The sequence below is a fragment of the Leptosomus discolor genome, chromosome 1 (assembly GCF_034619465.1).
Source record: "Leptosomus discolor isolate bLepDis1 chromosome 1, bLepDis1.hap2, whole genome shotgun sequence".
In the NCBI taxonomy this organism is placed as follows: Eukaryota; Metazoa; Chordata; class Aves; order Leptosomiformes; family Leptosomidae; genus Leptosomus; species Leptosomus discolor.
This window is the reverse complement of record NC_141391.1, coordinates 198,188,212-198,249,159: the sequence shown is the minus strand read 5'-3', so window position 1 is coordinate 198,249,159 and position 60,948 is coordinate 198,188,212. Positions and strand designations below refer to the sequence as shown.

General features: G+C 39.8%; 3 protein-coding genes across 3 annotated transcripts; 2 read left to right on the top strand and 1 right to left on the bottom strand.

Annotated features, from left to right (window-relative positions):
- The first annotated feature begins 1,152 nt into the window (after positions 1–1,152).
- Positions 1,153–4,747, top strand: ZBED4 (zinc finger BED-type containing 4). Its single transcript, XM_009959395.2, has one exon. It carries the CDS (start codon positions 1,153–1,155, stop codon positions 4,669–4,671), a length of 3,519 nt encoding a protein of 1,172 aa, XP_009957697.1. The 3' UTR covers positions 4,672–4,747.
- Positions 4,748–12,270: 7,523 nt separating this feature from the next.
- Positions 12,271–30,323, bottom strand: ALG12 (ALG12 alpha-1,6-mannosyltransferase). Its single transcript, XM_086473740.1, has 10 exons — positions 30,291–30,323; positions 26,313–26,505; positions 26,029–26,161; positions 25,307–25,480; positions 20,965–21,159; positions 19,587–19,690; positions 18,887–19,110; positions 17,976–18,145; positions 17,703–17,778; positions 12,271–13,644 (listed from the first exon to the last, which is right to left on the bottom strand). Exons 2-10 carry the CDS (start codon positions 26,475–26,477, stop codon positions 13,413–13,415), a joined length of 1,473 nt encoding a protein of 490 aa, XP_086329866.1. The 5' UTR covers positions 26,478–26,505; positions 30,291–30,323; the 3' UTR covers positions 12,271–13,412.
- Positions 30,324–30,876: 553 nt separating this feature from the next.
- On the top strand, positions 30,877–43,811 carry CRELD2 (CRELD disulfide isomerase 2). The gene is made up of 10 exons (XM_086473743.1): positions 30,877–31,029; positions 32,107–32,189; positions 33,096–33,206; positions 35,511–35,602; positions 36,623–36,799; positions 38,086–38,184; positions 39,818–39,895; positions 40,706–40,801; positions 41,658–41,798; positions 43,319–43,811. The coding sequence occupies exons 1-10, from the start codon at positions 30,877–30,879 to the stop codon at positions 43,375–43,377; spliced, it is 1,089 nt and encodes a 362-aa protein (XP_086329869.1). The 3' UTR covers positions 43,378–43,811.
- The last annotated feature ends 17,137 nt before the right edge of the window (positions 43,812–60,948 follow it).

The following is a 60,948-nucleotide window of genomic DNA, read 5'->3' as shown; positions in this document are numbered from 1 at the left end:
AGCGTATGCAGCTGTGCGTCATTGTTTCTGAGTGAGATTGTCATGCTTTTGGGAGACCTCAGTGTATATATGGCATTTGTATAGCCCAGTTATCCTAAGTTAAGCATTTCAGTTTTTAATTGTGAAACTCTGAAAGTAGCTTGTGTCTATAGTATGGTGTTGTCTGGGAGTGTTGTGGCATGAATGTAACTGAGACTATGGTCAAGAGGAAGAGCGGTTAGCGTGACAGAGCTGGACACCCTTACAGAGGTTTCTTGTGAAATGTATTTTTAAACACTGCTGTCAGTAATGAAGGAGTGTAACTTAACATTTGGTTTTAAGTACACATGTGCTAACATGATTAAATGCCTGCTTGTCTTCATATATATCTGTAGATGTAGACACCTATGTAGTATATGTTTGTGTCTATATGATAATGCAGTGGTTGAATTAGGATGTAGGATGAGGCATAGGTATGTCCAAGCAAATACAAAAGTGATGCTTGGATTTAGATTTTTTTTTCAAAGCTGTACTAGAGCTAAATGTGTAGGACATGTATTTGTCCAAAATAAATGTATTGAGCAAATGTTTTTTCCTTTTTTCAAAAGCACACTGAATTGTTTTAATTTCAAAAAAAAATAATAAAAACGACACCTTACAGAATATTTAGTGCATGTTGTCAGTTCACCTTTACTGTAGTAATTTAAAGTGTGTTAGTCAACTTTGTCTTCTGATTTTATTTTATTTTTTTTTTTTTATTTCTAGATGATGCAAAAGAATCGCAGTTGCCCAATCAAGATAAACAGAATGGCTTCCTTCAACAAGAAAATAGAACATTCATTTTTTAGGATTATGTCTACAACATGAAGCATTTAACAGTAGCTGTCTTTGAGAACATTCATCTATGACCTGAAATGTCCTGATCCTGGGGAAAAAATAAGATTCCATTAATTAAATCTATGATTTTTAAATGCATTTTTATGACTAATCATATTTGCTTATGCACAACACGGATACAGAATTCATAAACCAGAGATTACTTTAACGCATACGCACATTTGTGTTTGTGCATTCAGTATACAAGATACATAATTTTAATCAAATTTTAAATAATCTTTTAATTTATCTATATTAATTAATAAATGACAACCTGGCAAGAAGAATTTGTTATCCATGGACAAGAGTAAAGCAGGTTCCCCCAGAATGGATGGTAATTTTGTATTGGGTAAAATCAGTAACTTAAAAGTGGAGCAAGAGGAAGATAGCATTAACTGTACTCTAGAAAGAATGGATATAAAGACCGAACAAGATGATTTCAAACATGCGGACAGCAGTGATGAACAGGAAGACAAAGAAAAGAACTTCATTTCCAACAACCCTGGCAAATATTTATCTACAGAAAATGAAGATGATTATGGATCTCTTTTTTCTCAGTATAGTAGTACACTGTATGATGTAGCAATGGAAGCTGTGACGCAAAGCCTTCTTTCTAGCAGAAACATAAGCTCCAGAAAAAAGTCACCTGCTTGGAACCATTTTTTTATATCTCCCAGAGATAGCACTAAAGCAATATGTATGTACTGTATGAAAGAATTTAGCAGGGGTAAAAATGAAAAGGACCTGAGTACAAGTTGCCTCATGAGACATGTGAGGAGAGCCCATCCTACTGTACTAATTCAAGAAAATGGAAGTATGCCAGGTATATCCTCCTTTTCTTCACCTACATTGTTACTGCCACCTCAGTCTGCAGATGTTGGAGACCTGAGTTCTATGTTATCCCCCATAAAACTGGTCAAGAAAATGGCTTCTAAAATACCATCTCCAGATCGGATAATTGAGGAATCTGTTTCTATTGTTTCTTCTGAAGAAATATCAGATCTCTCAGTTTCTGAAAAGTGCAGCAAAGAAGAAGTCATGGTTGGGTCATCTCCACAGCTACCCAACAACCAGTATGATGACACAGTGGAGAATGTAGCAGAAAAAACTGTTGTAATTCCAAAGAGCACTTCAGGTTCCAGAAGGAGATCTGCTGTCTGGAAACACTTTTATTTGTCACCTCTAGATAATTCTAAAGCTGTTTGCATCCACTGCATGAATGAATTCAGTAGAGGAAAAAATGGAAAAGACTTGGGAACAAGTTGTTTAATAAGACACATGTGGAGAGCCCATCGTTCCATTGTCCTGCAAGAGAATGGGGGTGGTACCAGCATACCACCTCTCTACACTGCACCTCCAACTCTGTTGCCTTCTTTACTACCTTCAGACAGTGATCTGAATTCTGTGTCATCCTCTCCTGGAAAACTAATGAAAGAATCAACTTCTGTTTCTTCTTCTCCAGACAGAATCTCTGAGGAGATCCATACTAATCTCTCTTCTGGAGATGCTCTGGTGGAAGACTCAATGCTGTCATCTTCTGATGATATAGGTGAAGTCTCCTTTGTTTCATCTCCTGAGAAACAGTGTGAGGGATTAGGTCCACTAATATTTGAACCTACTGCTGTATTTCAGCAAAACAAAAGGATTATGAAAAGGCTTAAATCGGAAGTTTGGCACCACTTTTCATTGTCACCTGCAGACAGTCTAAAAGCAGTATGTAGATACTGCAGCTGTATGATAAGTCGTGGTAAGAAAGGAGATGTGGGCACAAGCTGCTTGATGAGACATCTATATAGACGCCATCCCGACGTAATTGGAAACCAAAAGAGTTTTCTTGATGTGAGTTTGGCAAATTCTCCTTACGCCACTTTGGCTTCTGCAGAATGTTCATCCTCAAAGTTGACTGACTTGCCTACAATGGTTACACATGATAATCAAATTATATTTCCTGTTAATAGTAAGAAGACCTCAAAACTGTGGAATCACTTTTCAATTTGTTCCGCAGATTCAACAAAAGTAATATGTATGCACTGTGGACGTACAATAAGTAGGGGGAAAAAGCCAACAAATCTAGGCACAAGTTGCCTTCTAAGACATTTGCAGCGGTTTCATAACAATGTACTGAAAACTGATGTCTCGGAGACAGTATTATCCTCATCTACGGATAATCACATGCCACTGAGCACAGAATTACTAGGATCTTCAAATTTTGATGAAACCAATGACAAGTTTTGTGACTCTCACCCAGTTGCCAAAAAAATCACAAGTCTTGTAGCCGAAATGATTGCACTTGACCTTCAGCCATATTCTTTTGTAGACAACATTGGCTTTAACAGGCTGCTCGAATATTTGCAACCTCAATATTCTTTACCTTCTCCATCTTACTTTTCTAGGACAGCAATTCCAGACATGTATGATAATGTAAAACAAATAATTATTTCACATCTTAAAGAAGCTGAAAGTGGAGTGATCCATTTTACATCTGGAATATGGATGAGCAACCAAACACGAGAATACCTAACCCTGACAGCTCATTGGGTAACATTTGAGTCTTCATTTCGACCACAGTGTGAGGATTACCATTGTTCAGCACTATTAAATGTATCGCAAATTGACTGCGACTACAATGGAATCAGTATTCAGAAGCAGTTAGAGTACTGGTGGGAAACATGGATTACTTCCATTGGCCTTCAGATTGGGATTACTGTTACTGATAATCAGAGTATCGAGAAAACTTTAAATGAAGGTGATCACTCAAGTGTACAATGCTTTAGTCACACTGTTAATGTCATTGTAAATGAGGCTATTAAAAGCCAGAGGATGGTTCAGAATTTGCTTAGTATTGCAAGAAAGATCTGTGAACGCGTCCATCGGTCAGCAAAAGCAAAAGAGAAGTTAGCCGAGTTGCAAAAAGAGTATGAGTTGCCTCAGCATCAGCTAATACAAGATGTTCCATCGAAGTGGAATACATCATTTCATATGCTTGAACGTCTTATTGAACAGAAAAGAGCAATTGATGAAATGTCAATAGAGTGCAGCTTTCGGGAGCTAATAAGTTGTGATCAGTGGGAAGTCATGCAGTCGGTGTGTCACGCTCTTAAACCTTTTGAAGCTGCAAGTAGGGAGATGAGTACACACATGTCTACTCTAAGCCAAGTGATTCCAATGATTCACATACTTAACAGGAAAATAGAAATGCTATTTGAGGAAACAATGGGCATAGATACTATGCTGAAATCTTTGAAAGAAGCTATGGTGAGTAGATTGTCCTCCACGCTTCATGATCCAAGGTACATTTTTGCTACACTTCTGGATCCCCGGTATAAAACATCCTTATTTACAGAAGAGGAGGCTGAACAATATAAACAAGACTTAATCAGGGAGCTGGAAATAATGAGTTCTACCTCAGATGATGATAAACCTGTTTCCAATGGATGTGATATAGGTTCACCATCTACAAATTCATATGGGGAAGATAATCTTTGGTCGCTCATGGGCGACATGAAGAAAACAAAAGACCTGAAAGAGAGAGCAAAGTTACCAGAGGAAATGGTGCTTTCTTACTTGGAGGAAGAAGTACTTGAGCACAACTGTGATCCTCTAACTTACTGGAACTTTAAGAAGTCATCTTGGCCAGTACTGTCAAAATTGGCTGTCAGGTTCTTGGGTTGTCCACCAAGCATTGTTCCTTCAGAGAGATTGTTCAATACATCCAATGAAAGCAACAACTTTAGTCAGTCAAGGTTAATGATTGAACACTTTGAAAAGCTTATCTTTTTGAAAGTGAATCTTCCTTTAATATACTTCCAGTATTGAAACTAATGAACAAACTGCTAGACTAAATCTATTGTTGCTCACTGGATATTAACTATCTATAACTCGGATTTTTAAATTGCTCCAGTAGGGGCCATGTATGACATCTAATCAGTGACTATAATTCCAAATTTTAGTTTCATTTTTTTCAGCTTTCAATATGTCTACATGTGCCTTATTCATAGTACTTCAGGCCAGATACTGTATATATGTTTTTTAAAAGTTCACACTAGAGATAGCCTGTCTTGTCAAATTATATAAAATTATGTAGGTTTTAATCCATAATTGTAAATGGACTTTAAAGAAGCTCAGTCACTTGTTTTAATAGAATGGCAAAAAAAAAAAAAGATGTAAACAGTTCTATTCTGTAGTTTTTTTATTCAATTATTATGTAAAAACCTTAAACCAGGTACTGTATTTTAGTTGAACATTGCTTTAATTGCAACAGAACAGCTTTTGTAGTTGTCGAGAGAAAGCTGTACATGAAAGATGGGTTTCAAGCCGTCTTTTTATCATGTGGTGTTTTTAAGTGCAAGCCCTAAAGGATTCTTAAAGGATTAAGAAGCGTTATTGAGGAAGATGTGTTTACAGGAGACTATTTACTTAGTATCTGAAAATAAATCTTAAATTTGAGATCATATGGAATGTCACTTATACAGCAATCGATAGTAGAACTTCCCATTCTGGGTTCTCCTGTTCAGGTTTTACATTTTAACGGAACTACAGAAATACTCTGGATATTTATAAAAGCTCTTTGGAAGTCTTATCAAAGTATGTGAATTAATGCTTGTTATTTAATGCTGTGTACAACAAAAAGGCAAGAAACTTACCATGAAGACTCTAATGTCACTCTAAAGCCTTTTCTAATTTTTAGTGCATTGAAACTATAAGGTTTCCTGTTGTAAAAATTGAGCCCTTACTCCTAATGTAATTTCAATTGTGTAGAACAGCCTGTCTTAAAGCTCCTAGTACAGAAATAACTGATCTTCTGGTTTTCAGTAATAGCCTTATGGATATGGTGCACTGCTTAGAATTTTATGTAGTAGGGTTGATTTTTAACTGTTGGTGTCCATCAGGCAAATGCGATATAGAGCCCTCAACACTTGAAATAAGATGGAAAAAAATAGCCAGCATTTTAATTTGAAAGGAACATTCTCCATGGTTTTTTAACTCCAGAAAGATTAATCTTCTCATTTCAGTTTTCATTGAATACTTTTTGGGAAACAAGTCATCATTTGCCTATGACCTTTTAGAAAAGTTGTAGCTTTGTTAAAATACTGTACCTATGCCTAATCTAATTTTGCATTTACTATGTTTTAGTGTATTTATAAATGTTGAACTCAGTTTCTGAAATTAAACATTTTATTTGCAATTTTCTAGCGGTAGTCAACACTGCCTTTTATTTTCAGATGGATTTAAGACAACCACTGAAAAAAAATTGATACAATTGCAATCATAAATACACCACAGAACATGCCATGTGAAAAGACTGATTTTCTGTTTAGCTCTCTGGACTTAAGCCTGGGTTCTGGTTCTTTTAACTCCACTTGAGCTATTCAACCTCAGGAAAATTCTTTCCCTGGTGACTTTGGTTTCCACATGACAATTCGCTACATGTTTTATGGTTTCAGGTATTTCAATTGTAATTCCATCAGTTATGTTTACACCTGTACTATTTAAGTAAATTATTATATAGCGTACTTGGGAAAAACTAATACTGCATTTTGTCTACAGTATTTCAAAAGGTAACTTTTAATTTGATCAACAGTCAGCATTTCTCTGTTTTAGGGTTAAATGAGAACAGCATGTGTTTTTTTCTGCAGTAATAAAACAATTTGTTCTAGTTTATGTATAGTTGGAACTAGGTGAGTTTGAAGCAGCTTATTGGGAAACATGTTTAAATGGTTACTGGTTAATTATTATCTCATTTTTTCCCCCTACATTTTAACTGTGAATATAACCTTGACCTTTGTAAAGGAGATGTTTAATATCTCCAGACCGGTAGAGAGGGAGGTAGAGAATGAAGAAACTTTTTTTTTTTTCTCTCTTTTTGAACAACTGATACAATTTTCACTCAAGGCTTGAATGTAAATAAAGCCTTTGGCTTCAAGCATTGCAGAGCCACATCACACCAGCAGGAGTGCTGGGAGTGAACAAGCTCACCTGAAAATCCCAGTTCTCTGGAAATAAGCATCTTGTCCCCTCTGAAGGGAGTCTTTACTGTAGCTCCTTTGTAACTTATGTGGAAAGTTGAAATGATAGCATTTTGTAACCCCTGATTTGCATTTTATTTATATAGATAGTTAATTGTAGAGTCATGCTTTTTGTCAAAACTTTTCCTGAGAGCACGAGAACCAGTCAGTTTCTAAAAGTAAAATTTTACCACTTATTGTTAGTCTACTTTGTACCTGCAACTTCCTTTTTTTTTTTTTTTTTTTTTTTTGGTAGGGCTTAGTTCTTAAGACTGCACTATTTCAGTGTCAGCTTGGTTAAGAATTAATAATTGGCTTATGTTAGAATTTTTTTAAAAGATAATATGCAGGCCCAAAAGGCCTTAAAATCAAAACACACAGTTCTTAAAAACTTAAATAAAAATAGGAGAGACTGAAAGCACAAAGTTGCTATTTTTTGGTTGTAAGCCGTGACTTCCGTAGGAGTTACGGGAGCATCTCCATCTGCAGTTCAGGCACTGCCACTTTTGAGAAGAGAACAGCTCCAAAAGAAGGGCTGAAAGCTTTCATTGAAGTATTGAGGTAAGTTATTGAATGGGTGGGTTTGTGTTGGGTTTACTTTATTATTTTTTAATGTAATTCCTTAGTGATTGCTAAAACTTTTTTTCCCCAACCCTTCTCATATTTGTAATGTATAGGAAACTCCCCTATTTTTACATTACCCTCTCTCAGACTGTAAGAAAGCACAAGCTGTTAACAGTGGGAGTTTTCATCAGGCTGAGTTTGTGCTGCACCAGCCCCTGCAGCAGCAGTTCCCTGATGCATACTGATACGGTGAACCTGCAACGGGTTAATTTTATTTAAACAGTTAATTTCAGTACATTAGCAACTTTAGAAATAAATGTAGTAAGCAGGCTTTTTTTTTTTTTTCTCTCGGCATAAAAAGTGGAGATGGTACTAAAGATGATACTTTGTGTCATGGTAAGAATCTTACAGCTTTTGCCTCTTTTAAGAGTAGGCAAGTGTAATAACTAATTACACACTGAAGCAAGAAATACTTTGTAGTACTAAAGGTAGGAAGGGGAAGTAGTAGCGATCTGCAGCGGCTAGAGATCTGCAACAGCCTTTTCAAGGAAGTCAAGTCTTGTGAAGGGTTTATAATGGAAAATATCTACTGAGATCTACATTATGCTCTGGAAACCTGTGATAACGCTCCTGAAACTTTGCCCCTTTGCATTTGGGCTCTTTGCCTACTAGCCAAGTAAAAGTGAATGAAACTTGTGTGACAGCAGAATTTGGCCAGTGAGCATTTACTTTGAATACTGATAACTTCTCCTTGCTCCCCAAGAGTAGCTTCTGAATTTACAAAGAACCGCAATCTCAATCTAGAGCAGTTTAAATTCCAGCATAAGGATGTGATTGATTAAATGTAGATACAGATGACAAGCTTAACGTAGATGTTTACAGTTGTTGAGAGATCTGTCCCTTACAGTAGGATTTTTTTTTTTTCCTGCCGCTATACAGAGCTGACCATAACAAACTTCCATTTAAGTGTCTCCAAACACAGGGAAAATAAACATATAATTAGCAAATAACACTTTCTGATTACAGATTAATTAGATTTTATAAACTAAGCATTTTAGTCTTCCACAAATATATTCATCCTTTGCTTTACTCTTAGCAACAAGAAAGAGTGATTCTTTACCTTCTTGGTTTCCTTGCAAAACTGGCCCAAAATTGCTTTGTTTCATAAAACAAATATGCCAACCAGCAGTAGTAACCGTGGTGACGTCCCCAACTCGGGTATCAGTTTGGGTCCCAAGGGCTAGATTGATGCCTAAGCAGTCCCTGCCTCTTTTGTTTGTTTGTTTGTTTTTCTACTCCTCTGCATGAACAATTCCTTCTTCCAGTTTCTTGATTTAAATTGGGAGTTTTAAAGGAGAAGACAGACTCCATTTCAGACAGCAATTTTACCTTACACGGTGACACAACTGGACACAAATCAAGACTTGGTATGGAACCAAGGGCAGTTGCAGCTGACATAACGCACAATTGGTGAAAGGCTGCCTGTGACAGTATGATGTAGAATTTCAGAAGAAACACTCACTGTCCTTGCTATCATGAATAAAGGTCTGAAATGGACAACCCAAAGTAGTTTTAGTTGCTCTTGTTTATCTAAAGAGCTGATCTAAAATAAGTAATTGCCTACAAAATGGGTCAGTTATGTTTAGGAATCATACGTATTTAAATAAAAAAATTAAGAAAACCTTTGTGGAGGTATTCTTTGTCATTTAATTTCAGGAATTTTTGCCAACACCCTGTTAATCTTGTGTTAATCAGATAGCGATACATTTCATTTAAGATATAGCTAAGACTAATTATGTAACCAGCTAACTGAGAAGGCTGTGGCTCAACAGTCTTGCTTACATCAGTGATAAACTCAGCTTGTGGTTTTGTTCTTTTCCTGCAAATAGAAAGTGAAGTAATTTGTACAAGAAAGCCTCTTTGAATACTAAGTTACAAGGAAGGCTCTCGGGGGGGTTGGGGCGGAAGGGGAGTATTTAAGAATGAGCACAGGTAGTAAAGCAAGGAAAGCGACACTAGGCTTCTGTATAATTTTTGTTACCTTTGAGGAAGTGCTCAGGTGCAAGGGAAATGCACACTCTTGCATTGAAATTGAGATACGGCAAACAAGTGCTTAAATCTTGTATCACCTTTTGAGCTGCTTGGCATTATGGGAAGAACTAGCAGTATTCAGGAAGATAGGAATGGTCCTAGAGCAGTTGTAACTGCAGTAGGAGAGGCAGTGCAATCTCAATCTTGTTCCCCCAAATGTGTAATGTGTCTCACCAAGGGGATGTGTGACATGGCCAGCGAGCGAGAAAGAGGGGTGTGATCAGTGTTTCGGAATGTGTTATGCAGTTACATGGCATTGAGGCTGTGCTCTGATGGCTGAAATGAAATGGGCAGCAAAGGGAAGAACCTGGGACATATTCTGGCTTTTCTCAGTGTTAAATATATTTTATGTCAGATCCAATACAACCATTCTCCAGGTCCCCTCACCCCAAATATGCTTTTGAGAGACAAGACCCATAGCAAGTACCTAGGGGGCAGGTATAAGGTAAATATGGCTTGGTATTTTTTCCCAGCTCTGAACACTGTTACTTAGAGACTTTGTGAACTGGAAGTTGTTCTTTCATCTTTGGTTCTTTTTAGTTCTTGATGGGAGAGTGATCTGTTTAACCCTGTTTTGAATTGGCTTTTACTTTTGGCATCCGAACATGTCCTTTATCAGCAAGTTCCACAACTTTTTTCATGCAATTACTTTATTTAGTTTTACAGCACAGGGAGTCCTAAATCTCAGACTATAAAGCAGCCATTATTCACCATCTCTGGGTGAAATGACAAGGTGACATTTGTGTCCAAATCATTTGTTAGCCTTGCTCCTTAAAGGAACAAATGTTGCTTGTAAGAAATTCAGTCAAACTTCAAGAGGCAATGCATGATGCTACGCAACGTTTGACCTTTGGAGAGTTAACACCACAAGATAAGTCTTATTCTACAGCAGCATTGTACATGTTAAATGCATTTGTTTACAATTCCATTGTGTTTAAATGCCATAGATGTAATGTAATTCATAGATGGACTGTACTGTCTTTTGCTTTATTCAGGTTAATTCAACCCTCAATTATTTGTATACACTCACCCTATTTATGGTTTTATTAAGAAAAGCTGTACTCTAAGCTAGGGTTGTTTGTAATCAGTCAAGACAAAAGGACTTTTTCTTTTAAGAATGTGAATAGTCATGAGAAATGTATTGCTTTAAAGTCCCCTCAAAAACTCTGAGGAAGTTTTCAGTGTCTCTCTTACTTGCACCATTCATGCAGTAACTTGAGGCTCCCCCCTATGCCCACCAAATGCAGAATAATTTATACCCCACTTTTTGTAGAAGGGGTAAGAGACTTCCTTAATGCCTTCTTATATCTGAGGCAACTTAACCCCACACTTTCTTTCTTCCATGCAAGAACACTGTATATTAATCTATATAAAAGGAAAAAATAAGCTGTTTCTTGTGGAGCTAAAGACAGACTACACAGGACCGGGAGAGGGGAAGATTCATTTAAGAGAAGGGTGAGATGGCTTTCGTTTCTATTCCAATGACTGGTTTTTTTTTGGTTTGGTGGGTGTTTGTTTGTTTGTTTGTTTTTTAATTGAAAGCAGCCTTTGGGGAAAAACTGCAGTAATCCTCATCCCAGTTTGACAGCTGCCCCTTCTTATGCTAGTTGTAGGCTACCATAATATTTGTGGCCTGTTTTGGAGAGGGCTACCCATGCTGTCACAGAAGTCATACAGCCACTGGTGCTATGGTACTGCATGGGTTGTGATCTAGCCCTTTGTCTACAAACCCAACCAGGTTGCGGATCTTTAAGTGCTTTTCAAGAACACACACAAAGCAAGATGCAACAGGATCTAAATAAACTTCAGACACTGTTCAATATTGCAATCTGCTATCTCCTTCCTGTCTCCTTGTACATATTTTTACCTTTCTCTACTCCAAAGAAAGACACTAAACAGGCAAATTTGAGCTGATAGCTTCTATTTTCATCAACAGTGAGGCTGTGAGCAGTAGTACACACCACTACCTTACCATCACTAGTGTAAGTCCAACAGGTACCACGTAGACGCCAGAACCAAAGTCTGTGGAAGGTCCCAATCAGCTTCATGTGCCTGACGTTCCGCAAGATTAAACTCTTCAGATGCCTGATGTCTACATCTTCTGTGCCACTTCAGGCATTAGCTTGAGATGCCTATTGTTACAGGTATAATAGCCCTATCTTTTCTCTGTAGTTAATAAAGCAAGTTTCTGCAGAGGGATTGACAACCAGGGATTTGGAAAGCTGCAGTAACTATACACTTAAGTTCAGCAGTGCAGACATTTGTCTATGCTCAGGCAGGATAAATTTTAATTCAGGTTCTTGAGTTGTGGTGTACAGTGTGTGGGAGTTACATAAAGTCACTGAGTAGGCTTAACCTGAGGGCCTACATCCTCACTCAAAAGTTTTCCTTTGTATTGTTCCAAATTCTCAGCTATTTGCACATGTACTTCCTTCTATCTCATGTGAATTGTCTGATGTTCAAATTGGCTCTGGAGGAAGCTGTTTTCTTCCAAAGACAAGTGATAATACTTCAGTGATTTCAAGAGCAGCCAGAGACTGGCCCAACAAGTTCTGTAGGTTGCCTTTGCCAGATCTGCTCAGGGTGAAGAAGCCTGTGCAACAGCAACAGCCACCCACGGGGGAGCAGGCTCCACCCCACAGATCAGTTCCTGAGATACATAATCTAGAGGATAAAAAGAAAACATGGTCCTAAAACCTGAAATGTACATGGGTAAAGGTAGTTCCTGAATGAAGCACACTTTAAGAGCAAAAAATAAAAAAAACCCACTTTATTCAATAAGAATTTTTTACTCAAGCTTTCAGTCAGCAAGGGATGGTCTTCTGCCCATGATTATTTCCGCAATACTGGTTTTTTTTTACACTAATGGAGTGTTTTTCATATTAAAACTGGCCCTAACCAAAAATTCTAGCTTTTTTCCCTTAGTTTACCCGTTAATTTGTTCCATTCAGCAATCTAGGCAGACATCCTTAACAAAAACATCTAATAAAGAAGAGACTACACAGCATGCTATCTTGCTCTAGGTTATAGAATGCAACACATGGCACAGTGGATTATTCCTTTCCAAAGGGACTATGTAAAAAAAAAAAAAACAACCAAAAAACGCAGCACCTATCTTCTTAAAGTGTATTCAAGTGAGTATTTTCATAGGTACATCTTTGCACTGCAAATTAATATAGTATCATTACAGCAGAAGAGGGAAACAATTTTAAAAATTCTTTTTCCTATGAAATCCAAGTTGCTGCTTATTCATGAACTGTTGGAATAAAGATAACCATCCTTTAATACTCAAATCTGTTATGAGACAGTGCTTGTCAAGAGGCCCAACTGCTTTTTAAGTGAATCTTTCACTTTAATTAGTTTGGTAGCCCACAGGGCACAATTAGGTATTGTGATGAAGCTACAATGAATATGGCTTTCCTATGCTGATAACATGGGTAAGTTTCACACGGCAATCTGACAACTGAGAGGGTTACAATCCTGCAGATACATCAACACATCTTTGCACACATAGATTACATATCAAATTATTGCCGTAACACAAACGTGTTCCATTATGTATCTTATATAGGACAATTAGGACATACCTGTGCTACGTTATGAAAGAGACAGCTACCCAAACCAAGTAGACAGGTTTTACTTAATACCACTAAGCTTGTAGGTAGCCTCTCTCAAACACATCTAACAATACAACTCAGTATTTGAGTACATACTGACTAGGAATGCATTGTATTATTTATCTAAGAAATAGGACGGAGCTAAATACCGACTGGTACAAAGATGTTCCATGCCTGTCCACAGAAGCTGAACTGCAGTGCTGGAATGACAATTTGCTGCTGTCTTAGATTATTCAGTCATCAGCAAAATTACATCAAAAGACTTACTTAAATTTCACAGTCAAGATGATAGAGGAAGTTTTTCCAACAGTACTAATTTTGGTTTCAAGTTTAAAGTAAAAGGAGGTAGTGCAGTAAGGTTCAACCCAATTTTACTGATGCCAGGTATATTTGCTAGTGGCCTGTGGGTTGTCTTGTAATGTGATATTTGAAGAGGGTTTGTTTCCATCAGTATGTGTGTGTAAGAAAACATCAACTGGTCTCCTGGTTTAACGTCTTCTCTTTTGTCATACCTGTAAAGAATAAAGGCGGCTTATTTACATTTCTCCTCTTCACATATTAAACATCTCCATTATCACAAGGGCATCCAAGATGAAACACAAAAGGAACTGTAACGTTCTCAGCTGTATGTCTTGATTAAATTAACTAGTACTGGAGGAGGAAATAGTATTTTTGAAGAGCTTAGGGGAGCCAGTCAGTCCATGCAAGTCTTGCTGCTGCTACTGTAACACAAATCAGGACTCCTAGAAAAATTCTCGCTAGTCCTTTATTTAAGTTCTGTAGAGAAAGGACACCAAAGCCTAAGACAGTAGAAAACTGGACTCATCTTTAAGTTTTATTTTACAAGAACTGCAGTTTAGATAAGTATGGTGCGCTTTTTTTTCTTTGTTTTTTTGTTTGTTTTATTTGTTTGTTTTGGGTTTGTTGGTTGGTTTTTTTTTTTTAGTTTCAGGGGGTTTGGGGGGTTTGTTTTCATTTTATTAAAAAAAAAATGTTATGAGGCATATTAGCAGAAACTTATCTCTTCTGGTAGTCATACATTAAAGTAGAAGCCTCAGAGAATAGCAGGGAGAAGGCTTGCTTGAACACTGTAGGAAAGAATGAACAGGCTGGCAATTGTAGTATTAACTTGGTACTTGTTCATTCTAGGTTCAGTTCCTTGATCTACTACATGTTTAGGCAGGCCACTTTGGGTCAGCTTTTATAAATCTGTTTAGGTACCTAAATATATACATAAATTTGATTTTAAAAAAATAATAAAAAAAGTAACTAGTGAGTTCTAAAACTATTTAACATGTACACTTCCAGTTATTTCTTAAAGGGAGTCATATTCAATCTAGCCGTAGAGGGAATTTATAGGATGAGAAAACAAGTGACTTAAGCCTTTGGCAGTGATGTGAAAGATCTAGGTTCAGCCACTCTCCGTCTGATCTAAACCCAGAAATGAAGTTCGTTATCTCACTTCTCTAATTTTCTAGAAATTGAGGTAGATCTTCCTCACTATCTCATGAAGATACAACACAATTCTACTTCACAATAGTTATTTATTCATTCTCGGAAGAGAGTCAGGTGGAATTTATAGCCTAGGGGTTAAGATGCTCATATTAGACATGGCAGACTGATTGAGGCCTCAATCCAACAACTTAAAAGGGGAAGAATAAGGTAAGTCCACCTCAAAACACTCTGTAGACCGCTGTTAAGTGTGCTTCCAAAAGTGGGTGACCTGGATTCAAATATTTGCTCTATAGCCCAGAAAAATGTTCTACTCTAATGCTGGGTAGCAGTTCCAGAAGACAGAGGTTAAGATGGAGGTTACTTACCTTCAGTTTGTTTATGACAAGACAGTCTTACACATCTAACTGTAAAAGAGTGTCCATGCTCTGTAACCCCAGTGAAGAGCAGTGCCCAGTTCTTCACCCTTTCTGTTGCCCTTCTCTGTGAACTGTTCTCAACCAGCTTTTGGAGTTCCTACTCTTACGCACCTGATTCCTCCCACGCATTTCACAAGCAACTTACTCAAAGCTGTGGCTTTTCTTACAGGCATAGATACTGGTAGGGAAAAGGTGTAATCCCAACCCTACATACTCTTAAATGCACCTAGGAGTAAATCCAGGCAGCATCTTTCACCACATGTGTCTTTGGCAGGCCTGGCCTCTCATCTGCCTGAATTCTCTGTGAAAACCTGACAATCACAATTTATGTTTTTACTACGCTCCCTGACATAGCAGTCATTAACATTTAAGATACTTAAAGCAAGTACTCTACAGCAAACTAGAGGATTTGTGTGGATTGGTAACTAAAATTTTGGCAACCCAGAACAGACCTCAGGCTGACAGAATGCAGAGGTGTCAATAAATACACCATATAATGCTGAATTAAGACTTCGCACGCTGAACAAGCTCTTCTAAAAAAAATTTTTAAATTGCACGCTAATTCCATCTGCTATTTCCAAAAAGATCACAATACCACTTAGGATGGTACATGCGTCCAACTGGCAGAAGGAATGGCATACTTCATACCAATTTTACCAACTAATTTTGCATTTTCTTCATCAGCAAATAAAGGGCCTTTCATCTGGCTGCAAGCATTTCTGAGTTTTCTTATTCTTAAATACTTCAAGCTTACACAGCTTATTCAGTCCTAGTTCAAAGAGACTCCACTGATTGAAGGCAAGATTGTAACACCTGTCCCGTGTAAGAATCTGCATCAAGCTTCTTTCAATCACCCTTTGAAGAAAACTCATGGATCACTTGCATTTTTCTTGAGGCAAACAGATCTAATCTGAGCACACCACTGAAAGCTGTTGACTTTAAGACACTTTTACTTATGGATTGTAGTTATCCTGATGAATCATCAGCCTTCATGCCACTCTATCCATAAATCTGTTTTCACCTGATGTACATAGTCTATGAAAATGGTAAATTAATTTTCACCCATCTCAAAAGCTGTCACTTCCTTGGATAAAGAGAAAATGGACAGCTGGTGCCACTAAACTTTGCACTACTGTGCCATCAGACAAAGTGGTAGTCCTGTGTATGATGCTCAGTTGTGGATTTTGCCTGATTTTTTTTAATGTGAACCTTTATGATGAATCAGCCCTCCCTTGAGGCTTTTTTATGATGAGTAAAGATAAAAGTGAGAGACAAACTGCTCTGTAGCTGCAACACTATAAAACATCCATCAATGACAGGGATATTATTCGTTCACCTTCCAATCCCACTATACTACAGACTTGCAAGCCCAAAACAATCCAAAACCCACCCACCTCAAAAAGCTCATTGAAACTAAGCATTTTATTTAGAGAGTAGAGTTGTATTCAGAGTAGTGTGTGTACTTCAGTATATTCAAAAAACAAAGACTGGATCATTTTAGCCATCATACGCGTTCTATAACTTATTCTTCACTAGTTTAATGTCTCCTCCTGACTGTTCACACCTTAAGTCTTTCTCTAGATTGAACATGCAAAAAAACATTTGAAATAAGCATTGGATTGGTAACTGTGAAGGCAATTCAGCTTTAAACTGCCCATACCATCACAATATTATGAGAAAGCACGGAAATAGAATAGGGCATAACAAGCTCGATGATTTTTGTAATTCCCCCAGAAGTATACTTTTCCATTCTTCCTCTTTACTTCCAAAATACCTTTATCTCTAAACATACCAATAATTAAATTATGTTTGTTTGTCTGACCCTGAAGACTGTAACTGGGGAAAAAGAACTCCATGCTCAGAGTACTTCTTAAACCAAAATCTGCTTGTATGGGTTTTGTTTTGTGCAAGTCTGAAGTGAGGCTTTGTGTCACTTTCTGCTGAAACTTTTTCATTAAGATGACATTTCACATTAGAAACCTACACTTCAGCTGAAGAGGTAGGCCTGAGAATCAGAAAGGTGCCTTTTTTCTGGTTTGCATCTTGAAAAGCAAACAATGCCATCCCACAAATGTCTCCTACTATTCAATATTCTGATTCTTATAAAAATGTTTGTACATCGCTGCTGGTCATGGTAATAAAGCACTCAACTGCTTTCTCTCAGAGCCAATGAATGTGACCGACAGTTCACAACAGCAGCTTCAATGCCATCTGTGGGAAGAATGATCCACATAAAAATAGACTTTGAATATTAATAAGCAGATAAGCCTCACATCATTCAAAAACAAACAAAATAAGAAAATACCCCTACAGTTATATAGACTGTTCTGCCAAGAACAGTAAAGTGTTCATCTACAGCTATGTTTTATAAGATCTAGTGAGATATCAAACATAGCTGCATTAAAGATACTGGTGGCGTAGTTAACAATATTTTGCACTGTTTCTGATGTCTTTAAAAGATTCTATGCTATTTAGGCAAACCAGAACCAACCAAACCAACTAAAAAACATTGCAGTGCTCTATTTCTGAGATGGCAGTACTGCATACATGAAAATTCTCTGAAGATACACACTGTTCTTGACCTGGCTTAATACACATGCTGTACCAGAAACTATCTCTGATGCTTGCCCCTGTGCATATACAAAAAAGGAAAAAGCAGGCTCCTGTCTTCAGATCAAGACACCTTGTTCGTAACATACCTCCAATCTGAATTGATTTCTAGAAACCGAGAAACTCCTGTTTGTGCTGCAGCCACATCAATATGAACAGAGACGTCTACATAAATAAAGAAAACAAAACACAGTTTCAAAATTCTTCTAAGAACACTCTGATTAATAAATTAACCAAACAGTAACAGAAAAGATGCGTGTAAATAGTGTGAAGAAGTAATATCCAATACATGTAAAGATATACTAGCAAAAAACCCCTGCGACTGAAATTAGGTGAACACATCTCAAGCCACCCTTGCATACCTGCTGTTGAAGGTACCAACTCATGCAACTTCTGAATCGCCACTCCTCCAGGATAATTGAAATGTGAAACATATAATGATGTTCCTGAATAAGCAGCATTAACTAGAAGATGCGTTATAACAAAGAAAGATCCAAGTTTGTACAGCCAGGATTTCCGGTAGTTATTCAGACTGTTGAGGAAGGAAAAAATTAAGTATGAATAAACTGTTATTTTTCTTTCATACTGGTCACTTACTATTGCCACAGAACTTTTATGAAAACTCCACTGCTAGATAATAAAGATTAATGCAAATTGTAATACAATCATGTGTATGGAATGCATTTATTATCCATTTCTAAAAGACTAGCTTCTAGTGACATTTAAATTAGAATATTCACATTAATAAAGCTAATACAAGCTCATCAATAAAACTAAGTATTTCTCTGTTTACAACATTAAGCTATGAATGTATTCTCTTTCAAAAAATTCAGAGTTTACCTTCAATTTGTTACTCAATACTCCCAAGTTTAACTACTTAATACAAACTCCACGTTTATGAGCCCCACCTGCATGTTAAACTATCTTCTAAGGTAAGTTACAGTAACAACACAGTAGTACACTGAAATGTATCTTTTTCTCTGGTGGAGAAAATAAACTGAATTGTAACAGCGTAGCAGTAAAATTAGGGCTCTGTTCTCAACTCTGCCCCAGACTTGCCAAATGGCCCTGTCAAGTCATTTAACTTTTCTTTGTCTCCAGTTTCCCTCATTAGTCTAATGGGTACAATGATACAGACCTTTCTAAAGCATATGAAGATCTCAAGATGATCCAGATTCAAAGATGGAAAGAAGTGCATGAAAATAGTAATAATAGGTTTGCTTTTCTTTTGCATTTTCAGAGAAAAAAAAAAAAAATAGAATTTTGAACTTACATTCGTGAGCACATTTTAGCAGCCACTATGTTGAAGACAGGAAAAGTATATATGATAAAACGCAGCTCTTTGTGTGGAAGAAATGAATACAAGAAAATAAAGCCCAGTGCTGGCAAAAGTAATATCCGAGTTCTCTTTTCTGCTACACCCAAAGGTACAAATATAATGCTGCATCCCAAAGCACGAGGCAGGGCTGAATAGAAATACCACAGGAAAGGGAAGGTCTTCAAGGTGAAAAGGAGAGTTAAGGATGCTTTCACTGCTAGCAAGTGACATAACTGTTCTTTACAGTAAGACACACAAATTTTGCAAATATGCAGTATCCTTTTTGTACATCACATCTTCCAGGCATTTGGTTTCCTGCCTTACCCTTCGAGAAATAAAAGCAATTGCCTAACTACATTCACACCACCAAACAGAGGCATTATGATGGCACTAATGATGGGCAACATGAAAAACCAAGGGGACAAAACCCGGCTTTACAGTGGTAGAACACACAGAAGGAACAGTCAGCACAGGACAGTTAAAATTTACGGAAAGAACTAAGAAACAGACAGTCTCATAAGCTTAAAATAATGGAATACGAGATGAAAAGTAGAATTTAACACCATAACTGAGCCTCAGGAATAGGTATGATCAAGTCTTTGCTTTGGCTGGTAGTGTTCAATAGATTTTTTTCCTTGGATGTTTCAAAGGATACTCCCCAGTTGGAACTTTTGTTTAAAATTGTGTTATACCAGAGCACTTTCCCCTCAGGCCACATAAGTTGCCTCCAAAACAGAGAATCCACAGCAATTGTTAGCCCTAAAGGAATTAAAGAAATACAAATCTGCATGAATTAAAAACTAGGAAAAAGCAAACTAGCACATCCAAATTGCACATTTACTGATGAGATCAACATAAACTGGAACATGCATTCATAAGCCTCACACAAAGCCACAGAGAAGGTTGAATCTCTCTGTCTTGCAGTGGAAATGCAGGGGAAGGAGGCACTTCTTAACAAAAGTCTTAACAGAAGCATGTTGGATAGGAATCTGATTGAGATTTGCCCCACTCCAACCCCAGGTGTGAAAAGCAGTGGTTTCATCAAAGTTTGTTTTAAAAGAATATTAGAGCATTGAATGTAATGAATGGTAAGAAACCGAGGTTAACTCCAAATGGTAAAAGGATTTTTGTTGTAAAGCTTTTTGTTGTAAAGTTAAGAAAAACAATCTCTAAAAGTTTGCTACTCCTTATTAGGTGGGAGGGAAGAAGGAGGACCAGGGATGAAAGGCAAGAATACATGAAAAGCAGCAAAACCATCTGCTCCACTAACTCTATGAAAACTGCTCTGGTATTTACAAAGTTTGCCCAGAGAGGGAATGGAAGCACCAGTAACTCCCATCAGACCTCCTAACTCTTACACTGTGTGGTGCCTCCAAACGCAGCTGGCATGATCTTTTACTGTTTCTACTGTCCACGTTGTGGAAGGGACAGCACACTACCAGAGGTCATCACCAGGCATCTGACAACAGAATTTTTAATTAGGTGGGCTGGCAGAGAAGCTTAGAGTATTTACGTGCATATGCATGAGCCTTCCACGGATGGGTAGGGACAAGGGGATTTTTCAGCCTCTCTAGCATGGATAATCATTTAAGATCTTAAAATTCATGTAATAAAGAAACAGAGCTGGACTGTGACTGTCCCTACAACCCTCTTGCTCAGTATCCCTGTCTGTCACACTGTTGTATTTTATCCTGGGATTCAGCTTATTGTCACGGCAATAGATAATAAAGCTAATAATTCACGTTTAGCTACAGCCAGGTACTAATTATACTAAAGTCAACTTGCATGTCTAAGCCTTTTTAAGATCAGGACATTGTATGGTAAGCATCTAAAGGCTGGGGTCACGGTATCTTTCTACGGCTCTGTGCACACCTTTCCTTATATGGAAACTTTCAAAGAAATAAATAACCTTGTCATATTACTAGCAAATGGAATCAGACAAAAAACTGACATGTCACCAGAGAAGTCAGTCAAAGCTCCAGACTTCTGTTGAATTTAGTATGTGGCACCTGTTTTTTCCAAGCAACACTTACCCAACCAAAAAATTCCAGCAGGAACAGCATGAGAAAGCACCTTGAAAATGGAGATTCTTTTAGTTAATAACGTCACCAGGAGCATGAGGCCTAAGAATATACACAGCTCTGATCTGAAGACTATAATTGCCAAAGCTGAGAACCAAATGAACGGCCTTTGCTTTTGCTGTATCCAAAACGTCAATGCCAGGAGCACTGTAAAAATAAATAAAACACACCATCCAACATGCTGAGCTATTCATTTTCTAAAGGGCAACACTTTTCTCAATGCTAGCATCTTGTTCCTCTAATTTCTCACCAATGCTCTCTTTGTCTTCCTATCATTTTGGGTCCAGAAATCTCCCTCTGTTAGAAAAATGTAATTTGGAATAACGCACAACTTTCTGCTGTTGATGTTTAATTAGGAAAAGTATAACCACAGAAGGAACTCATGAGAACTCTTCCTAGACAGCATATTTAATACCTTTTGGGGGGGAAAACAACAAAAAAAAAAAAAACAACAAACCAAACCAAACCTTAAGGGAGAACTAAAAGCCTTTCAAACTACGATTCATAATTACTACTGCTCAGTATCAGCTGAGGAGTTAGTTTATTCTCTTAGCTGAGTATATCCTGTTTTCATGATAACAGTAACCCATTTCAAATATGAAAATGAGACTACAGACTACTGCTCAGGGAGAAAGAACTATAAAACCATTTGCATGGTTAGCTGGAGACATACTATTTCTCTACAGATGAAGTTGCCTCTACTTTTTCACATTTTAAATCACAAGATAACACTGAGTACACAGTAAAGTTATGATATCATAGGAATAAAAACTGAAAGATGGTGGGACTAGTAACATGACTGGAGGATCACAATGGAAGGCTATAGGCTGTTTTGCAGAGACAGGCAGGGAAGGAGAGCAGGAGTCATCATGCTCTATGTTAAGGAGAACCTTGAATGTACAGAAGTCAACTACAGCGATAGTGGAAGCCCCACTGAATGCCTCTAGGTCAAGATCAGAAGGGTCATCTCCAAAGGGGATTTACAGTAGGCATCTAGTTACTGACCTCCAAACCCGAAGGGTAAGGCCAATGAAGCAATATTTGGTTCACTTAAGCAAGCTTTGCATCGACAGAACCTGGTTCTTATGAGTGACTTCACCTACCCAGACATGTGTTGGAAGAACAATACAGCTCCATCAAGTTCCTGGAACATGTAGCGTACTGCTGCCTCATACAAATGTTGTATGTGCCAACCAGGAATGAGGCACTGCTGGACTTGCTACTCACAAACCAAGAAAACCTGCTTTGTAGTATCTCGGTTAGCGACAGCTTTGGCTGCAGCGATCACAATATTGTGGAGTTCGCGATCCTGCTGAGTGCGCTGAAGGTCAGTACTGAGACAAAGGTATTAGACTTTAGAAAAGGAAATTTCAGCTCACTCAGAGCTCAGTTGGGAGGGATTCTGTGTAAAGCTTCCACGGAGGACAAAGGAGCTAGTGAATGCTGGGAGTTTTTCAAGAACACTCTCCTGGAAGCACAAAAACAGTTCATTCCCTTTAAAGCACAGAAAGTAGGCAGAGCAAGAGACCTTGGCTTAACTGAGAGCTTCTGAGTCTGCGCAAAACCAAAAGAGACACTATCAGAGATGGAAAAGCGGACAAATACCTGTTAAGAACTACAAGGGCATTGCAACAATGTCACCCATCAGTCCATGCAGAGATGCAGCTAGAAAAGCAAAAGCTCAGCTCGAATTGAAATTGCCCAGAGATGTCAAAAACTACAAGAAAGGGTTCTTCAGGTACATAACAACAAGCAGAAACAGAAGGAAAATATTGGCCCACTGCTAAACAGGAGAGGTGAATTAGTCACCAATAATGCTCAAGAGGCAGAGGTTCTCAACACTTTCTTCACCTCTATCTTTACCAGCACTGTTGGGCCCAAGGCCTTCAGAACAAAAACCCAGGTCGATGCAAAGACAGTCACACCACCAGTGAAGGAAGAGCTGGTAGGCAAACTATTACAGGAGCTTGACTCCTGCAAATCAATGGGCCCAGATGTTATCCACCCAAGGGTGTTAAAAGCTCTCTGTAATCTTTGAGAAGTCACGGAGATCGGGAGACATCCCAGAAGACTGGAAGAAGGCTAATGTCACTCCCATCTACAAGAAGGGCTCAAAGGAAGACCCAGGAAATTATTGGCCCAGCACTCTTACTTCGGTTCCTGGGAAAGTTAGGGAACGAATCCTCCTGGGGGCTATCACAAGTCAAATGAAGCACATGACTGGGAAAAGCCAGCACAGATTCACTGAGGGCAAATTGTGCTTAACGAACCTGATCACCTTCTACGACACAGTAACAGTCTCAGTTAATGTAGGGCAAGCAGTGAACACTGTCTACCTGGATTTCTCCAAGGCTTTCGATATGCTTCCCCACAGCCTCCTCCTAGAGAAACCAATGTGTTATGGTCTAGACAAGTGGTGTGTGTGGTGGGTGGGGAACTGGCTGACAGGTCACACCCAGAGGGTGTTGGTAAATAGCTCCTTTTCAAACCGGCAACCTGTCACAAGTGGGGTCCCCCAGGGATCAATATTGGGCCAAACTCTGTTTAATGTCTTCATAAGTGATCTGGATGATGGGATCAAGTGTATCCTGATGAAGTTTGCTGGTGACACCAAACTGAGTGGGGAAGTGGACACTTTGGAAAGGAGAGTCACCCTGCGGGAAGACCTGGATAGGCTGGAAGAGTGGGCTAACAAGAACCTTATGAAGTTCAACAAAGACAAGTGTAAGGTCTTGCACCTGGGAAAACATAATCCAGGAGTGAGGCACAGGCTGCGATGTACCTGGCTGGGGAGCAGCTCTGTGGAAAAGGACCCGGGGGTCCTGGCGGACAATGAGCTCAACATGAGTGAACAGTGTGCTACAGTGGGAAAGAAAGCCAACAGGGTGCTGGGTTGCATCAACAAAGGCATTACCAGCAGAGGCAAAGAAGTCATTATCCCCCTCTACTCAGCACTTCTCAGGCCACATCTTGAATACTGTGTTCAGTTTTGGGCCCCACTGTACAAAAAAGATGTGGACAGGCTGGAGAGGGTCCAGAGAAGGGCCAAAAAGATGATCAAAGGACGGGGAAGCCTGCCGTATGGGGAAAGGCTGAGAGAAGAGGGTTTGTTCAGCCTTGAGAAAAGAAGGCTTTGGGGAGAGCTTATCACCATGTTCCAGTATTTAAAGGGTGGCTACAAAGAAGATGGAGACTCACTTTCTACAAGGAATCACATGGAGAAGACAAGGGGTAGTGGGTACAAGTTACTCCTGGAGAGATCCCAATTAGACAGAAGAGGAAAATTTCACAAGGAGAACAATCAGCCATTGGAATAACCTCCCCAGGGAAGTGGTGGATTCCCCAACAATGGTTTCTTTCTGAGCCTTTCAAGGTTCAGCTGGACAGGGTGCTGGGCCATCTTGTCTAGACCAGGCTTTTGCCAAGAAATGTTGGACCAGATGATCCTTTTGGTCTTTTCCAACATGGTATTCTACGGCTCTATGATAAAGCAGCCATGATCCTAAGGAAAATGTGGGAAACATTAATAGTACAAAACCATGAAACAACTTGTATTTTTTAATACCTGCAGCAATTATCTGAGAAGTCTACTACTACAGTGTTTAGCTGACGATTCAGCTGCTTTTTTGTTTTGTTTTTCAGTTCTGATCTATACAGGTTCTTACACTGACTTCATGATTTTATTAGCTGAACAGCTTGCACTGAAGCATTAACTCAGATAATATCTGTTACATGTGGTTAATCTTCCCTGACATCATCTCTGGGGAAAAACTATGTGTAAAGTAAGGTTTTGACTTTGATTTTTTTCCCCTTTATATTAAGTGTACAAACTGCTACATTCATAGATAACTCCAGAAGAGGAATGTAGATGTTGCAGTGGGAGTTCGTTCCAGTCTCAAGAGAAAGCTCTTTCCTGTGTAGACTAAGTTCACTGATTTTTTTTTTTTTTTCAACTGCAGGTCTACCTACTGCCTTTTAATAGCTCATGTTTAATGCATCATACATGTGTACTCAAGCCACTAGTTAATCAAAGTCATCTGACAAACTCCATATATACTCAGATTCAATAAAACTTGATTCAACAATCATTGTAAGCATTTACGGTAAAAAAAAAAAAAAGAAAAAAGAAATCACAACTTCTTTAAGTTTTTTAGTCTTGTTACACACAATTTAATCAATTTGGTCTGACCACACATTTTCTGTGTTTTAACTATTAATACATTTTTATTTTTTTATATTTTATATTTTTATAAAAATTTTTATATTTTAAAATCATTCCTGTGTGAATACTTACCAAAAGGAAGTGCAAACACATTAGGGAGGGTTCGTGTACAGTAAAACATCAAATGAAACTGAGTAACAGTGATGAGACAGAAGACTGTTGCTGTAGTTGCTCCAAACTGCTTTCTAACTTCTTTCTGCAATTTCCATAATGTGTAAATCACACTGAGCCCCAAGCTCCCTCGGACTATTAGAAGGATAAAAATGGGAAATAAGAGTAATATCAGACAGATCACTGATGAAAAAACACGTTACATAATGTAACGGGAAGAAGTTACGAAGAATAATACTGAAGACATCACAATATAACCCGCTGCAAAGAAAAAAAAAAAACACAATCAAAACTTCCCCCCAAAATTATCTATTTTAATTCACATTTAACTTGTCTGATACTTTCACATGTAGGTCAGTGCTTCTATGCCCAAGTTAAACAGTATTTTCTGAAGCATACGGAAGTACACATGGGATTGTTTTCTCTGAAGACACTTGCTTTTTCTACACTGTCTGACGTGTTTTTAGCACAGACTTTCTCTGTGCTGTTAGTTACCCCAAAGAGGGGGTGAAATTGCCATGCTGGCTCTAGGTACCTACAGTTTGCAAAATCCCTCCCTCATGAAGGAAAAGAACACCACATTTTAACCACTGATCCAAACACTGCATATTGCAACAATGGCACCCATCAGTCCAGCAGTAAAAACATCTCTATTCTGACTGAACGATTTAAAGTTCTCATACCTATCAACTGGGAGTAAAACTTGGACATTCTTAGCACAGAAAGTACATATATAGCTGGGCTGGAAAGAGCGGCAATAAAAATTGGTCCAAGGAAAGTTCTTGGGACAACTCCAGGAAATTCATGATGGTCATACTGCAAGAAGGAAAATCTAAGTAAGAGAGGCAAATCAGAAACAAAGGAAAACTGCGATAAAACATATTCACGTTGCATTTATTCTAGTCATATAGCAGGGAACTGCGATCTTTAACAATGTCCAAGAACGCACGCCTTCTTTCCAATTTACCTTATCCAAGTCCAGTTGGTGGTACACCACATCATGGATAGCTTGTAGATTAAAGCTTTCCTCCACTTTTGTAAAAGGACAGACAGTTAAATGAACAAAGGCCACAACAATGATCAGCAGCAGCAACGGGAATGACCGCCCACTCGAGCTCCTCTTCTGAGCCATCTTGAGTTCGAAAGTCACGTGTATTCTACTATTATTTAAAAGAAAATTAAAAGAAAATACATTAATAACACGACATGAAGTGTACAAACAAAAAAACAGAGATTGATAATGCAAGGAAAATGTACTACAGTAGTGTAAAAATTTAAACAAAGACTAATAAATAATCCACCCAATTTTTTTGTATGCATTCATTGAATCGAGTAGATAGCCAAAAAACATATTCAGGTAGCATTTCAGTATTTATGCCACCTTCTGTAAATGTAAAGATTTTGTTTTTCACCTAAAAAACCTCAGACAACATAGATCCTACTTAAGAAAGTATTTCCCTTTGCGCCCCATGCTGCCACCACTGCTGAGAGTGTCATCTCAATTACATCTGCTTTTTGTGGGAGAGACAGCTTTGCAATCTGCTCTCACTTTAATCGCACACTGGATTTACACGTGATCTTTAGAACACACTCTCTCTTTTGTCTGGGACTCTGAAACTAGTGGGAGAGGAACCAGGAGGATGCGAAATTGCTCAGAACAGAGTACTTTGATCTTTTGCGTTTGCCAGCTCGCCAGTGGCTCGGTCTGGACTTGGCGAGCGAAGGACAAATCCCCTTTGGCACCCACACCACGTGTCGTTACAGCACGAGATGTTCTGAACCCCATCCCTCGCACTGCTACCCAGAAATGAAGGCCATCTCTCCCTAGTGCTTAGTTTCCTAACACCGCTGAGCCATTCATATGGTAGTACTTAGGATGGGTAAGCAGCTCATCTTTCTAGTTTCAGATTATAAATCAGTAAAAAACCCAAAACAAAACGAGTAAGCTAATGTTCCTTATTTTCACAGCTAACACCAATAATTCCCCAAACTTGTGTACTTCCTGTAAATCGTGTGTACCTGCACATTATTTTATACATCTCACTGATTGCATCTCTTTTTCCCATGACTGCCGCTGTTACAGACTGTAATTGAAGCTGTAACCCTGGGCTCAGAGACACAGAGTTCTGTGGTGGGTCCTTATGATTTTTGGCTTGTTTCACAGTAGTAAGAGCCTAAATAAACACAACATCCCAGAAAGTGGGAAAAAGTCTTTTTAACCTGTGTCTAGTATTACTTCTTCACAAGGATGGATAAAAATGGGTTATGCTACGACAGAATCCTTTTCCCAGAGCAGTAGTAAAGAGGCACAGGACTGACCTCAGGAGCACTCCAAGAAGCATTTAGCAGGAATTAAGCCTCTGCACAGGGCAATTTATCCTGTACAAATTCTTGTCTCTAGAAAGCTCTCTTGCTGAATTCTTCCAACAAATACAGAGACATCTCACATTTCTGGCCAAACTCACCCAAAAGAAAAATGGACACTGAAGGCTCAATCCACCGCTGCACATGAGCAACACGGCATTTGGGTAGCTTGTGTGTCATGTGAAGCAGCATGTAATATGCCAGCACATCCTCACTCCCAATTCACAGCTTCTTAATATTTCAGATATTTTAGGACCCAATGCAATGTTGTAAAAGGATCCAAGTGCCAAGAACCTCTATTTTTTCCTCCTTAACTGTATCAGTTGTGTAACAAAAAGATATTACTGTCACCTACAAATACTGCATTCATTCTACTATGACCACTCTACAATATAGCCTGCTCCTGATCTCTTTGGCTGATCACCACATGAATAATCAGTCCCCAACTTCCTAAATCATCACAGACAGCGAAGCTACAGATCCCATACACAGTTTATCACAAGGCTTTTTTTTTTTTTTAATCTTGTTGACTCCAATCCTTTTGCCTGAAGAAAGTAAGCTTGCCAGCGTACTCATATATTTTGAAGATAACTATATGCATTATACATACTGAGATTCCCTGAAGGGAAACACACTAGAAGATAAAAAACCAAAGCATGAAGACAACAACTAGGTTTCTGAGATAAAGTCTAATAAATTTAATGGTCTTATCAAGACTAAAGATAACCTGCTGTCAAAAATTGATGCTGACAAACCTCAAAATTCAAGTGGAATTTATCAAGACAGGTAGACACGGAATTTGACGTTTAAAATAAATGCGCTATATAAAGGCAAAATACATGCAACTGCAGCTTTTATTTTTAAATGCCAAAAAGACAGAAACAGATTTTCACTTAATAAAATATTTTAATAGCGAAGATTAGAGGCATATCAGGATCAAATAGTTTTATCCATCACTAACATTCCAACAACTTCAGAAAAATCCTCCTCAGACCTCTACAGCCACATTGACGCCCCCTCCCACAATGTCTACAACAAGACTGACTCATAGAAGAACGGAGATTCTCAACACAAAGAATTCATCCTTTCCTGAGATTAAATTGGGTGAAAATGAATCATTTTCTTACATTAAAAAAAAAGCTGAAGGTTTACTCTTTCTCTAGACTTTTTCCATTGAAGTATCATTAGTTCCAGCAATGGACTTTTTACTCTTCCCATAGAAAAGTCTACCATAGTTAGCTCACTCATGTTTTTCAGACACTCTTCAGTATAAATATGTTAGTTTGGCAGCCAAGCAGCATGTTGGATCTGTCTACAGGGACTGCATTTTGCCCCCTCACACGCTCTGTACAGAGGCATCTGAGCAGAACCATCAAGAGCATTCCACAATAAGGTCCTCCCTCTGTGGCTTGATCTACCTTTGGTAAAACCTATGTTGTATTATCTTCAATTTTCATGGGTTTTTTTCTGTGCTTCAACAGCTCTTCCAACTTTGCCCTAAACCTAACTTCTGCATGAGATCAGATTTAAACTTTGTTGTTGCTGGGATTGCTTTTTTTTCTTTTCTAAAAAGGAAAGTGACAGTTGGTAGCGTTATATACATTTCCTCATGAGCCTGTGGACTGGCTAAACAAAAAAATTAAGGGGTAAAAAAGAGAGAAGAGAAAGTTGAGGCAGGAAATGAAGCGTGGGACAGCCGCCAGCTACGAACCTACAACGAACCTACGTAGAAAATGTCGCTATTGGAACAGGAACAGAAACACACACAATGCTCTCGAGATTAAAACAAACAAACAAACAAACAGAAAGAAAGAAAAAAACCCAACCAAAAACCACCACCAAAAACCGAACAACGAAACATACCCCCCCCTATCACCCGCCCCCCCGCCGCCGGCCCGAGCCTCGCCGCCACCGAGCCGCCCGTGCCTGGCACCCCCTAGCGGCCGGTCCTGCGCACGGCACCCCCCGCGCTGCCACCGCCGCAGACCGGCCCCCGCCGCGGACCGGCCCCGGGCCTCGGCCGAGGGACGCGCCACGCCGGGCCCGCCGCGCTCACAACCTGCCGAACGCCGCGTTACGGTCACCGTTAGCCGGCACGTCACAGCCGGCGCCGGCAGGCGCGCGCGCTCAGGGCGGATTTAAAGTCACTCCCCCTTCAGGTCGCTCCGGCGCAGCCCCGAGGCGTGCCAGGACAGGTCCCAGTACCGCCCGCCGCTTCCGAAGGCGCCGGCACCGGCCCGCCCGCTGACAGGCACCGCGCGTAGCCCCGCCGGTGGCGGCCGCCCTGCCGTGTCCCGCTCCGCTCCCTCCCGCTACGCCGCAGCTACCGCGCCCGGGGACACGCGCACCCGCCTAGCAGCGCCCCGCGGCCTGCCGCGGGGGACGGGGCTGCTGGGGACGCCCGCTGGCCCCATTGCGGTTGGTCTGCGGCGAACGAACGGGCCGTTAGCCGCCTCCCCGCTCCCGCTCCCCCTCACACGGCCGCTACCTCCCGCCCCGCCCCGCCTCGGCTCGGCTCGGCTCGGCCCGACCCGACCCGACTCGACTCGACTCGACCCGGCCCGGCCCGGCCCGCACTCACCGCCCGGGCGTCCACGTGGCCGCCCCGCAGAGGGCGCCGGCAGCCAGGGGCTGCTGGCGGGAGGCGGCAGGGGGGGTAGAGACAGCCCCGCGCCCACGTGACCACCTCTCCGGCCGGCCATATTAAGTGAGGGCAGAGCCCGCCCCCGCCCGCAAAGGGGCTCCTAAGCGGCTGCCAAATACAAATGGCGGAGGGAGACGAAGCCCTTACAGAGTTCAGTCCTGCCCGCTCTCATGATGGCGGCGGCGGCGCCCGAGGCCGATGGGTGTTGCTTCCTCGGACAGCTCTCTGCCACGCCCCCCCCTCAGTTCTCTGCGCACGCGGGGGGCTCCAATTGGTCCGGAGCGTGGCGGGCGCTGATTGGACCACGTTCCTCCGCTCTTCTGCCTCCACCAACGAGCTCCTGTGGCTGGAGCGTGCGTGGGACTGACGCGGAAATCTGAATGGAGCTCGCGGGCCGGTTGCTACGGGGGCCGGGGCGGGGCGAGCGCGCTGCGCGCGGCCGGCGCTGCCGTCGCTGAGGCGGGCTCGGTGCCGCGCCGGGGCGGCCGCGCTCCCTCTGCCCGGGGCTGCCCGCGCCCTCGCCATGGGGCCCGGCCCCGCGCCTCGCCCGCGCCGGGCGCCGCTGGCCGTGGCGCTCTGCGCCGCCCTGTTGATGCTGCCGCCCGCCCTCGGCGCTGTCGAGCGGCGCCGCCTGGCGTGCTCCACCTGCCGGGGCATCGTGGACAGGTTCAACCAGGTGGGCGGCGGGGCCGCGGGGAGGCCGGCGGCGGCGGGCGGCCTCGCTGTGGGGCGGGGGGTGGCAGGTGGGAGCTCCCCGGCGAGGAGCCGACCGCGGGGTCCCGCCGGGCGGCCTGAGGGGGGGCGGTGGCGGCGGGTGCGCAGGGAGGCCGGGCCCGGCGGAAGGCCGGCGGCAGCGGCCGGCGCCGTGCGGCTCTGCGGCCCCCGGGGCTCCCCGGCGCTCCGCCTCGCGGCCCCTGAAGCCCGTCGGCCGGGAACGCTCCCGCCGGGTGCCCCGTCCGTGACGTGTCTGGTCCAGCTGGCACGCGGCGGAGCAGGGTGCAGCCCTTCGGTCGGTAGGGTGCGGAGCGGCTCCAGCTCTGCTGCCGGGGGTGCTTCGGCGCTGGAGTGCGAGAAGCCCGGCTGTGCTGGCCGGAGCGTGCCCGGCTCCTTGGGGAGTGCCGGTGGGAAACGTCATCCCCTGAAATTCCGTGTGTGCTACGGGCATCCCTGCCTTGTGGCACAGTAAGTTCGACGTAAGCAGCAAGGAGTTGCTTCGGCCTGTGGCGTACTTCATGCTCCTGTAGGCACACTGACGGTTGTGGGCTCGGTAGATTTAACTGCGGAGGGGTTTTGCAAGGTGTGATTCGATAGGCATTGGCTGTGGCTTGGAAGTTGTGCTGATGGCGATCAGTTATCCTGTTGTGTGGTTAAGTTACAATATGGTGAAGATTGGGCTGAGTGCTGTCATAAACCAAATGAAGCTGAGGTCCTGTTCAACTGATTAACAAAGTTCCTGAGCACTTAAAGAAGGGCATAAAGTTCCACACACATATGTTATTTGATGTAAATGAAGACTGTAACAAGGCTGCGTTTATGAAAATTGAGTCATGTTATGTTATAACCAGCACTTTTTCATTTTTCATGTTGTCACTAGCTGTTTCCTTCGCTTAGCAATTTGATCAGCAGCTTCAGAGCTTTCTTGAAGTTTCTGCATGTCATTTTTCACAATTTTCATACAAGTATTTACTATTGCCCTTAATTTTTGTTAGAAACCCTATGTAACTTACATTGGTTTGGAACTTTTAATTTGTAGGGTTTAGCAGATACAGCTAAAAAGAACTTTGGTGGTGGAAACACTGCTTGGGAAGAGAAGACGCTGTCGAAGTATGAATCCAGGTAAGTTGTCTCACTGCTTCTTATTTGGCTACGTTTCATGGCTGCTGTGCGTGACTTCACCACACTGGTGTTTGTCTGGAACGTAAATATTGAGTGTTGCAGCTAAAGTTTCGCGTGTCCGAGACTTAAATTCTTATTGATTAAAATGGAACATTACATTGTAAAGTAAAGACTGAAACCCCTTATTAATGCCTTTATTTGTCTTGTTTCTGAAAACAACAAAGTTAGTATCGTCATTCATCATAGTAGGCTTTTTCTATTTACCCATTAAAGTCCTAAAATAATGATCTAAATAGTGGTCAGTAGTTAATTGATAGTCATAAAAGGTGTGGAGTACTGCAATGCGTGTTTTAGAGTTAAAGCAGTTTCTCCTCCCTAAAGTTGTCACTGTTTCAGTGCCAAACAGAAAACTAGAAGAGGTGCAGATTACTGTACTCTTTCATATATAAGTTTGATTATTGAGCAAAGTGATCCGGTATCTTTTACCCAAATTTCAAATTCACTTTTTAATCTTAGTTGGAGCATTGACATGTAAGGGTGGGATTTCTGAACCTCGGTTATTGTGAGCTTTTGGGGCTTGTATCCAATACTACCAATACCTGAAATTTATTGTTGAACTTCAGAGAAAGATACTGCACTCAAAACTTTCTGGGAAGCTGAAAATCTATCAAACCTACAATCTGCAGACATAGTAAATGCAAGCAAGCCAAAGTGATTCTTGTGGTCATTTTAATTTTTTTGGTTGAAGTAATTCGTTCTTTATTCTGATATTTGCTTTTTTTCCAACTATTTCAGAACACACATAAGCTGGTGAAGTATTCTAGGCTGAAGTCTGGCTTCTCTGCAATGTGTTGAATGGTATCAAATGTTTAATTTTAACTTAAGATTTTCCTTCTCTGCGTGTAGTGAAATTCGTCTTGTAGAGATCATAGAGAATCTGTGCGACAGTAGTAACTTTGAATGTAACAACATGGTAGAAGAGCATGAAGAACATATAGAGAAATGGTGGTTCAAACTGTAAGTATCGAATTTTTTTATGGACATCTTTGTGTGGATAAGTTATTGAAGAGGATGGACTACTAAATTTCATGCCTGAACGAGAGTATGAGTAATTCTTCTTTGTCCTTCAAGAGTTGCCATTGGGTACAGCTGGGTTCAGGCTGACTTCTAATAGCATGTGCTGCTGTACTGTGTTCTTTCTAATTTGCAGTTCTGGAAGTGTTGCACCACCAGTTTGTTGAGGCAAACTAACATTGGAAAACTTTGAGGTTTATTACCTTTTCTGTTTTCCTTTGTCATGAAACAAGGGACTCTCTGTTTTTTGTGGATTTTTTCCCCTGAAACATTATTTTGTTCTGGAAATTAAAAAAATAGCTGATACTAATAAATCTAGAAGTTGGATTTCTTAAGGATGGTAGTGTAGCAGCTGACTTTTAGATCTGCCTTCTAAGCTAGCCTGTGATTTCAGTTGTAACTCAGCTTTTCATGTACCATTATAAGGTATAATTAGTGCAAGGATGTCGTTGTAGCATTTAAATCTAAGATATATTTTTTTTAATTCTAAATCATGTTTCTTCTAAGGGTATTATTTTTTAACTACTTTAAACTTTCAGCACTCCCAATCAGCTAGACTTCAACAGGATGAACTGCCATTATAACGTTTCATAACTGGATAAGGGTTTTTGATAACCCACTTTGCACTTAATGACTGCTTTATTGCTTTATCCTTTTACCTAACTATACAGGATTGTGTATATGTTACCATGCCGATTGAAGGGAATGGAATAGCATAGTGTAGCCTATTTCAGTTGGAAGGGACCTGTGACAATCCTCTAGTCCGACTACCTGACCACTTCAGGACTAGCTAAAAGTCAAAGCATGTTATTAAGGGCGTTGTCCAAATGCCTCTCAAGTGACAGGCTTGGGGCATCAGCCACCTCTCTAGGAAGCCTGTTCCAGTACTTGACCACCCTCTTGGGAAAGAAATGCTTCCTAATCTTTGGTCTAAACCTCCCTGACACAGCTTTGAACTGTTCCTATGTGTCGTATGGGGATACCGGGGAGAAGAGATCAGCACTTCCCTCTCCTCTTACCTTCCTCGGGAAGCTGCAGAGAGCGATGAGGTCACCCCTCAGCCTCCTTTTCTCCAAACTAGAAAAGCCTGGAGTCCTTAGCTGCTCCTCATAGGATGTGCCTTTCAGAAAGGCGACCTGTGCAACCCAGAGTCTTAAATTTGCAGAACTGAAAGAATTGGGTCTTAAACTAGACAAAGTAGACTTTCTAAAATAACAAAACCATTTATAAAATATGTTATTTTTTGGAAAGCTTCTGTATTTAGTAGATCTTCTGAGTGCAATTCTGTCCTTTAACCTGCGATACCCAAATGTCATTCAGTTTCTGTGGTAGTTTCCGAAGACAGTTACTTTGTCCGTGAATACCTTGGATCTTTTTTCACAAGTTGTTACGTTGCATGTGGTACTTGGTAAAATTTACTTTTCAGGACCTGAGACTTGGAATCAATATGGTCAGACATAAGAGTTTAGAAAGAGAAGTTGTACCCGCCTCAGGAGTTGCTGAAGACTTGTCAGGTTACAGAACATCTAAGCCTCTCCTTTACTACAGTCTTTGAGACTTCAGTGTCAGCGCAATACTGAGATCTGTGAATTGTCATTCAGAACTGTAGGAGTCCTCGCGCTTGCTTGCAAAATAATATCTAGTGATTTCATTGTTAATTGGGGGTGTATACTAGTGCTGGAGTAGCATGTAACTAACTTATTAATATTTTAAAAAATCCTTCTAAAATAATACTTGATTCGTGCTAAAAAAGAGGAGACATTTAATGGACTCCCTATTGTCAAGTAGGCAATAATCTGAGCAAGTGTTAGTATTTGTCCTAGTTTATCTTCTGCACAGTTGAGATAAAGACACAGCAATTATCTTTAAGAGGAAGACATAAGACTGTCTAAATTTTATATAAAACTTCCCTAAAATGTTAAAAACAAAAAAAAGGGGCATTGTGTGTGTACCAAGATGATTTGATTCTATTGGTTGCTCTTACTTCACATTTTTCATAAATATAATCCTTAAAATTTGATTAGTCTGTTAATAATATTGCAGTTTAAAACATAAATTCATCTCAAGTTGGAGGACTTCTAGAAATTGGTTCCTGAAGTAAGATCGTATTCAGAACAGAAAAAACAGGTTTCCAATCTGTCACGTGCAATAGATTTCTGCACTGTGTTGTGCAGGTTCAGTTGTGCAAGCTGGCTTTTAAAGAGTCTTTGTTCTTTTTATTGATGAATGAATGTCTTTCATATACAGAAAGAAGAAGTATCCTGATCTGTTTAAGTGGTTTTGTATAGAAACAATAGAAGTTTGCTGCCCTGCTGGAACTTACGGACCAGATTGTCTTGGTAATTTTTCTTTTGAAAAATACAGTAGCAGATACATTCTTGTAACCTGTTTGTTTCAGTCTTTTATAATACGGACAAATACATGAATTATGGTATTTTGCGTGAGACATCAGCTGCTGTGTAGTATATACCTGCCTGCTGCCTGGTAGTTAAGTAGCTGCCTTGTGAGGATCCTGCCCGAAGAAAAGTCTTCTGGGCATGGAGTAATGTACAAAGCTGTCAGAATCCATCTGATCTGATGCTCGCATCCACACCTGACCCATGCTTAAAGGCTGTCTGTGACATCAAGTCTGTTGTTTAGGTGGCCTTTCAGAAGCTACGTAGGCAGTGGTCCTTGACCAGTTTCAAGAGTAAAACGGCCAAAACGCTGTTGGAGATTAAATGAAGAAATTCACAACTAAGGATTAGTTAAAAAGGCAAGGGAAGAAATTTGATAAAAGTAAGTGGGAGACAATTGGATGAAAGTAAGGTCTTTGATGCAAAAGTAATAAAGGAGGTATTTTGGCCTCTGAAGTTTGTATGATTTATAAATCTCTAAAACCTCACACCTTGTTAGAGGTAAGCTTTGGCCTCTTATATTGTTAAAAGTTAAGTGCCAATTCCCAGCATTGATCTAAATGATTGCTAGTAGGTTTTTCCAACTGCAGTATAAGCGTTCTCAGAAATTCAAAATAAATAAAGATACCAGCTTTAGCCAGGAAACTGGGGAAATAGATACAATTCTAAGCCGTGGTCTTTACCTCAAATGAAATTTATAACTGAGCTTTCCTGGAGATTGTTTTGAGTTCCTCTTATACTTGAACATATTACCGAGCATTCCTTGTTGCAAGCCTTTTGGTTGCTTTCAAGGGAAAGAAGATTTTGGAAATTACACCCCGGTTTAGTGTGACTAATTTTTAATATTTTTTTTTTTTACATTTTACTGTCTATGAAGAAGGAGGGACTTCAGATGCTTGTGGCTGAGAATAGGAAGTTATTTCCTTTAACATTTGATTTAAAAGTATTTTTCATCCTTTTTAGCTTGTCGTGGTGGATCAGAAAGACCTTGCCATGGAAATGGCCACTGTGATGGTGATGGAACCCGCAGTGGAGATGGCTCGTGTAGCTGTAACAAGGAGTATACAGGAGATTTTTGTTTGGACTGTTCTAATGGTTACTTCAGTACCTTGAGAAATGAGACTCATTCTGTTTGTACAGGTAATGAATTCTTCGACACGTGCTTAGAGCTTTGTCGTCTTCGGTATTTGTAACCAAAACTAGAGACAATTTGAACTGACAAGCGTAAAACCAGAAAGAGTTACAGTTTGGTTACTCAGCCTTAACTGTAAATGACATGTCAGTCAGTTTGGTGAAATTCTAAGGTTTTGTTAAGTCATCTTTGCAGACTGCCCTTGATTTACTTTTTTCTTTTTTTTTTTTTTTGGCTTTAAATTAAGAAGCAGAATTCATCTATGTCATGAGGGAGGTGGGAGGGAAGAGCAAACTTTGCCCACCCCCAAAGTACTGTATGAAATTCTTGAGCTAAAATTGCTGCGTAGTGGATTACTTTGAAAGCTAGATTTTCTTCATGTGTCAGATAAGTACATTACTGGAATAAATGGAGATGGAAATAGCTGATCTGTATTGTAGACTACATAGATTCCAGTTAAGTATGTCTAAGCTTAATTCTAAAACAAAGTCAGGTTGTAGGAATAACCTTTTTTCAGTTGGTCAGATTTTCGTATGGTTTTACATCTTAAATGAGATTCTGCAGCAACTAAATACTGACCCTGGGGTCTGATAAGATTGTTTTTCAACACGATCTATGCTGGTTTTTTAATCTGACTGTGTAGTAATTCCCTCTGTATGATTTGTTTTGTATTGCAATATGTAACATGTATATGTTATACATTGCTTGTTGTACATGCATGTAATGTGTATATATATAATGTGTATATACAACTGGATTTCTGGTATGTTTCCTTGTGAAGTTCTTCAGACTAGTATCACTTCACACATGGCTCTCATAGCTAGTTGCAAATGAAGTAGTCTGAGGATTCATTAGGTGGGAGTGCTGAATCCAGTATTTAAACTCTTGTCCCAGCTCTGAGCAGCTGAGCAAAACTTACATTCCTGGTCTCGTCTTCCCAAATATTTTGGAAATTGGACCTGCCACTTCTGGTCACTAGAATTTCATGACACTGTTTTATGTGATGCCGATGGCTGTAATTGCCACGTTTGGCTTCCTGGTGTTTTTTGGGTTTTGTTTTTGTTGTTCTTGTTTGTTTTGGGTTTGTTTGGGTTTTTTTGTAGGATAGAGCTGCATTTTTGTAAATAATACCTCCGTAAAGTCAAGACTTAATGTTGTGAATGGGAGGGTCAAGCTGCTAAAGTATGAGAGCTTTCAGTGAATCCTGAACAAGGTTTTCTTTGAGAATTTGTGTGCCCAAACTTGTCTTGGAATCTCTCAACAAAGCTGAGATTGTCATTTTCTCCTATCTTAGCCTGCCACGCTGCCTGTAAAACTTGTACTGGTTCAAGTAACAAGGACTGCCAAGACTGTAAAGAAGGCTGGATTAAAAATGAAGAAGCAGCTTGTGTCGGTGAGTAGTGCTTGGTAGACACAAGGTTTGTAGCAACGTTGGCTAGTGAGATTAGATGGCGTATCCCATCAAGCTTTATTGTATTTTATGGGAATGTTCTGCCAGTTTAGATTTCTATAGTTTGTAGTCTCCCTCTTCCTAACTTGTTTCATGTTGCAGGAAGGCAGTATTTCCTCCCCACTGATCGCCTGGTGATTTTAGTTGTCTTTATCAAACTGTTGACCGTGTATCTTTTTAGTTTAGTGGAACACAGATAGCAAGTGGGAGGTTCCTTTTAAGACATGTTTCTTTGTGTTTGTTTGAATGCTAAACAGTGCCGTGCTGTTGATTTGAACCGTTTTGTCAACTACTGGAAGATTCCTATCAGCTTATCTACATGTTTTGTAGTAATTACACAACTGAATTCACATTACTGTATGTTTATAAATGCTCAACCCTAATAGAGTTCAAACATTTCACTAAAGCCAGGCATACCAACTTTTCCTATTACTGGAGAGAAATATTGGGAGGCACGAAGCTCAGTGCTTGCATTAATCTCTTGCCTGTTTCTAGCTTAGCAGCTCTCTTGGTTTATGAGGAGATATGTATGAAACACTTAAGGAAAAACCCAAATACTAAAAATACTCGCAATGCAGGAATGCACTAGGAGGAGACTAACACCTTCTATTGTACTGGTTGAATTTGGCCAGTTAAAGACCCTTAACATAATGTCTGGAAACAGCATCTTAGAAATTACGTGCACAGTTCTTTTAAAAAGTGCTAATGAGAACTAGGATTTGAATTGCAGCTCCTGCGATACCTGCTTAGGCAACTGTTGAATGCTCCGAGAGCGTTTTTAAGATGTTCCAGTATTGTCTTCTGTACGGCTATTTTTTTTCCAAATAATCATTACAACTGATCAAGTATAAATTAATTGAGTAATCAATAGGAATGATGTCCACAGCAACAAGATGAGATAGACAGCAAGGAGACTGAAATAACCTTTCTCTGTCCAAATTTTTTTAGTTGTGAGTACTGTTGTGCCATTTCTTTGAAGTCACAAGACTGACGTGTTTTAACTTCCCAGGTAGAACTGGTTTTCAGCTTGACTGGTCCTAACCATAACTCTGCTTTGTGGGGAAAACTAAGTGGTGTGTTTGTGTAATTTTTTTAATACTTTAAGAAGTTCCATAGCGAGGTAATAAAGGAGCAGAGAAATTGACAGTATACCAGAAGAGTAGTTGGTCTGCTTATTTGTTATGCTATTTGCATAAAAAGTATAAATGCATCTGAAACACTGACTCGAAAATGACAAGGATGGCAGGTATTCTGGAAGTTTTATTTAATTTGAGCTCTAGAATTTCTGGTATGTCTATTATCGTCATCACAAAACATTGTCTGAAGATCAGTTATGATTTGTTAATGTAAGTTTAAGCTGAACAAAACAGTGTATGCTACCATGTTGCTTTTATGTCTAACATGTTGCATATCTGATCCTGAACTCATTGTACAATTGCTTTCAATGCAGTCAGTTTAAGTTTATAGCTTCTATGCACCAGTTCTTAAAAGATCTCAAAGCATAGCATTCAAGTATTAGTCTGGCTATTTTATAATGACTGCTATTTCAGGTAACTTGTCACTCTTTATCTTTCAGACTTAGATGAGTGTGCTGCTTCTCCTTGCAAAGATCACCAGTATTGTTTGAACACAGATGGATCTTTCTCATGCAAAGGTTTCTTTTTAATCTGCTGTTGTGCTTTTATCATCTAGAATACTAATCTAATGCTAGAGGTAATGTTAGAAAGGGTGTGATAGCAGGCATTTAGTACAATGTGATCTGGTCCTAACTGGGCATGGGGAGGATGAGGCTTTAGACCTATTGTGTGAGGAAAGCAAGAGATTTCTTGTTATTTCCACTCTGCTCTTGTAAGACTCCACCTGGAGTATTGTGGTCAGCTCTGGGGCCCCCAGCATAAGAAAGACATGGAGCTGCTTGAGCAGGTCCAGAGGAAGACCATGATGATTATCAGGGGGCTGGAGCACCTCCCCTAGGAGAACAGGCTGAGAGACTTGGGATTGTTCAGCCTGGAGAAGAGAAGGCTCTGGGGAGACCTTCTAGCAGCCTTCCAGTGCTTAAAGGGGGCCAACAGGAAAGGTGGGGAGGGACTCTTGATCAGGGGGTGTAGTGATAGGAGAAGGGGTAACAGTTTCAAACAGAAAGAGGCGAGGTTTAGATTAGATGTTAGGAAGAAATTCTTTACTGTGAGGGTGGTGAGACACTGGAACTGGTTGCCCAGAGAAGCTGTGGCTGCCCCCTCCCTGGCAGTGTTCAAGGCCAGGTTGGATGTGGCTTGGAGCAAACTGGTGTAGTGGGAGGTGTCCCTGCCCATGGCAGGGGGGCTGGAACTGGATGATCTTTAAGGTCCCTTCCAACCAAAACCATTTTCTGGTTCTATGATTTCTTGTGTGGATAAACTGACTAACCTTAAGGATGGTACTTTAAATCTCAGATATATGAATTTTTAAAATATTTTGTCTTTAGCATGTGATGCCAGCTGCATAGGTTGCACAGGAGAAGGTTCTGACAAATGTAAGACCTGCGCATCTGGGTACATGAAGGAAGATGAGAAGTGTACAGGTTGGTGGATTCGGTAGTATGTGGTAGAACACCAGTTGGCTCGCCCTTGTTAGCCATGCTGAGGACCTGTTAAGTACATTCCTGTTTGTCTGCTTCGGTTTTCAAGCCTATCGAAATAAACCTGGCTGTTCTGGTATTAGCAGCAAAGACTTTCTCTATAACTTCCTTTGTATTGTTGAGCTAATATGTATGACAAGGCTTAAAGGTGAAACACTCCTACAAAAGAAACAAAGTATTTTATACAGGTTCAGGAAACAAATACGTGAGTCTCTTGTCAGTTATCTACCACTTCATTAGAAGTGTGCATCTGTATTCATTTTCTAACAGAAAGGCAGGATCGGATTTTGTTGGATTTTGTTGTCTTTCTGTTAATCTGTTAATGTATGAGTTCAAATTATATTAATTCATAGTGAATTATAAAGTGAAATGGTAGTAAAAAGTGAAAACAGAGTTTCTCTGGGGTAGAGCAGGAGGTACACACAATCTTAAGTAGCTGTTAACTATGATGATGTAGTATTTATAGGCTCCCTTCCCTTTGCTTGTACTGTGATGGAATCAACAGAAAATGACTATGGGAAACCTTGAGGAGGTTAAGACTGGTGCTCTTGCTTAATTCCCCACATAAGGCCTTGCAAAACATAAAAAACCCAGTACTATCTGAATAAATTTGAAACACAGTCTAAATCATGAAGAAGCAGAACAGATTATTTTAACAGAAGTTAAATCTGTTGTAGTGGCATTCTGCTCCTCAGTGGTTTTTATATTTGAATAGAATTTTGTTTATATGACTGAGCACAAGAAACTTTTATAACAAAATAATGGCAGTGAACTCTTTCTTTCCCTATGCTATCTCTAGATATAGATGAATGTAACCTTCCTGAAGAGGTCTGCGTGAAAGAGAATCAAGACTGTGTTAATACTTCAGGTAGTTACAAGTGTGTATGTTCAGAAGGCTTTGAAGATAAGGATGGAACATGTGTCCAAACTGTAAAACCAGGCAAGTGGCTTTTCAATGGCAGATTTGTAAAAAATAGGCTATATCAACAACTTGGAGGTGTATTTGTTTAAGGGTCTAGTCACTTGTAAACTCTTCTGCACAATTTCTCATCTTCCTGTTGTCTGTGTCAAGTAGTTTGTGGTAGAGGCCACATTCTGGCTTGCATGTTTTCTTGCTTAATGACAGTGGATTTTTTTAAAAGCATCCTATTCTTGTGTTGTTTTTTTTCTTTTTTTTGCTTAACTCAAGGTTGTGTTTGTAAGTCACGAAGTGTCTGGCTTCATTGCATAAAATGGATTAGCAAATTACTGCTATCAAAAAAAGGAGGAGCAACCTCCATACTTTCTCCCTTTGTCTTTGATTATAATGACTTAAGGGTTTATTTGATTATTTGCAAGCTGCTTCAACTTGCTGAAATCTCAGAAAATTAAGCAGAATTGTTTTTGCTGGATAAGCGAGCTGAAATTGTTTATATTGAGATCACAAAAGTGACAGAGCTGCTGTGAAGGTGAATATGGAGAAGACTCCATCTTTCAGTAATAGGGAACTATTTAGCTTGGCTTCAACTATACCTTCAGTCAAGAAATTCAAGTGTAATTTGTTCTAGGATTTATGACACATTACGGACAGAATTATGTTCTTTAGTGTTTCATTACTCCGTCTAGGCTTTTTTTACAGTTCCAAAGTGAAAGACAGGATCATTTTGCAATAAAGGTTGTAGGAGAATAGATGAGAGAGATTCAATTTCATACCTTTATTTTTCTCCTATTTCTTAGCTGGTTTGGTGTGTCTGTGTGTGTGTCCAGGACTGCTTTTTCATCTTGTACTAGCAAGTTGTAAAGATCTATGTAGTATTGCTACTCAAGGCCATTCAGTTCAGACCTTATGCTGTCAGTACTCACTGTTACTAGTCCTTTAAAATCAGTTATGTACTTTTCCTGTGCAGACACTCGGGTTATCAGTTACTATGTTTTTAATGTGGCGTGACATTTTATGTGAATAAAACCCAAATGAAATGTTGACAAGTTGGCTTATTTTTTTTTCTTAGATGAATGCTTTTGTCAAGATAATAAAATTGCTCTGCTTTTTTAAAGGCTGTTTTAACACCTGAATGAGCAGTTTGCACTACAGAAAATAATTCTGAGTAACACTTGCTTTTTGTCTTCAAATACCAGAATTTCTTCTGACTGGTCATGTGGAAAGGAGAAAGTTCACTGTCAATAGCTAGGAAGAAAAAATTTTAAAAAAGCTTAGAATAGAAATAGCTATGCTGTTTCTTTTTCTTCCTCTAACAGTATTGTACCAGTTTATTTGAAAGGTTTTGTTTGCATCTAGTTAGAAAAAAAAAATTATAAGGTTACATTAGGAGGATGGTGCAAGTAGCTCTTCTATCTGGCTTTATTGCTTTACTGGTCTTGATAAATATGTTGATTTGGGCCTCTCTAAAAAAAATTCCTAATGTCAAAAATTGTATAATTAATAGTACACTTGTATTCTAATTCTGATACTTAATTTCACAGGAGAGGAAGTAGAGAGTGAAACAACTGAGCCTTCACCTACTGGACATGATGACTTATGATCTGCATTCAGAACCAAAAGACATTCCTATCTAAAGTTTTAAATTATTGGACTAAGCCTCCGCTAGCTGACATACTGTGGAAATGGTATTAAATATGCAGGTTGCCATTAAGATTTTTTTTAATGGTGATAAACAGCTCTTTGAGCTGCATTTCTTTATTCTTAAATGCCACTTTTTATATAATTGTTCAAGAGCAAGACTCTAGATGGGTTAGTATAAAATTTGAATTAACATAACATTGTACCCAGCAATTGTAAAGAATTTGCAGGTTTCTCATTCTAGTGCCTACTGAAAACTATCATCATTTGGAGGGACTCTAGTTGCACTTCATAATCAAGAAAAATTTAGACTGAGGTTTGGTGTTTCTTGACATGAGAAATATTTCTGTAACTGAAATACAGCTTTTTGGAAACTGTCAAAGGGAATCTCTTTGGGGGGCAGGGGAAGCACTGATCCCTTAAACAAAATAGAATGCCTAATACTGCATTCAATAAAAGTTTATTTTGTTGGAGTGTGCCTTAAATTTTTAAGATGTTAATACCTTGCTGTCTTGCCGTGTCTGTTTTTCATTTAGGCACTGAAAAAAAAAAAAGGGGGGGAAAAAAAAAGCCCAATACCCACCCACCCAACCAAAAAAACCCGCAAAACCAAAAGCCCAGAACCTTTTAGACACTGTATTTCAGTTCAGCACTGACTTCTGGCACTCAGTTGCACTATGGGGGGTGGGCAGGTTGGGGGGGAAGAAAAACCCAACAACCCCCCCACACACACACTTTCCTCTATATCAAACTTGAACAGCTTGCCAAAGGTAGGTAGACAAGTCTTTCTTCCAGATACTTGCACTAAGTATGTAAACTAGTTTCTACAGTAACGAAAAGCAGGTTTGACTAACACCTGCGCTCATGGCTTGCAGTTGTTATGTGAGTACTCTCTAGAATTGATGAATACATCACTTTCACTACAGTCTACTGCTGCATGTAATAGCTTCCTGTGTTTCTCCAAGCAAGCATACTACAATCAATTTATCCAGTTGTCTGTCTGTTGTGCTGTTTCAGAGGGAAAGCTAATAAACATAGCATAGACACAACTTCCTATGTGTTGTCCCTAAGCCTAAAGGCAAGTATAAAAGCTAAAATTGCTATATTCTGCAGGCCCCTCATGGCTGTAAATAAGCTAAGGACCATCCAGGTCCAGTAAAGCTCTGATGGAAGTGAATAAAGTTTGGAATACATTGCAGTGGTGGATACAGGGAGCATAAAGAGGGGTTACAGAATATGGCTGAAAAGTGCATCATTTAGGCTTGGCTATGAAGTAGTTATAAACGGTATAGTGGAGGTAAATGGAAATAAAAAGGGTGTGAATAGGACTGACCTGTTGAGCAGTGAAGGCCAAACACCTTTGTTCGGGCTAAGTCAACAGTTCAGTTTGTGAACAGTTCGTGTAGGATTTGTATGCACCATAGATATTTATGTGAACATCATATAGAAAAAGTTTGTTGGATTCTTATGTTAAAAGCTGTCTAAACTGATTTTGTGTGCTGTAGTTTAAATACTCAGCAGTATTAAAGTATCTGTAACAGTTTTCTTCAAGTTATTTTCCTTCAGCTGTTATATCTAGATGTTTCTTAATTTGCCATTCTGAGAATGAAAACTTTAGTGCTTTCTCAGCTGTAATTGCCAGAGCTGGGCCTGTATCTTTCAAGTTGTAGGGTAGGTGTTGTATTTAATAAGTGCTAAATTAAAAGGAGGGAAAAGTAGGTGGTTTGAGGATCACAGGGAGTACAGCTCAAGGATCTTTAGGGGGTTTTAATATAGATAAAGCCAGTTACAGTAACATTAGGCCTCAAGGATTTTACAGGAGTGTAGGTTGTCTTTGTTGCTCAGCCATTGACACTTAACTCCCAGGTGTTCCAGATGGTGATCAGAATGGTCCTTGTTAATAGCAATGTGAAATGTCAGTTCTGTTCAGAAATTATCATCAACTTGTACTCAATGGAATGGTCTCTCCAATACAAACTCTTCTACTAATGTTTCAAGCCTGAAATAATGCTTTCTCATACAAAGAAGAACTTGCTATTCTGAGTTACCTTCAAGTTGACTGGGGGAATACCTGATGAGATTAACTACATTGTGGAAGCATTTGTTTTCCATTTCCTCCCCTCCCAAGCTCTGGATAAAAAGCCCTAACTGAATTGGTCCTAGTTAAGCTCAACTCTGGGATGAAGTAATGAAAAACAAAAACTTCAAGAATTTGTTCTTTCTCTGGTGATAGAGGAGAAACTCCTCCTAGCCTGACCTGCGAAAGTAATGAGGGTAGTCTGGTAAAGCTAAACTGTTGTTCAGTTCCAGAGAATAATGTTTTCAGCTTTCTGTTACCACAGTAGAACTGTCAGAGTGTTGTTCCCTAGGAGACATAGGGATGTGGTAGCTGGGTATTAGGAGTCACTAATATCTTTTTCCTCAATCCTCCTACTACACCACCCCCAGTTTATTAGCACCTTTTGCTCTACATTAAATTATTGTGGATAAACTTGATAAATCAAGGGTACAGAAAGGTGAATTCAAATACTTAGAGCTTTCTCTGAAGAAATATTGACCCAGTTATGTACTTGATAAATATTTAACACTGTGCTACTGCTTCATGCTTTGTCAATGCTGAGTTTCTAGTTAGTCCTCTTGTTTTGTTCTGTATCATCATTTTGCTGCTTCAGACTGTAATTACTACTCTGTTTTAGAGGTTAGAACTAAAAATTGTTTTGTCTGAATTTTTTTTAATTTTATTTTTTTTTTCCTTCTGCCTTGAATAGAGTGGGGATCAGACTCTTAGTTGTCTTGGGTGTTGCCCCTCATAATCAGAGTGAAGGGGGTGAGGGAGCAGGATTTAAACTGATTAGCAGAACTGGCAAAAAAGGTCAAGTGCTTTGTGTTAACCAAACCAGTCCAGAGTATGAATGCTTTTTACTGTATGTGTTAACAGCTTAGTGCTAAAAAAAAGTGAGCTGTTCTCATTAAATTTTTCATTACATTGTAAGGAGATCTGGTTATGTAGTACAAGACTTTGTACTTAGAGTTGCCTGGAATTACAGGTCTCGTGTCAAACTATATGAATACGTTAGTAAATACTTCAGACGTGATCTGAGATATCCAGCAAGCAAGATTTGTGCCTTAGTGAGGTGTTGGTTAGGTACTTTTGTGATAAATGCCAAGGTGAACCTTAAACTTCTAGATTCACACCAAACTAAAGACTATCCCTTTTGCTAGTTTGTCTTGCCACTTCTTTGGGGTTTCTTGACCTAAGACTAAGTACTTTTGCAATGGGAAGTACGCTATTCACTACTATCTAGGCACTAGGTCCTCTGGTATGTTATAGCTGGACCCCACAGAAGGTCCAGGAACACTTTTCAGGAACAAGCAAACTTACAAACCTGCACGTTTAAATTAAAGCTCTAAACAAGGCCAGGAAAGTGGTCTCAGGTATGCAGCATGTATACCACAATCCTACTCCAGTGTCTAAACTTTGGAATCAAAGTATGTACTGAAATGTTTTTGTCTGAGCCTTGGGACATAATATTGAAGTATTCTTTGTTGTTAGTTCCCAGCATGTCTATCATAGACACTGAGTTCTCTGCAAAGTAGAATACCGTCCGTTCATAAATAGAGTAAAAGTCTGTTTTACAGAATGACTTGATGATTTAGGTAATTCAGGAAGTCAGAGATCAACTGAAAGGGTTCAAATCACTATCTTCTTTCTCAGGAGAGATGCCAAATCCCATAGGTTGTATACAAGATCAGGACACAAGTCACCATAAAATATATGGGATATATTGTACAAACACAGCACTATTTTACCTTTTATGGTTGATGAGGACTGGTCATACATTGTCCTAGCATGTGTGGGGAAGGTACTCTTCAGTCAGGCTGTTGTCATTGTCAGCTTTTGAACTGACACCTGCAAGTGGAAGAAGCACCAAAAGTTGTGAAAAAGCGCCAAATTGCATTTTGAGTGTTAAGCTCTCAGTGTGTACAGCACTATGTGCATATGTTATGACAATTCTCCCTGACAAACAGTGCACCCTGCCCTTCAAGTTGCTCTCAGACCATTCTTAATACAGCACAAGGTTAGGCATACAAATAATTCAAACTTACCTTAACAAGTGTTTAATTGAAAAAAAAAGCATGAGAGGAAAAAAAAAAAGCTTGTTAAAAAAAAAAACACAAACCAAAAATACCCCCAAGAGGACCTGGATCATATATAGCAATAATGTAGAAGACAGTGTTCCGTAATGCTCCTAGCTGACCTCCTGATACTACTCCCTTTCCTTCGTCTATCAGTCTGCCATGGGTTATTTTCTGGGATTGTATTTTATCTGCTTTGTAAGGAAACTTCTGAGGTTATTCAAAGCAACTCTCTGTGCTTTTATTTCTTCATTGGATCAAAATAGAATTTTCCTCATCTTTTTCAGCACACCATGTCTAACTTTCTGGTTTCAGTTCCAATGTTAATCCAAATATGAGCTGCAGATAGAGCTCAAATATGTTTGCAAGGATCTTGTTTTTTCTCGGATTTCTCTTAGAATTAGATTTTAATGGATGCTAATGTAATAATCTTTCTCTCACATTAGTGTATTAGATTTTACTTGAATTGTAGATGTTACTTGAAAGTACCTTTGAAATTGTATTTCTGTTGCATTAGATGTCTTTTTTGTGGCCTTTTTGTCTTGGTTTTAACTTTTTTTTTTAAAAAAAGATATTCAAGTTAATACTTTCTCTTACAGGACTGGAATGTTAAAACTTAGCTTGTAGTCTACTGATTGTTCTTTGTGGCACACATGGCTAAGTAGTTGAGATAACCGGTATGCCCTTACTACACTGTCTTTGTCAAATTTCTTGGGGGTGAGGGGGAGAGTTGCTGTTAGTCCTCTTGAATTTAGACCTCTTAAACCAAGATTGTAAAAGGTAGAGAGATCTCCTGGATTAATCTGCTGTGAGATGAGAGATCTGGGACTGGATTAATTTCTCCTGCTTTCTGAGAGTGCTCTAAGCACTAGGTTAACTAACAAATAGAAGGGCAAGGCTACATCTGGCCACACATCAAAAGAAAGGAGCGAGCTCATACGAGTTTTTGTGTTCTCTTGGGGGGCAGGGGGCGAGGTGTGTCTGTGTGTGTGTTTGGTTTTTGTTTTGGTTTGTTTTTTGGAAAATGAGTATCTGTTATCAGTAGATGCAACTTACTGATCCTGATTCATACACCTAAATTCTGTAGAACAAATGAAAAGTCAGACTCATTCATGTCCTGGGTGGGGGAGGTTTGAGGGGTACTTTAGGCTAGGAATACATATCTAGCTTGTTTAACTTTGGCTATCTAGAATGTAGATGTCAAAGTCTGAGTTGTTTGATAGCTGCGGTTAGAACAGATTACAGCTGGTGTTGGCACCCTGCTCACCCCTGGTAGGTGCTGGGCTCCTAGAGTGGAATCTAGAAGTCCAGATTGCAGAAAGTGAGATTACATGAGAGTACTAACTGTTCCACCCTACTCCTGGCACAGTGCAATGTCCTGCACCTTGAGAAAAGCTGGGCCTGGCCTGGCCTAGCATCAGCTTGCTTTGCTAGTATGGTATTACAACCATGAGCTGCAGGTCCTGATTACACCAACTCCTGTTGTCCATTGAAGTTGGACTCTAAGGAAGTTAGTGACTTATCTCCTAAATGTGCCTGAGACCCAGTCAATTCTTCCATACTTAACACCTGCTACAGCCAGACCTTGACCAAAATTGAGCTTTGTCACTGCCAAGAATATAAACCAAATGAATTTCTGAGATGACAATCACAGAGTGTTTGAAGGTAAAATGTGCATTCAGAGGTTGTCTAGGACAACAACCCTGCTCAAAACAGGGTCAGCTGGAGCAGGACATTGTGCTCAGGACCATGTTTACTTTGGTTTTGAATATCTCCAGGAATAGAGACTTAACAACCTTGCATTCTTGATGTTCTCAGGAACCTTTTCTGATCAGTATGACTTCTCAAAGATGATCAAGAGTGGCTTTGCAATAACACTGGCTAGCCTCCACAGCACTTACGGGTGCATCCCATTAGGCCCATCAGACTTGCTGTCTGTTCAGCTTGTTAAAATGTTCCCTAATCCGATTGTCCTCCAGATGTCTTCCTTGTTCCAGACATTCCCGCAGGCCTGGGAATCCTGAAGGCAAATTTTACCAGCAAAGACCAAAGGCATTGAGTAGCTTGGCCTTTTCTGTGCTCTTTGTCACCTGGTCCCCTGCTCGCAGTACTGGGGTCATGTTTTCTGTAGTCTTTCATTTGCTGCAGACATGCCTGTAGCAGCCCTTGATGCTCTTCAAATCTGTTGCCCATTCTCCTCCAGGTGGGCTTTACCTTTCTTGACCACATCCCTTCATGCTAAGACAGTGTCTCTGTATTCCTCCTGGGTCGCTTGCCCCTGTTTCCACTTCACATGTTCCTTTTTATGTCTTGAGTTTAGTCAGGAGCTCCTTGTTCATTCATGCTAGCTTCCTGCCACCTCCGCTTGATTTCCCACACATCAGGATTGGAGAAGGCAATCACTGAAAATCAACTAGCTCTCCTGGACCCTTCTTCTGGCTAGGACTGTCTGCCTTAGCTTCCCTTCCAAGCAGATCCCTGAACAGGCCAAGGTCTACTCTCCTGACTTAAAGAGTTGTGATCCTGCTAGTGCTTTGGTGGCAAAATGGTATTTGGTTACACTAGTTGGTCTGCTGCTGAGGTAAAAATATTGTGTCTCTACTTAATGATGCTTTTTTGTTGAATTTGACGCTCCTAATTCAGCCTTTGTCGGTAGGGAGACTGTAGGCTCTTTGGGGCTGAGGGTCATCTTTTTGGTTTTCTTTTGTTGAATAGTCATGCCCTAATCCTAACCCATTCCCTAGTTTGCATCATAGTATTTGATATGTAGGATGCACATCTGCCACTGCATCCACTAATGCAGGAACTGCTTGAGTAGTAGCTGGAAGGTTGTGCAGCCGAGGGAAACATTCTTCTTTTGCTAAATTCTTCTGTATTCACAGGGCACAGTAAATCCAAGAGTGGGGGAAAAAAAAAAAAAAAAAGAAAAAAAAAAAAAAAAGAAGAATTGGATTTCATACTAGCTGTAAGATAAATGCTCAAGTTAAGCTTGTTAATGTTGGGACAGTCATCTTTAAATACATCTTGGGGCTGCTATGTCAGTATATCTAAGCATATTTGAGAAATTATTATGGATACTTTGGTGATGGTGCTTCATGTTTTGCAAATCTGTAATGTCTAAGTAATATAATCTACCATTTTGGTAGATTATACATACAGTAACTTTATAAACCCCGTACTTTCAGGCCTCTTTTTGACAGATATCATACCTGGATTAAGGATATTTATCTTCCTTGAGAAAAAAAGGCAGGCACCTTAAATTCTGCTTCACATTATTTTTTTCAATATCTTCTAGGAATCTAGTCTGGATCCTGTTATTCTTGCCCATTCTGTGTACCTGTAAGAAGTTATTTCTAATTAAAAAAATTACATTGTTTTTCTTTAATATTTCTTAGTTAGAAAAAGTTTGGCTTTTTTAATAAAGGAGAAGGAGGAGTAAGAGGAAGGAGGAACTCACTTTAAAACCAAAAAATATGGTGGCCTGCATATTGGAGTTTTTGTTTTGTTTTGTTTTGTTTTTCTAGATAAAAAAGGCTGCCCAAAAAAGGGATGTGTGAATAAATTATTCAATATTCTAACAGGAGAGACCTTGTGGGTCGTCTTATTCTTCCCTTGCCAGTGTGGAATTACTCTCTCTGTGCCATTTGAAAATGCAGTATCTAATGACAAAGTTGCTGAGGTAATGTCTTCTCCATCATTCCCTATTATTTTATCTATCAGAATATATTGTTAGGTGCTCATAGCAATTATAAAGATCACACATCACTGGGAATAGAGAAGAGAGACTGAGAAGTCATCAAGTGTATGAAGCAGCAACCAGAAAGGGGTGGGGTGGTGTCCACCATCAATGGCAATCTCTTGGAGCTCAAACAATTTTGTCCAAGAGCCTGGACTGAAGCAGCAGCTTCTGCTTAGTAATCAGGCTAGGAAAGAAAGAATTGTGTCTTCACTGCATTTTTACATTTACTGATCCATTCATCTAAATGCTTATGTTTATAAAGAAAAACTTTAATAGGTAGGTATATATAGACCTATGTGCTATATAAATAAATAGAGACCTTTTAATTGAAGTACTTCATAATTTTGTGTCTTTTTTCATTATACATTATAATATATGCAGTGATTAAAATAAATTCTTCCTACCTGATGTCAACTTTGCAACAAGAAACTCTTCCCATGAGCTCGCAAGGGAGAAAGATGAGTCATTAAGACACAAGCTGTTCCGGCTTTTAGGACATAATTCTGTTATCAATTCATTGCACACTGTTCGTGTTCAAAACAAACAGAGTGTCCCCAGAATAAGTTTTTTTTAATGTTAAAACTCTTCACACAGATGGTGTTTGACAGGCTATTTGACAAGACAGGCATCTTAATGGGATGACAGCTCTGGAATTCCAGTTGTTTGGGAAAGAGAGCTCTGTGGCAGGCATGGTGCGATGTTGCTTCAGGCATTCCCTTTGTAGATGATAAACGCTACTGCACAGCTGTTTGCCCCATGCAGAGATGCACAGCTGTGCTATGCTGGGAAAGGAGCATGTCATCGCTGCGATGCTGTTTCAGTAGATTGTGCTGGAGATTTTCACAACTTTCGTGTTAAGCCAGCAGAGGGTACTCTTAAGCTTCCAAGAAGTTGTTAGACTGGGTGCTTCAGGCTACTATCTCAAACACAGTTACAGTACTGAGGGGAGGGGCCAAAACTATGATCTCTTTAATTATATGGGTCTGATTGCACTAAAGTAAAACTGATTAATAGGTCATATCATTCTTTGAATAAGTCTTCCACGTTGCATTCTTTCCAAAAGCACAAACAACTGAGATCTCAGTCATATAAAATAACATGAGGTTAGAAACAGGAAAGTTCAGGTTGGAAGGGACTTCGGAGTGTCTCTTATCCAACCACCTGCTGAAGCAGCATCAGTCATGATGTTTGAGTAGCTGCCTTACCCACTCTTAAAAAAAGCTTTGAGGATGGAGACCACATAACCTCTTTTGGCAGCTGTCATCACAGTCAAAATATTTGTACATTCAGGCTGAACCCGTCTTCTTCCAACTTACACCTGTTGTCTCTTGCCCTCCTCCTGCCATGCACCATTGTGAGTCCTTGATCTTCTGTCTCTGCCTCTGGTAATGCAGCCCAGGAGGCTGGTGGCCCTCTCTGATGCCAGGGTGCTGCTGGCTCATGCTCATCTCACAGCCCACCAGGACCCCCAGGGCTTTTTCCACAGAGCTGCTCTCCAGCTGTCAGTCTCCAGCCTGTATCACTGCAAGGGGCTCTTCCTTCCCAAGTGCAGGAATTTACATTTGTCCTTGTTAAGTTTCATAAGGCTCCTGACAGTCCATTCCTCCAGCTTGGATAGATCTCAGTTTTCTGTGAATTCTTATAGTTACACTTAATTTTCATTATTTTACACTTTTTCATTTGAATCAATAGATTAATAGAATGAATTACATGTATAACACCTAAAAGTTTGCAGGTTTATGGATTACAGATTTATACATAAAGTTACTACAAGCAAAACTACAAAATTAGGTTATGGATTTCTAACCTATTCAGCATATAACAGAGGATCAGAGTTTTATCTTTTTTTTTGAAAAATAGTACTTCAAGAAGAAAGATAGTCTTTCTTACATACCTTTCATACCTCTTGTGTGATGTGATAGTCAAAGTACGAAGCACAAATGCACGGTTCACTATACTACATACTTCACAGGATGATATAAACTTCATTATAAGTAGGACCTTTATTTTTAAAGGCTCATAATCTTTATCTAAAACCCTTATATATTTATATTATTACTCATCTGCACAAATGCAATTTATTTAAAACACAACTGTTGCTCCCTCACTGGTTTTTGGTCTTTCCCTCTGCCAGTCAGCTACATCACCAGTTGTTCTTATTGCCTACAGCTGCATATTTTCTGCACATTAGAAGCAGAGCAATGAGGTAGCCAGAAACACCTGGAACCTCTTCAGGACTCTTGCTGACACATCTGGAGCTCCCAGGATTGTCAGAACACGGAGACTAGTGGAACCACTTTTATGATCTATTTGCAACCTGGCACTGCCTGAACCAGATGAGTTTTAATGAAAGCTGACTCATTAGGTGCAGCATAGCACTGGTTTGTACAAGACTCTAGACTTGACACTGTAGCCAATTAAATTCTACCTCTCTCTTCCCAATGCCTTGTGGAAATGTACCGAAGCAGTAAAAATGTATGGGTTTGTGAAGGTTACACTCTAGCATACTTCCCCTTTAATTTTTTATGATTTGATAGTTAGAAAAAGTAGGAGATTAGCAAGGAGGGAATTATGTACTGGAATATGTAGAGATCAGACAGTTAGCATTCTTGTGTCCTGAAGAAAGGTGAGGTCAGTCTTCTCCTTAGACATCTTTTATTTTTCCAACCATCATTACTTTAAATATACAATTTTTTTTTAACTCTTCTTTGTCACTACCACGAAGACCATTCAAAGAGTATGATAGAAATGCTAAATAGAATAATTAGAAATATCATTTCAGTTTGGCATGAGGAATACACATTACTTCAAATGTAAAATCCTTGTGTTTGTATTTTGTATGTGTACACATGGGTTTTTATTTCACATGATTTGGGCACTCTTCAAAACAAAGTAAATCTGTGCAAATATACACATGTACATCCTTATTCAGTAAAGTGTGTAAAGTAGAAAGTACTCAAAGACAAGCATATACATAGTCCTTTTCCCATAAAGTTAGTGGGATTTAAGCAGAGGTTTAACCTATTTGCCTAATCAAGTAGATCAGCATGGATGTGTGCTTGATGCTCTTCAAACAATAACATGCGCTTAATTTTAAGGTTATGAATAATCTCACTGTCTTCAGTGTCACTGATGCAGTTAAAATTTAATACACATGTGAGAGGATTCAACACTAGCCTAGAGGGTTCAAGCAGTACACTGAGCTATTGAAAAGAGATATAGCTGCATGATGGCTGAAATGCTTCAATCTATGACAAGGGTCAACATATGGCATAAGTGCCAAAGGTGGGGGAGAAGTAGATCCTGAATGCTGCTCAGGTATAAAAAGCAGGGGCTACTGAGTCCTGACAAAACATTTGGTGGCTCTCCGGACTCTGAGTTCAGGGCTCAGATGTCCCTGCCTCGCAAAGAGAAATGATCGGCTGCATCATCGCTTTCAGAAGCCACATTTCCCAGCTCCCATTGAACTCCTTCCAGTGCACTTAGCTTCTTGTTTGGGAAAGAAAAAAGTAGTCTGGCACACTGCACTTGAAGAGATGCTCACCCCTGTTTTACATTTCACACTTCCACAGCAAACATCTGTGGTAGTTGAATTTACCTATATCAGAGTATGTGTTCCAAATCCTGTGAACTTATGTGTCTTTAACAGCAATTTAAAAACCTGCCAGTTTTCATAGTATTCTATAAAAAAGAATATGTAGTACTTCTGAAGAGTTATTTGCTATTACTCTGGAAATAGTATGATATTTACCAGGGAGGTCATCACCACTGGTAGTACGTGTTCCCTATTGGCTTGCATTCTTTATTGTAATAATATTTGGGCTTCCAACAATGAAGTGAAGTAAGAACACTGTTTACATGAGTTAGAAGCACAGTACTGCAAAGAAGCAACAACATGAGTTAATGTTCTTTGAATAGCAGTTGAATAAACTTCTATGGGAAATCTGTTTATTTCTGAACTTAAAAATGGTTCCAGGAAATACTCGTGCTGTGACAGGCTTTCACTATTCTCAGGGAGGGATTTTATCATGGGATCATGGCCTTCTGAGTTTGTCAGTGAAAGAATGGATGTGCTATACTTTTTGTTCTGGGTCCTGTGTTTACAAATAGAAAGAGAAAAAAAATTGTAATTCTGCAAACTATGCTTGGTGGTTGTATTTAAGGTCCCAGGAAAGCCTTAAAAACCTTACAATTCCTAGTAGCAAGTTGAAGGAGGAGATGATGGGGATTTGTAAAAATAAGCAGTTGTGGGAAACAGTCACTGCTGAGCTTTGTCATTGCAAATATTGTTTCTTCTAATGCTATTGTCCTCTGTAAATAAGTAGGTAAGATTTTTACCATAGCATCCAAACTGTAGGTGAGCTTCACCTCAACATTTTATTTTTTTTTAAAACCAATGGGACTGTAGGGAAAAATAGATGTGATGACATGTAGAGCAGAATATAGAATCTTCTGAAAACTAGAATAATCCTGAACGTATGGTGAAGATGATGCCAGTGAAATGAAATGAGCAGGCCCTGACACAGAAGTTTCGATGGCACACTGACATTTTGCTTTGATTCTTCCACAGGAAGAGCTGTGGAGCACATCTCCAAAGCTTTTTGCCTTGCACCTTCAGCAGGGACAGAGGACTGATGAATTAAGATGTGTATAACAGTAGCACACTGAGTTGTCAGTCAGTTGCATCCTGCAAGATAACAACAAAGATTGCTCAGTTTTTCTGGGGACAACTTTGAGGTACCTTTCTGAAAGTGCAGGAGGTTCAGATAACATGTCCATAAACAAATCCATTAGAAAGGACAGTCTTGTGGAGTGCAGGCAGGGATGAGGTTTCTGAGTTCTAGGTCTAGCCTTGCTATAAGTTACCTGTGTGATTTTTTGATCATTTGCCTCATTGAGCTTCATTCTTTGGGCAGGCCTGTACTTGATAGGCTGTCTTGGGGGGTGTTATCCCAGCATGAGGTAGGAAGGCATCTTTCTTAATATAGAGGGTGAAACAACTCCAATGTCTCCCATTGAATTTGGAGGCTAGACTCAGGAACAGAAAGCTTTTGATCTTAACGAGGTGTTAAGTAATGGGCTTAGTGGCCACCCATAGTCACTGTTATTCAGAACATCCTCATGGTTTCCTTACTTGCTCTGGAGAAGCTGACAGGCTCATGGCAGCCTGTGCTTTGGATGAACACAGTGACATCTGGTGCAAACTGAACACCTCTCCTGAACACAGGGATCAAAACAATTTTGTGCTTTCTAGTGCTTCTGTGAAATTTATATCAGTACAGAAGTGGGAAAAGCATGCAAATACCCCAATGAGAAGTGCCCAAAATGATGGAATAACTACAGGCTTTGGACTGTGGAGCATATCTCGTACCACTTCAGACAAAACAGAGATTTTGTAAGGACAGGCAGCTGCATTTTTGGCAAGAACTCAAGTGAAATAAAGGCATGGAGAAAAAGCTGCTTTTGATTATACAAAGTTTGGTTGTATGGTCGTAACTGGAATTTACACAGCCTCTTGTTCAGGGAATCAGGACTTTGCTGAATTCCCACAGCAATAGTGAAATAGATGTACAGAGAAAATGACAAAATGCAACCTGATGAATACATAATGTCCCAATCCTTCTCTTTTCCAAATGGAAACTTCTGAATTTTTCCTTTTTTTCCCCTGAAAAGTACTAGTTCTAATAAAACCAAAGCTTGTAAGGGAATGGCATTAACAGCAGGACAAAATATTCTTTCTTCTCAGAAAAACGAGCTTTTCTTTTGAGGACACATGTCAAGAAATACTAAACTTCATGAAAATTCTTTGACTTCTCATTCTTTCACAGTGAATGATGTATCTCCTGGTGAAAAATGATGAATGATTTTGAAGAATTCTTGTTTCTGCTAGCAGGAGTCACAACATATTTTCCAAGATAAAAGCTCTTAGATACAGTCATTCCTGTTTAAAGCAGAAACTCATTTTTAGAATCTCTACTGCAGTGGAAAGGACTAAAAATAGACAAAAGAAATTTTTATTCTTTTCCAGCTGCAAATGCAGCTTGGATTATTTTACCTGGATGACCTTCTTCAGCTTCAAAGTTATGTACAAACGTCTAGATAATTAATAGAGCTGTGTATGCAAGCAGGCAAAAGAGAAGTTGAAGAACAGGCTGCCCAGAGAGGTTGTGGAGTCTTCTTCACTGAAGATATTCAAAACCCTCCTGGATTCGAATGCTGTGCAACCTGCTTTAAGCAAACCTGCTTTAGCAGGAAGGTTGGACTAGATGATCTCCAGAGGTCCCTTCCAACCCCTACCATTCTGTGATTTTGTGAAGAATGCTTTCCAATACCAAACGAATTTTGGAGATGACTGGTGATTCTGATAATTTTTTTTCTGGCTAACTCCTCAGCTTTCTCCCCCCCTCCCTTCACCACCTGCCGCATTCCTCCCCACTCTGTCCTTGCTTTCATCTGCAGACTCTCCTTCCTCAGATCACAGCTGTCAAAGGCCTTTGCTTGCTGCTTACATTTTTTCCACTCTCCGTCTCGGCTTACCTCACTTCTGTTGGCATCTAAGGAGACATATCAGCTGCTTTTCCTTACCAGTAAAATCCCGGATGATCTCCAGGGATTCAACGCTGCAGAACGGATGGGATTATTCAGCACGTAACAAGCCCGAATTGTGCAGCCAACCCTGTCTTTTTGGGGTATCACTGCAAGTAAGGTGTGACCATTGCTGTGATTAGTGGGAGATTTGCCCACAGCTTTTAACTGGACCATGACTGAGACCTTAGAGCACTGAAAATGAATGAGGAAAAGCAGAAACCTTTCTGCCAATGTTTTAAAGAGGTCTGTTGTAAGGAAAATAGCCTAGTCATTGAGAATTCCTCTGTATTGAAGAGAATGAGCTTTCAGAAAGGAGCAAAAGCTCAAAAAAGAAAGAAGACAAATAGATTTTACCTGAATACTTGATTTAGAGTATTAGAGAATAGAGTAACGGAAAAAAACAATATGTAGTCTGTTCTTCTCACAAAGAAAAATCTTGAACTCCAAAGAAAAGCAAGAATAAGAGAATAAATATCAGCTATTCAATAGCAAATGATTTTGCTTGCCCACATGTAAGAAAAAGCAAAGTATCTTCATAAGCCGAACCCTCACATGGGAAGTTCTTGCAAACAAGGACCCAAAGTGCCAGGCTGGGGTGGCTGAAGATCTTTTGGTACAGTGCCAGTCTGCATTAAGTGCTTCACAGAGATGTTACAAGTTGTTTATTATGATTGTAGACTTTCTCTGCAAGGGTTAAGCAGTACTGAGAGGGCTGGCAGCGTGTCTATGCACCTTAACTAAAGCCTGGTAGTCTGCTGAGTAAAATTGCAAATAAAAATATTTATGGAACTCTTGTCCAAGCAAAATACAGATAATACTTTTGAACACAGGGGCTGTTACCCACCAGTGAACAAAATGCTGCGATTTTGATGATGATTTCTTGTTTTGGATGTGTCAGTGGCTTAATGCAAAGTCAGACTATTATGCCCGCAATGAAGCTGAGAAAGCAGAGTAAGTAGCACTGCCTAAACAAAATCAGTCCCTCCCGTTATAGAAATGTATAGTCTTTTGTCTCGCAAGGAGACTTAATTTGGCTTGAATTAGCAGAAACGTCATTGTAATGGGTACGGAATGATGGAAATCAAGTCCGGCTGTGGAGCACTGCACCACTTTGAATGCAGGTTATCACAGACTACGGGTACGAATGAGGCTTGGATGCAAAAGCACTAAGACTTCAGAATCAGCATATATTTTTCAAGGCAATCTGCATTGCAGTTTCGCCATGGAAAAGAACAGAAAAATGTGTCATTTTTTTACTGGAAATAGTTCTACTGGCAGACTGAACACTCATCAGTCAACAGATAGACATATTTTATAAACTCTATTTCATCACACTGGTAAGAATTTATGCCTGCAGAAGTGTTATGGGACAAAGCAATGACAATTAATCCCAAATCCCATCAGTTGTATAGTAGTTTTAGTGCTTCACTATGTTACTAATAAATAGCATGCCATTTGTCTGAGGTGAGGTTTCTCATGCAAAGAATATATTTTCAATGTAAGATTCTATTGTTATGCTGGGTGGGTATGTCTACCAAGTCAATAAATTATATTTCTCAACCTAATTTTCCATTATTAGTGATGACATAATTTGCTATTCAATTATCATTGGTAATAATTGTCTGTGAAAGTCTGCTTACCATATCAATTTTATAGTTTCTCAAAAAATGACTGAAAATATAATTACAGGGAACAGTTTATAGTAAGTCATCAGATGCCTTAGGTACCAATCAGGACCGGACCTGTATGTTGCAATTAAATTATTTGGTATTTGTGATAACAACTGCTTAGTATCTTCTATGTCTTTGAGAAGAAGTCATGAATTTTCTATGTGTCCAACTTTGTGTATATGAAATTCGTGGTGTCCAGCAGTGGCAACTTTTAGAGCTACTTAGGAGTTCTCTGCTCCTCTCTCAAGTCTCTCCAAAAACACTTTTCAAGTGTTGATAGTTTGCTCTACAATATCTGGGGTGTACTGTGCAACAAGCTGTCCATGTGGAGCTAGCCTTACTACCACGTTTAAAAGAGTCCAGAGATGCTGGGCATAATGTGCTCAGGGACTCCTCGATGTAGATGTGTTGGCTCTGGAACAGCACTCATGTCCAGCACTGACCCACCTGCACGCTAGCCATGGGCTCCCTTCAGAGCAGGAGCCTGGTGACCCCAAGTCAGCTTTGGTTGTGGGCAGCAGCAGTTTGAGCAATCTTCATCTGGATGTTCAAGAACCCAACTAAAAAACGGAAACCTTCAGATTCAGAAGCTCTGGGCAGTTCCCATGGTCTGGGTTACACTTAGCTCCAGGCTAATTGGGTGTTGATTTAGCAATCAGGGCAGCCAGGGATCCCCTTCCATAGAAGGCACCAAAATGGATTTAATGCAGTGTAGCAGCAGGAGAAACTTGTTCCCTAATTAGAAACATAGCTCTTAGGAGCAGGTTTCAGCCTGCTGAGTTTTAAGTAACCTGTGTGCTGTTATAAGCTGGTGTAGGAGTCACACTGGCCTCTCGTTGGGATGAAAGTGATAGAAACAGAAAAGTTCATCGCTATTTCCCATACGCTCCCCACCCTGGAAAGGCTGCCGACTCCTTAACTCATGGCAAGCTGAACCTTTCCTCATGAGGCCTCTGATGCTAAAGGCATCAGTCAAACCCCATAAATGGCCCCTACCTGCTGCCTGCATGAGCATCTTCAGTCAGAAATATACTTCTCTATTACAGAGCTGTTTTATAGGGTAGGGTTAGGAATAGTTCAAGTAACAAAACCCACCTGTGAAATGCTAAAGACTCATACCCAATCAGAACAGGAAATTACTTTCTTCTTAGGATACACTGCTTTCCTGGACTTACAGCTAGGCAAAACTATGCTATGAGGTGCCTGCTTAGTGAGACAAGAACTTGGTGAAATACAGGAGAAAAGCAGATTCTTAGTTCTCGTAAACTTCAGAGCAATTAAACTATACGGGAAAAATGCTGTCTGTGTTCATGTCACTCAGTACTTGCCAAGTGTTCATTTTAAAAAAAAAAAAAAAAAGGAACAGAGAGAAAATCATCCAGAAGACAATTAGATTCTT

Bases quoted from the DNA above. Each gene is read 5' to 3' on its own strand.
- CRELD2 (XM_086473743.1), top strand. From the start codon at position 30,877: ATGGGGCCCGGCCCCGCGCCTCGCCCGCGCCGGGCGCCGCTGGCCGTG. The intron at 32,190-33,095 runs GTAAGTTGTCTC...CTCTGCGTGTAG, and splicing joins CTGTCGAAGTATGAATCCAG to TGAAATTCGTCTTGTAGAGA. The intron at 38,185-39,817 runs GTGAGTAGTGCT...TTTATCTTTCAG, and splicing joins TGAAGAAGCAGCTTGTGTCG to ACTTAGATGAGTGTGCTGCT.
- ZBED4 (XM_009959395.2), top strand. From the start codon at position 1,153: ATGGACAAGAGTAAAGCAGGTTCCCCCAGAATGGATGGTAATTTTGTA.
- ALG12 (XM_086473740.1), bottom strand. From the start codon at position 26,477: ATGGCTCAGAAGAGGAGCTCGAGTGGGCGGTCATTCCCGTTGCTGCTG. The intron at 21,160-25,306 runs GTAAGTATTCAC...TTATTTTTACAG, and splicing joins TGTGTTTGCACTTCCTTTTG to TGCTCCTGGCATTGACGTTT. The intron at 19,691-20,964 runs GTAAGTGTTGCT...TAATTCCTTTAG, and splicing joins TGCTGGAATTTTTTGGTTGG to GGCTAACAATTGCTGTGGAT.